The 64,864-nt window shown below is 45.9% G+C and overlaps 2 protein-coding genes across 6 annotated transcripts; both read right to left on the minus strand.

Moving 5' to 3' along the window:
• Window positions 1-15,569: 15,569 nt before the first annotated feature.
• Window positions 15,570-28,117, minus strand: LOC120986571 (vicilin-like seed storage protein At2g18540). 2 transcript variants are annotated; one of them, XM_040415221.1, is made up of 6 exons: window positions 27,903-28,117; window positions 17,754-17,860; window positions 17,312-17,545; window positions 16,621-16,748; window positions 16,320-16,389; window positions 15,570-15,887 (listed from the first exon to the last, which is right to left on the minus strand). In XM_040415221.1, exons 1-6 carry the CDS (start codon window positions 27,988-27,990, stop codon window positions 15,741-15,743), a joined length of 774 nt encoding a protein of 257 aa, XP_040271155.1. In that variant the 5' UTR covers window positions 27,991-28,117; the 3' UTR covers window positions 15,570-15,740. The 2 variants fall into 2 exon arrangements, with proteins under 2 accessions (XP_040271155.1, XP_040271156.1); XM_040415222.1 differs by lacking the exons at window positions 15,570-15,887; window positions 16,320-16,389 and adding an exon at window positions 16,400-16,529.
• A 17,288-nt stretch (window positions 28,118-45,405) lies between these two features.
• On the minus strand, window positions 45,406-62,593 carry WRAP53 (WD repeat containing antisense to TP53). 4 transcript variants are annotated; one of them, XM_040415224.1, is made up of 12 exons: window positions 62,496-62,593; window positions 59,641-60,017; window positions 58,737-59,526; window positions 58,226-58,324; window positions 56,851-56,959; window positions 53,000-53,088; window positions 52,812-52,902; window positions 52,598-52,730; window positions 52,180-52,388; window positions 46,224-46,327; window positions 46,007-46,141; window positions 45,406-45,792 (listed from the first exon to the last, which is right to left on the minus strand). In XM_040415224.1, the coding sequence occupies exons 2-12, from the start codon at window positions 59,984-59,986 to the stop codon at window positions 45,618-45,620; spliced, it is 2,280 nt and encodes a 759-aa protein (XP_040271158.1). In that variant the 5' UTR covers window positions 59,987-60,017; window positions 62,496-62,593; the 3' UTR covers window positions 45,406-45,617. The 4 variants fall into 4 exon arrangements, with proteins under 4 accessions (XP_040271158.1, XP_040271157.1, XP_040271160.1 ...); XM_040415226.1 differs by having other exon boundaries at window positions 45,412-45,792; window positions 59,767-60,017; XM_040415225.1 differs by having other exon boundaries at window positions 45,433-45,792; window positions 58,737-59,763; window positions 59,890-60,017.
• Between the last annotated feature and the right edge of the window lie 2,271 nt (window positions 62,594-64,864).

Genomic DNA, 64,864 nt, shown 5'->3' on the forward strand with positions numbered 1-64,864 from the left:
ACTGCCCCTATGTACAAGAATATAACTACTATAATACTGCCTCCTATGTACAAGAATATAACTACTATAATACTGCCTCCTATCTACAAGAATATAACTACTATAATACTGCTCCTATGTACAAGAATATAACTACTATAATACTGCCTCCTATGTACAAGAATATAACTACTATAATACTGCTCCTATGTACAAGAATATAACTACTATAATACTGCCTCCTTTGTACAAGAATATAACTACTATAATACTGCTCCTATCTACAAGAATATAACTACTATAATACTGCTTCTATGTACAAGAATATAACTACTATAATACTGCTCCTATGTACAAGAATATAACTACTATAATACTGCTCCTATGTACAATAATATAACTACTATAATACTGCTCCTATGTACAAGAATATAACTACTATAATACTGCCTCCTATGTACAAGAATATAACTACTATAATACTGCTCCTATGTACAAGAATATAACTACTATAATACTGCTCCTATGTACAAGAATATAACTACTATAATACTGCTCCTATGTACAAGAATATAATTACTATAATACTGCCTCCTATGTACAATAATATAACTACTATAATACTGCCTCCTATGTACAAGAATATAACTACTATAATACTGCTCCTATGTACAAGAATATAACTACTATAATACTGGCTTCTATGTACAAAAATATAACTACTATAATACTCCCTCCTATGTACAAGAATATAACTACTATAATACTGCTCCTATGTACAAGAATATAATTACTATAATACTGCCTCCTATGTACAAGAATATAACTACTATAATACTGGCTTCTATGTACAAGAATATAACTACTATAATACTCCCTCCTATGTACAAGAATATAACTACTATAATACTGCCTCCTATGTACAAGTATATAACTACTATAATACTGCCTCCTATGTACAAGAATATAACTACTATAATACTGCCTCCTATGTACAGGAATATAACTACTATAATACTGCCTCCTATGTACAAGAATATAACTACTATAATACTGCTCCTATGTACAAGAATATAACTATTATAATACTGCCTCCTATGTACAAGAATATAACTACTATAATACTGCTCCTATGTACAAGAATATAACTACTATAATACTGCCTCCTATGTACAAGAATATAACTACTATAATACTGCCTCCTATGTACAAGAATATAACTACTATAATACTGCCTCCTATGTACAAAAATATAACTACTAAAATACTGCTCCTATGTACAAGAATATAACTACTATAATACTGCCTCCTATGTACAAGAATATAACTACTATAATACTGCTCCTATGTATAAGAATATAACTACTATAATACTGCTCCTATGTACAAGAATATAACTACTATAATACTGCTCCTATGTACAAGAATATAACTACTATAATACTGCTCCTATGTACAAGAATATAACTACTATAATACTGCCCCCTATGTACAAGAATATAACTACTATAATACCGCTCCTATGTACAAGAATATAACTACTATAATACCGCTCCTATGTACAAGAATATAACTACTATAATACTGCCTCCTATGTACAAGAATATAACTACTATAATACTGCCTCCTATGTACAAGAATATAACTACTATAATACTGCCTCCTATGTACAAGAATATAACTACTATAATACTGCCTCCTATGTACAAGAATATAACTACTATAATACTGCTCGTATGTACAAGAATATAACTACTATAATACTGCTCCTATGTACAAGAATATAACTACTATAATACTGCTCCTATGTACAAGAATATAACTACTATAATACTGCCTCCTATGTACAAGAATATAACTACTATAATACTGCTCTTATGTACAAGAATATAACTACTATAATACTGCTCCTATGTACAAGAGTATAAATACTATAATACTGCTCCTATGTACAAGAATATAACTACTATAATACTACTCCTATGTACAAGAATATAACTACTATAATACTGCTCCTATGTATAAGAATATACTACTATAATACTTCTCCTATGTACAAGAATATAACTACTATAATACTGCCTCCTATGTAAAAGAATATAACTACTATAATACTGCCTCCTATGTACAAGAATATAACTACTATAATACTGCTCCTATGTACAAGAATATAACTACTATAATACTGCTCCTATGTACAAGAATATAACTACTATAATACTGCTCCTATGTACAAGAATATAACTACTATAATACTGCTCCTATGTACAAGAAAATAACTACTATAATACTGCCTCCTATGTACAAGAATATAACTACTATAATACTGCCTCCTATGTACAAGAATATAACTACTATAATACTGCCTCCTATGTACAAGAATATAACTACTATAATACTGCTCCTATGTACAAGAATATAACTACTATAATACTGCTCCTATGTACAAGAATATAACTACTATAATACTGCTCCTATGTACAAGAATATAACTACTATAATACTGCTCCTATGTACAGGAATATAACTACTATAATACTGCTCCTATGTACAGGAATATAACTACTATAATACTGCTCCTATGTACAAGAATATATCTACTATAATACTGCTCCTATGTACAAGAAGATTATTATTATTTATTATTAAAGCGCCATTCATCCCCTGGCGCTGTACAGATGATAAGCGGTCCACATACATGATACAGACAATTGCACTAAGTATAAACAAGACCAGTTACAGACTGGTACAGGAGGAGAGAGGGCCTTGCCCGGGAGGCTTACAGTCTACATTGGGAGAAGGACAGAGGAGGTGCGGGTGAAGCGGTCATGGCGGTATAGAGGCAGCAGGGTCACTGGTTGTAGGCTTGTCTGAAGAGGTGGGTTTTTATGTTTCTTTTGAAGGATTCCACTGTCGGTGAGAGTCTGATATGTTGGGGCAGCGAGTTCCAGAGTATGGGGGATGCACGGGAGAAATCCTGGAGGCGATTGTGGGAAGAGGTGATAAGAGGAGAGGAGAGAAGGAGGTCTTGTGAGGATCGGAGATTGTGTGGGGTGTATCGGGAAAGTAGCTCAGAGATGTAGGGAGCGGACAGGTTATGGACGCCTTGTATGTATATGTTAGTATTTTGAAGTGAATTTGCTGGGCGATGGGAGCCAGTGAGGGGAGAGGCAGAGGAGTAATAGGGGGAGAGGTGGATTAGTCGGGCAGCAGAGTTGAGGATAGATTGGAGGGGTGCGAGAGTGCTAGATGGGAGGCCACAGAGGAGGATGTTGCAGTAGTCCAGGTGGGAGAGGACGAGGGCATGTACAAGCATTTTCACAGACTCAAAGTTAAGGAAAGCGCGGATGCAGGAGATGTTTTTGAGTTGGAGACGGCAGGTGGTGGAAAGGGCTTGATGTGTGGTCCGAAGGAGAGGGCAGAATCCAAGGTCACTCCAAGGCAGCGGACTTGGTTGACCGGGGAGAGTGTGCAGCCATTGATCGTGATAGATAGGTCTGTTGGGGGGGTGAGCAAGATGGGGGAAAGATGATGAATTCTGTTTTATCCATGTTAAGTTTTAGAAAGCGAGAGGAGAAGAAGGAGGATGATACAGCAGATAGACATTGTGGGATTCTGGATAGTAAGGTAGTGATGTCTGGACCAGAGAGATAGATTTGTGTGTCGTCAGCGTAGGAGTGATACTGAAAGCCATGGGACTCTATGAGATGTCCCAGGCCGAGGGTGTAAATAGAGAGGAGCATAGAGAAGAATATAAGTACTCTAATACTGCAAACCTGAAAAGAAAGTTCATTCCAGCCTCCGAATAAAACAATGGAATCCTTTATTGAGAAATAGTCATAAAATCCAGGTACGCCAAACACATAGTGCACAGAAAAACGCACCTCCTGTGACGCGTTTCATGGACGGATCTGTTCAGATAATAATCCGTTCAGAACGGATCCGTTTGTATCATCTGTAACATAGCCATGACGGATCCGTCTTGAACACCATTGAAAGTCAATGGAGGACGGATCCGTTTTCTTTTGTGCCAGTGAAAACGGATCTGTCCCCATTGGCTTACATTGTGTGCCAGGACGGATCCGTTTGACTTAGTTTCATCAAACGGACACAAAAACGCTGCAAGTAGCTTTTTGGTGTCCGTCTCCAAAGCTGATGCCTTCTGAGCGGATACTTTTCCATTCAGAATGCATTAGAATGCAAACTGATCCATTTTGGACCGCTGGTGAGAGCCCTGAACGGATCTCACAAACGGAAAACCAAAACGCGAGTGTGAAAGTAGACTTAGTCCTAGTTGTGCCATACTCCTTCCATTTTCGGATGATGGATTTAACAGTGCTCCATGAGATGTTCAGAGCTTGAAATATTTTTATATAACCTGACCCTGCTTTACACTTCTCCACAACTTTGTCCCTGACCTGTCTGTTGTGTTCCTTGGTTTCCATGATGCTGTTTGATCACTGATGTTCTCTGAGGCCTTCACAGAATAATAGTTGAAATTGCACACAGTTGGACTATATTACTAATTAGGTGACTTCTGAAGGCAATTGGTCACACTGGATTTTATTAAGGACCCTTGCAGGCGAGCGTGTGCGGATTATGTCCGGATGCGTTGCGAATGCGTTCAGTAAAAAATGTGCGATTTTGCAAAGTCATTCAGTTTTGTCCACGATCGCGTTCAGTTTTTATCGCGCGGGTCCAATGCGATTCAATGCGTTTTGCACACGCGTGATGAAAACTTCACTTCACACATACCTGATACTTTGTGTTGGTAGATCACATAAAATACTATTTTGATTAAATTTAATTTTTTGTTACGTTTTATACTCCAGTCACATCTAAAGCTGTAAACAACTCTTCTGATTCCTTGTTACTTTTGCTGGACCATATATTCCAATGCTCTCCCTGTTTGGGGCATTATGTGTGCATGTTATGTTTTAGGGTATTGTGAGTGATGTTCACACCCAGTGCAGTTTGAAAAACTCCAGTCACACCCAAAGATGCTGTCTAAAGTATTAGAGATAATAGCATATGGCAGACTTATGGGCATTTGATAAGTACAGGTCCCAACAGCAGATAGTCTAGATTACCTTTTCTTCTTTTTTTTCTATTTTAAAGTTACATCTTTCTTATACAGTACACCATTTACATCCAGAGCTGCATCAATAAGCATGCTGGTTCCTGTTACCTCCCGGTCAGCAGCGATGTAAATTTCAGCTTGTTTTAGGTTTGTTGGTCTTCTGTGTTAGAGTTTTGGAGTCGAAGCATTCACATGGAGTTTTCTTGTTAGGCAGGCAGCACATTATGTCCGTGTTCACACTGTCTGTCTCCTCATCTGTCTGCTGCGAGGATCGGCCATATGGTGACCTAACGAAAACTGCATTATTCGCAAACCCACACCGTGGACTCATCATCTGAGCGGGAAGCAGGGAGAACAAAGATACAAACCAGCCTCATGCTCTGCTGCACTCATCAGGGACCTAGGCATCTGTTCATCCTGAGCTGGGTTTTGTATGAATAGCATGACAAGCCTGCAGTGAAGACTGACACACAGTATGTGTAATGTAAATCTTCCACTTCCCCTTAGATTTATTAGAAGCAGGAAGTTTAAATGTTTCTCCTTATCCTACTCTCATCAGAAAGAAGGATGTGTCAATGTTTCTCCACCTCTTGGACTCATTAGAAGCAGGACGTGTCAATGTTTCTCCACCCCTTGGACTCATTAGAAGCAGGACGTGTCAATATTTCCCCACCCCTTGGACTCATTAGAAGCAGGACGTGTCAATGTTTCCCCACCTCTTGGACTCATTAGAAGCAGGACGTATCAATGTTTCTCCACTCCTTGGACTCATTAAAAGCAGGACGTGTCAATGTTTCTCCACCCCTTGGACTCATTAGAAGCAGGACGTGTCAATGTTTCTCCACCTCTTGGACTCATTAGAAGCAGGACGTGTCAATGTTTCTCCACCTCTTGGACTCATTAGAAGCAGGACGTGTCAATGTTTCTCCACCTCTTGGACTCATTAGAAGCAGGACGTGTCAATGTTTCTCCACCTCTTGGACTCATTAAAAGCAGGACGTGTCAATGTTTCTCCACCTCTTGGACTCATTAGAAGCAGGGCGTATTAATGTTTCTCCACCCCTTGGACTCATTAGAAGCAGGACGTATCAATGTTTCTCCACCCATTGGACTCATTAGAAGCAGGACGTATCAATGTTTCCCCACCCCTTGGACTCATTAGAAGAAGGATGTGTCAATGTTTCTCCACCCCTTGGACTCATTAGAAGCAGGACGTGTCAATGTTTCTCCACCTCCTGGACTCATTAGAAGCAGGACGTGTCAATGCTTCTCCACCCCTTGGACTCATTAGAAGCAGGACGTATCAATGTTTCTCCACCTCTTGGACTCATTAGAAGCAGGACGTGTCAATGTTTCTCCACCCCTTGGACTCATTAGAAGCAGGACGTGTCTATGTTTCTCCACCCCTTGGACTCATTAGAAGCAGGACGTATCAATGTTTCTCCACCCCTTGGACTCATTAGAAGCAGGACGTGTCAATGTTTCCCCTCCCCTTGGACTCATTAGAAGCAGGACGTATCAATGTTTCTCCACTCCTTGGACTCATTAGAAGCAGGACGTATCAATGTTTCTCCATCCATTGGACTCATTAGAAGCAGGACGTATCAATGTTTCCCCACCTCTTGGACTCATTAGAAGCAGGATGTGTCAATGTTTCTCCACCCCTTGGACTCATTAGAAGCAGGACGTATCAATGTTTCTCCACCTCTTGGACTCATTAGAAGCAGGACGTGTCTATGTTTCTCCACCTCTTGGACTCATTAGAAGCAGGATGTATCAATGTTTCCCCACCTCTTGGACTCATTAGAAGCAGCATGTGTCAATGTTTCTCCACCCCTTGGACTCATTAGAAGCAGCATGTATCAATATTTCCCCACCCCTTGGACTCATTAGAAGCAGGACGTATCAATGTTTCTCCACCCCTTGGACTCATTAGAAGCAGGACTTGTCAATGTTTCTCCACCTCTTGGACTCATTAGAAGCAGGACGTATCAATGATTCTTCAGCTCTTGGACTCATTAGAAGCAGGATGTATCAATGTTTCCCCACCTCTTGGACTCATTAGAAGCAGCATGTATCAATGTTTCTCCACCCCTTGGACTCATTAGAAGCAGCATGTATCAATATTTCCCCACCCCTTGGACTCATTAGAAGCAGGACGTATCAATGTTTCTCCACCCCTTGGACTCATTAGAAGCAGGACTTGTCAATGTTTCTCCACCTCTTGGACTCATTAGAAGCAGGACGTATCAATGATTCTTCAGCTCTTGGACTCATTAGAAGCAGGACGTGTCAATGTTTCCCCTCACCTTGGACTCATTAGAAGCAGGACGTATTAATGTTTCTCCACCTCTTGGACTCATTAGAAGCAGGACGTATCAATGATTCTCCACCTCTTGGACTCATTAGAAGCAGGACGTATCAATGTTTCTCCACCTCTTGGATTCATTAGAAGCAGGACGTGTGAATGTTTCTCCACCTCTTGGACTCATTAGAAGCAGAACGTATCAATGTTTCTCCACCCCTTGGACTCATTAGAAGCAGGACGTATCAATGTTTCCCCACCCCTTGGACTCATTAGAAGCAGGACGTATCAATGATTCTCCACCTCTTGGACTCATTAGAAGCAGGACGTGTCAATGTTTCCCCTCCCCTTGGACTCATTAGAAGCAGGACGTATCAATGTTTCTCCACCTCTTGGACTCATTAGAAGCAGGACGTATCAATGTTTCTCCACCTCTTGGACTCATTAGAAGCAGGACGTATCAATGTTTCTCCACCCCTTGGACTCATTAGAAGCAGGACGTATCAATGTTTCCCCACCCCTTGGACTCATTAGAAGCAGGACGTATTAATGTTTCTCCACCCCTTGGACTCATTAGAAGCAGGACGTATCAATGATTCTCCACCTCTTGGACTCATTGTCATGGTCTTACCTGCTTGCTGCTCTCCTTCGTTTGACATGTGCTGGCGGCCATCTTGGTTTCTGGGTTTCTTGTAGCCTTCCACCCTGCGGCTCCTCCTCCCCCTGGGAGGAGCTGGATGCCTAGCTCATATATATAGGAGGTCTGTGGCTTCAGTTCCTTGCTTGGTCCTCTTGTGTTCACATGCTTCTAAGACTGCTGCTGCTTCTGGTTCCTGATCCTGGCTTCGTCTGACTACCCTGCTGGTTCCTGATCCTGGCCTCGTCTGACTACCCTGCTGGTTCCTGATCCTGGCTTCGTCTGACTACCCTGCTGGTTCCTGATCCTGGCTTCGTCTGACTACCCTTCTGGTTCCTGACCTCTGGCTTCGCAAAGACTCTGCTCGGTTTCACCATCCGTTTTGGACTTTTGCTTTACAGCTTTATTTTCAATAAAGCCTTCTTATTTTCATTTATCTCTTGTTGTACGTCTGGTTCATGGTTCCGTGACATTAGGACCAAGCCATGAATTCTGACGGTACAGGGCCATCCTCGCTACCCACGCTGGTTGCCAGACTTGATCAGCAGGATCACCTGTTGGGTCGGTTCGCTGTGGCGTTGCAAACCCTGCTTGAACGCACGGCTCATTTCGCTCCCGTTGCCGATGGGTCGGTTGTCGCTCCTGGGCTCGCTCCTACTGCCGCTCCGGTTGTTGCGCCAGAGTCTACCCCGACACCTGTTGTTGCGCCTGCGGTGTTTCGGGGTATGACCGGTTCTGCCCCCCTTCCACAGCGCTTTGGGGGAGAGCCAACTCAGTGCCGAGGTTTCCTTAACCAGGTGGGCATTTATTTCGAGTTGCTGCCACATGCCTTTCCTACTGAGAGATCAAAGGTGGGCTTCTTGATCTCGCTGCTCTCGGACAAGGCCTTGGCCTGGGCCAGCCCTTTATGGGAGAACAACAATCCGGTGGTTGCCGAGTTTTCCGGTTTTGTTGCTTCTCTTCGGAAGGTATTCGATGTGCCGGCTCGTGCTGCCTCTGCTGCGAAGCTCCTTATGTCCATCAGACAGGGTTCGCGATCCGTAGCTGAATACGCCATTGAGTTTCGTACCCTGGCAGCAGAGGTGGGCTGGAATAATGAGGCTCTGGTCGCTGCTTTCTCTCATGGTCTCTCGGATGCCTTGAAGGATGAGGTTGCAGCTAAGGACCTACCAGTTGAGCTCGAGTCTCTTATTTCTTTCCTGATTTTGATTGACACCAGACTCAGGGAGAGACCTTCCTTTAAGGAGAACCTGCGGAGGTCTTCTAACAGATTGGTGCCTACGTTTGCTGTCCCACCCGTGCCTCCCTCTCCTCCCACGCCTCCTGGGGATGACTTGTCTGGGGGTGAACCCATGCAGCTGGGGTTTGCTCGCCTGTCCGAGGGGGAGAGGGCACTCCGGAGACGCGAGGGCCGATGCATGTACTGTGGTCTCGGTGGGCGTTTTCGGTTGGCATGTCCGAACCGTCCGGGAAACGCTCGTACCCTGAGATCCTGTCGGGGGCAGATCTTGGGTGGAGTCTCCTCGTCCCCGGTTTCCCGTGTTGACAAACCACTGATCACTGTTGTCCTCTCCTGGGTCGGGGGCTCGGTGACGACCCAGGCGTTGGTGGACTCTGGTGCTGGTGGTTTGTTCATTGATAGTGTGTTCGCTGCCGCCAATTCCATTCCTCTGCAGGCTCGAGGTTCCCCACTGGCTCTTGAGGCGATAGACGGCAGACCCCTTCTGCCGCCACACGTGACTCATGAGACCCTTCCAGTGGGGATAGCCATTGGTGCCGTTCACAGAGAGTCGGTCTGCCTCCAGGTTATTTAGTCTCCACACTACTCGGTGGTCTTGGGGTACCCCTGGCTCCAGAAGCATAATCCGACTTTCGATTGGAGATCGGTCGAGATCCTCTCGTGGTCACCGCAGTGTGGGGCTAGTTGCATCCATGGGTCTGTCAAGTTGCTGTGTACTTCCTCGGACTCTCTGTTGCCTCCTGAATACGAGGAGTACCGGGATGTATTCGATAAGGTGCGCGCGGTTGCCCTACCTCCGCACCGCCCATACGATTGTGCCATAGAGTTACAATCTGGTGCCGTTCCTCCTCGTGGCAAAGTCTATCCACTGTCGGTAGCGGAGAATGAGGCCATGGAGGAGTACGTGAGGGAGGCGCTTTCACGCGGACACATTCGCAAATCTTCGTCCCCGGCAGGGGCTGGATTTTTCTTTGTGAAAAAGAAGGGCGGTGAGTTGAGGCCTTGCATCGATTACAGGGGTCTCAATCGCATCACGATCAAGAACGCTTACCCGATACCCTTGATTTCCGAGCTGTTCGATCGCCTTAAAGGGGCCACGGTCTTTACCAAACTCGACCTGAGGGCGGCATATAACCTGGTAAGGATCAAGGCGGGCGATGAGTGGAAGACCGCGTTTAACACCAGGACCGGTCATTACGAATCCTTGGTTATGCCCTTTGGGTTGTGCAATGCGCCCGCAGTCTTTCAGGAATTCATCAACGATGTTTTCCGTGACCTGTTGCAGCAGTGTGTGGTAGTCTATTTGGATGACATCTTGGTATATTCTGAATCCATGGAGGCCCACATTCTGGATGTCAGACGAGTGTTGCAACGGTTACGAGAGAACAAGCTGTTCGGTAAGCTTGAGAAATGCGAATTTCACCGATCCCAGGTAACCTTCTTAGGTTACATCATTTCCGCTGAGGGGTTCTCCATGGATCCTGAGAAGGTTTCGGCTGTCTTACAGTGGCCCCAGCCCAGTGGTCTTCGTTCCCTGCAGCGCTTTTTGGGCTTCGCCAATTATTATCGGAAGTTCATCAGGGACTTTTCCATGCTGGCCAAGCCTCTCACGGATCTGACCAGGAAGGGCAGTAATTCCCAGGTCTGGCCGCTCGAGGCCATCCGAGCTTTTGAGGCCCTAAAGTCCGCCTTTGTGTCGGCTCCGATTCTGTCGCATCCCAACCCTGGGTTGCCCTTTGTCCTCGAGGTGGACGCGTCTGAGACGGGAGTAGGCGCCCTTCTGTCTCAGCGTAGAACACCAGAGGGTCCTCTCCTTCCTTGTGGGTTTTACTCCCGGAAACTGTCTTCCGCGGAGTGCAACTATCAGATTGGTGACAGGGAGTTATTGGCCATCGTGCAGGCCCTTAAAGAATGGAGGCACTTGCTCGAGGGTTCGGTGGTTCCGGTTCTCATCCTGACGGACCACAAGAATCTGACCTACCTTTCTGAGGCCAAGAGATTGACACCACGTCAGGCCAGATGGGCTCTGTTCTTGTCACGTTTTAATTACGTGGTCTCCTACCTACCCGGTTCCAAGAACATCAGGGCGGATGCCTTATCACGGCAGTACTCCGAGCTGTCCAGGGAGGAGTCGATTCCGACTTCGGTCATACCTCCGAATCAGATCCTGGCCGCCATTCGCACCAGCCTGACCTCTCCCCTGGGTGAGCAGATTTTGGCGGCTCAATCTGGTGCTCCCTCTGGGAGACCCAACGGCAGATGTTTTGTGCCTGAGGAGTTGCGCACTCGGTTGTTGCGAACCTACCATAACTCCAAGACCGCGGGGCATCCTGGAAAGAATCAGCTGTCCTGGGCTGTTTCACGTCTGTTCTGGTGGCCTTCCCTACGTTCCGACATCGCCGCATATGTAGCGGCATGCTCCGTTTGTGCCCAGAGTAAGTCCCCTCGGCACCTTCCGTTGGGCCTTCTGCAACCCATAGCCACCGGGGAGCGCCCATGGTCACACCTGGGGATGGATTTCATTGTGGACCTCCCTGCATCCCGAGGCCATACGGTCATTTTCATGATTGTGGATCGGTTTTCCAAAATGTGCCACTGTGTTCCTCTCAAGAAGTTACCCTCTGCACAAGAGTTGGCCACGATTTTTGCCAGGGAGGTCTTCCGGTTGCACGGTTTGCCTAAGGAGATTGTGTCGGATCGGGGGAGTCAGTTTGTGTCCAGGTTCTGGCGCGCCTTTTGCTCCCAGTTGGGGATTCATCTCTCCTTCTCCTCGGCCTACCACCCTCAGTCCAATGGGGCCGCAGAACGATCCAATCAGGCCTTGGAGCAATTCCTTCGTTGCTATGTCTCCGATCACCAAGACAATTGGGTTGACCTCCTGCCTTGGGCTGAGTTTGCCAGGAACACGGCGGTGAACTCTTCCTCTGGGACGTCTCCCTTCATGGCCAATTATGGGTTCCAACCTGCCGTGTTACCGGAGGTATTCTCTCCCCAGGATATTCCGGCTGTGGAGGATCACCTTTCCGTCCTACGTGCTTCTTGGGTACAGATCCAGAAGTCCCTTGAGGTCTCTGCGCAGCGTCAGAGACTCCAGGCTGATCGCAGACGAGCGCCTGCTCCTTCCTACCAGGTCGGAGACCGTGTATGGTTGTCCACCCGCAACCTCAACCTTCGAGTGCCCACTCCCAAGCTGGCGCCTCGCTTTGTTGGTCCCTTCCGAGTGCTTCGCAGGGTAAACCCGGTAGCCTATGCCCTTGCGCTTCCTCCTGGCATGCGGATCTCCAACGTGTTTCATGTCTCCCTGTTGACGCCACTGGTGTGTAATCGTTTCACTTCCTCGGTTCCTCGGCCTCGTCCGGTCCAAGTGGGCAATCGTGAGGAATATGAGGTGAGCAATATCCTGGACTCACGCCTGGTCCGCGGTCGGTTGCAGTTTTTGGTCCATTGGCGTGGTTATGGTCCAGAGGAGCGTTCCTGGGTACCCTCCGCAGATGTCCATGCTCCTGCCTTGCTCCGAGCCTTCCACGCACGCTTCCCTCAGAAACCGTTTTGTGCTCCGCGGAGGAGGGGCCCTTGAGGGGGAGGTACTGTCATGGTCTTACCTGCTTGCTGCTCTCCTTCGTTTGACATGTGCTGGCGGCCATCTTGGTTTCTGGGTTTCTTGTAGCCTTCCACCCTGCGGCTCCTCCTCCCCCTGGGAGGAGCTGGATGCCTAGCTCATATATATAGGAGGTCTGTGGCTTCAGTTCCTTGCTTGGTCCTCTTGTGTTCACATGCTTCTAAGACTGCTGCTGCTTCTGGTTCCTGATCCTGGCTTCGTCTGACTACCCTGCTGGTTCCTGATCCTGGCCTCGTCTGACTACCCTGCTGGTTCCTGATCCTGGCTTCGTCTGACTACCCTGCTGGTTCCTGATCCTGGCTTCGTCTGACTACCCTTCTGGTTCCTGACCTCTGGCTTCGCAAAGACTCTGCTCGGTTTCACCATCCGTTTTGGACTTTTGCTTTACAGCTTTATTTTCAATAAAGCCTTCTTATTTTCATTTATCTCTTGTTGTACGTCTGGTTCATGGTTCCGTGACACTCATTAGAAGCAGGACGTGTCAATGTTTCTCCACCCCTTGGACTCATTAGAAGCAGGACATATCAATGTTTCTCCACCTCTTGGACTCATTAGAAGCAGGACGTATCAATGTTTCTCCACCTCTTGGACTCATTAGAAGCAGGACGTGTCAATGTTTCTCCACCTCTTGGACTCATTAGAAGCAGGATGTGTCAATGTTTCCCCACCTCTTGGACTCATTAGAAGCAGGACGTATCAATGTTTCTCCACCTCTTGGACTCATTAGAAGCAGGACGTATCAATGTTTCTCCACCTCTTGGACTCATTAGAAGCAGGACGTATCAATGTTTCTCCACCCCTTGGACTCATTAGAACCAGGACGTATCAATGTTTCCCAACCCCTTGGACTCATTAGAACCAGGACGTATCAATGTTTCCCAACCCCTTGGACTCATTAGAACCAGGACGTATCAATGTTTCTCCACCTCTTGGACTCATTAGAACCAGGACGTATCAATGTTTCCCCACCTCTTGGACTCATTAGAACCAGGACGTATTAATGTTTCTCCACCCCTTGGACTCATTAGAAGCAGGACGTATCAATGATTCTCCACCTCTTGGACTCATTAGAAGCAGGACGTGTCAATGTTTCTCCACCCCTTGGACTCATTAGAAGCAGGACATATCAATGTTTCTCCACCTCTTGGACTCATTAGAAGCAGGACGTATCAATGTTTCTCCACCTCTTGGACTCATTAGAAGCAGGACGTGTCAATGTTTCTCCACCTCTTGGACTCATTAGAAGCAGGATGTGTCAATGTTTCCCCACCTCCTGGACTCATTAGAAGCAGGACGTGTCAATGTTTCTCCACCCCTTGGACTCATTAGAAGCAGGACATATCAATGTTTCTCCACCTCTTGGACTCATTAGAAGCAGGACGTATCAATGTTTCTCCACCTCTTGGACTCATTAGAAGCAGGACGTGTCAATGTTTCTCCACCTCTTGGACTCATTAGAAGCAGGACGTGTCAATGTTTCTCCACCTCTTGGACTCATTAGAAGCAGGGTGTGTCAATGTTTCCCCACCTCTTGGACTCATTAGAAGCAGGACGTATCAATGTTTCTCCACCTCTTGGACTCATTAGAAGCAGGACGTATCAATGTTTCTCCACCTCTTGGACTCATTAGAAGCAGGACGTATCAATGTTTCTCCACCTCTTGGACTCATTAGAAGCAGGACGTATCAATGTTTCTCCACCCCTTGGACTCATTAGAACCAGGACGTATCAATGTTTCCCAACCCCTTGGACTCATTAGAACCAGGACGTATCAATGTTTCCCAACCCCTTGGACTCATTAGAACCAGGACGTATCAATGTTTCTCCACCTCTTGGACTCATTAGAACCAGGACGTATCAATGTTTCCCCACCTCTTGGACTCATTAGAACCAGGACGTATCAATGTTTCTACACCCCTTCGGGTAAATATAGTCAAATATTAAAGAAGTATGGCTGATTTAGTCAGAAATGGCACCACGCCGGTCCATGGGTTGTGTCTGGTATTGCAGCTCATTTCCATTGAAGTGAATGGAGCTGAGCTGTAATACCCTATACAACCACTAGACAGGTGTGGTGCTCTTTCTGGAAGAAAGCTACTATGGATAGGGAGAACTCAGAGGTCTGAGCATGGCTAATGATAAGTTGGAACATGCAGATCCTTCTTCGTCACGGATTGATGAGAACGTGTCTGACACTCGCTAACAAGATAATAAGCAGATCATGTAATTAAACTTGTCTCCACTGTAATTACACCGGGGACCTGATTACACTAAGTCACAGCGTCTTACAGGTTAAATCTACCTGTAATGTTATATATTACACTCCAGTCACATCCAATCCTGTGAGGAGTGCAATGAATGTAAATATCCAGCTCTATAGTGCCACCTACTGGATGGCTACCCTGCATTACAAGTGGAAGAAAGATAAATTGTCAGTGCAGCTTTGGATGCGAGTGGAGTGTAAGCTGTGATCAGTGCAAGGTTGTTACTGGGTGGAGTAACACTGGAGTCTAAAGAGAAGGTGGAAGGAGAAGGAAAGTGTATAGGAAGGAACAGGATTATGATGATTTGGCCAGGGAGATGGTGGAATGCTGAGGACCTCTAGTGGTGACTGAGCAAACTGCAGCGCAATGGCATTTTGCATCCAAAATCTTAAAAAAGCAAAATTGCTGAAAAGGTTTAATAAAAGCAGGAGCAAAAGGGCGACATGTGGCTATAAGGTCTTATACCAATCCAAAGCAGAGGAGCTTACAATCTACTGACTAATAATTAAGGGAATTACCCTTTATGCAGTTTCTTTAGTGGCAGACTATCAGATATTCCGGACTATCGGATGGACCAGCATCCCAGTATACATCAGATGGGAGGTGACCTGGAACTTTATAAAGCAGCGGCATCCATGTCAGTCTGGACGGCGCAGTGGGCATATCCGGGTGGTTTTCCCAGGCGGATCAGGCGCAGAAGGTAATCGGAATGAAGGGCGGAGTCTGTCAAGTCGATAAACCGCTTGTAATTCAACTGCAGCTCCTGCAAGGAAAAAAGATCAGCAAAGTGAGAGCCCCGAATTAGGCTCCAGAGCAGCAGTCATAATTCTGCAGAGCTGAAATCTCCCAGCTTTTTTTTTTTTTTTTGGGACTCTGGGAAGTATCATCTTTTTCCCAGGTTCTGTAGAGGAGTAAGACGTAGGAAAAACTAACTAGGAGCTCAGCTTAGCCTAATACCAAGCTTGCTGACGGTTTCCACTAAGAAACAGCAGAATTGTGAATGCAGCTCTGGAGTATAATACAGGATGGAACTGTAGCTGACCACTGGACCTTCTGACACTCGAAAGTAGCAGTCTTTCGGTATGACTGTCCACCCACATATAGCGATGATATTGACCCTTGTGAATTGGAGGCGGGGCCAATAGTGGCGACCCTTACCTTACCCATATAAGGTACAGAAGTATATGTAAAATACCTTAAATTGACATTCAAATTCAGTCTTCTCCTGGATGACGTGTTTCAGCTGCTCCTGAACAGCGCAAATCCTGCCGGGATGAAATGCAGGTTCAGTATAGGTATATAATAGATGATGAGGTCAGTACAGAATAATGGGAGTTATTGTTCCTGTATTGTCCAGTCTAGAACAATCAGCATGGCCATCTGACCTGAAACACGTGGCGTATACCTATAGGAACGAATAGTACATGGGCAATGTACGGTGTATCGTATGGTAATAGTGGACCAGGACAGGAGACCATCCAGAATAAGCTTCTTACTTTTCCTGAAACGTCTTCAGTTCCTCCTCGTGTTGCCTCTTCAGGACGTCCTTCTGCAGGTCCGACTGTCTTCGTTCCTCCCTGACAGCCTCTGAAACCGCATCCTTCATACACTCCTCGTAATACGACTAACGATAGTAAGAGGTTGATAGTCACTGGTCAGAGAGCCACCATTACATAAAGAATTACACTATGCTTTATAATATAAATGGTGCGCATGGGTGTGTACATGGAGGAGGAGGAGTCATAAGTAGGACTGTCATCTGGTCACGCCCCCGAGCTTCCTCTTTCAGGGATCTCAGCTGCTAATTACGGCACAAGGAGAATTGGGATGGAGATTTAGCATTATCTTAACCGGATTCCTGTTTGTAGAAAAGAGCACTTGGGGGACAACACTTAAGGGCCCTTCAGTGGCTATATTGCTTTGGTTCGTCAGGAGTCTATGGCACCACTAATAGCAGAACCATCTACCATCAGTCATACCATCTTCAATGATTAATGTCAAAGGTCATACAGAATTGCCGACTTATGTCTCCACTGCTCTCTTATGAGATAGGGGTCCTTTTGTTTCCATGGTATAGGGCCCTTTTTTGGACAGGATATTTTTGGGATAATGTTTTTCCCCTGGATAACCCCTGCAGTCCCTGAGGGCCTTTTTTAAAAAGAAAAATTTTAAACCCCACTCTCTCACCTTTGCCGCCTCCTTCACCGCCTGTATCTCCCTCTCCCGTTCCCTCTCCGCCCGTTTCTGCGTTTCCTGGCACGCTTCCTCCACAGCCGCGGTAGACTCCACCCCCCAGCTCCGCCGCAGTTCCTCCATTTCTTCTTCCAGCTCTGTCCGTATCCTTTGACGCAGCGTCCTTATTCTTTCCTCCTCAAGATGTTTGCGGTTCCTGGAGATCTCAGCCAAACTTTTCTGGAAAGACTGGGGCACAATGGAATTTTAAAAAAAATATTTTTGATATTTTTTAATGAACATTTTTCATATAAAGGCTAAATTGCGATTTTCGTGATCTCGACCCATGTCCTTATCCCGTGCCCAGTGGCTAATGGGTACTGTGCAATGAAGCTGTGGCATGGTGGGTGTTCACTGGCGGATCTTTGTGCCACTGATGCCTCCTGGTGGTTCCTACCTCATTTTGGTCGCTTAGCGCCTCCTCCTTTTCCTTCTCTACTTTATCAATGGTGGCACGCAGGTTGGCACACTTCTTACATGGCATGTTGTGCGCGGGGATGGCTTCTGTCAAAAAATAAAATTGAGCCTTAGATGGCACATTAGACAATTTTTGATTTAAAGGGGAACACAACATCCTCAGACTATGGCCACTCTACAACGCCCCACTCAAGGTGAAGCAGGAGGCAGAACTACACCCTTAAAGGAGTCTTCCAAAGTGCTAATCGGGACACTAGAAGGAAAGAGCTCCGCCCCTTTGACTTCTACCAGGACCCGCCCTGTTCCTCTTTAGTCAGGACTAATGTCACATGACTCCCCTCTGCTTTCCTGAATGGCTGAGAGCCCTGAGGGGAGGGGCCTGTGTGTCGAGCTATGATGTATTATTTGGTTACCCTATAAGATAATGTAAAGGGGCCCATCCTGCTGCCACTTAAAGGGGTTGTCCAGGATTATAAAAACACGACTGCCTTCTTCAGTAAACAGCGCCACACCTGTCCATGGGTTGCATCTAGCATTGCAGCCAAAGAACATGTGAACATCTGTGGTGCCATGGTTTTGTGGACAATCCCTTTAAATATAATGGAGCAGAACCTGTCACACAGCTCTCCTAGTTTCCTGAGTATAATCCCGTTCACAGTTCAGGGAAAGCTGGGTGCGGCTCGTGAGAAAGATCAGTGGACCTCTCCGGTAGTCATGGTCACACGGTGAGACACAGTGAAGTGCGCTGGGCTCCATAAAACATGTCTCTCCGTGTTTCGCCTTTTTATTTGCACAGTCAGGATTCCTTGTGTTCCATAAAATCCAACTTCTTGACTTTTGACCTGTTACCAGCAACGGGGTCAGCAATGTCAAGAATTCACGTCTCCCCCCTTCCCCCTCGGGGTTATTACTAAAACCAACACAGCCAGAGAAAGGACAAACGAGAAGATTCACCAAGATGGCAACTGTGCCAGTTTGTTTAGTGAATGTAGCAGCACAGAGTATTTCAGGAGAGGAGTGTGGAGATCTGGTGGGAGATCACAGCCTGTAGGTTACATAGTGGAAGGAGCAGCTTCCCCAGCAGCACAGAGTATTTCAGGAGAGGAGTGTGCTGATCTGGTGGGAGATCACAGCCTGTAGGTTACATAGTGGAAGGAGCAGCTCCCCCAGCAGCACAGAGTATTTCAGGAGAAGAGTGTGGAGATCTGGTGGGAGATCACAGCCTGTAGGTTACATAGTGGAAGGAGCAGCTTCCCCAGCAGCACAGAGTATTTCAGGAGAGGAGTGTGCTGATCTGGTGGGAGATCACAGCCTGTAGGTTACATAGTGGAAGGAGCAGCTCCCCCAGCAGCACAGAGTATTTCAGGAGAGGAGTGTGCTGATCTGGTGGGAGATCACAGCCTGTAGGTTACATAGTGGAAGGAGCAGCTTCCCCAGCAGCACAGAGTATTTCAGGAGAGGAGTGTGCTGATCCGGTGGAAGATCACAGCCTGAAGGTTACATAGTGGAAGGAGCAGCTCCACCAGCAGCACAGAGTATTTCAGCAGAAGAGTCCGCTGATCTGGTGGGAGATCACAGCCTGAAGGTTACATAGTGGAAGGAGCAGCTTCCTCAGCAGCACAGAGTATTTCAGGAGAGGAGTGTGCTGACCTGGTGGGAGATCACAGCCTGAAGGTTACATAGTGGAAGGAGCAGCTTCCTCAGCAGCACAGAGTATTTCAGGAGAGGAGTGTGCTGACCTGGTGGGAGATCACAGCCTGAAGGTTACATAGTGGAAGGAGCAGCTTCCTCAGCAGCACAGAGTATTTCAGGAGAGGAGTGTGCTGACCTGGTGGGAGATCACAGCCTGAAGGTTACATAGTGGAAGGAGCAGCTTCCTCAGCAGCACAGAGTATTTCAGGAGAGGAGTGTGCTGACCTGGTGGGAGATCACAGCCTGAAGGTTACATAGTGGAAGGAGCAGCTTCCTCAGCAGCACAGAGTATTTCAGGAGAGGAGTGTGCTGATCTGGTGGGAGATCACAGCCTGAAACTTACATAGTGGAAGGAGCAGCTTCCTCAGCAGCACAGAGTATTTCAGGAGAGGAGTGTGCTGATCTGGTGGGAGATCACAGCCTGAAGGTTACATAGTGGAAGGAGCAGCTTCCCCAGCAGCACAGAGTATTTCAGGAGAGGAGTGTGCTGATCTGGTGGGAGATCACAGCTTGAAGGTTACACAGTGGAAGGAGCAGCTCCACCAGCAGCACAGAGTATTTCAAGTGGTGAGAATTCATGTTGCAGCGCCTACTTCTCCCATTTACTAATTATTCGCTCTCAATACTTAAAAATTTCTTAATATTTCGGTTTTTCAGACGTATTTAAAAAAAATATATATTTTTTAGCATATTTTTATCAAGTAGTAAAAAAAAAAAAAAAAAAAAAAAAAAGCGCCACAATGGTCTAATGAGGCCAGCCGTCACCATGGCAACCAGCCCCTTGGCAATCATCTCCCGCGTTTCTCCGGGATTTCTAAATAAGATGAAAATATCATATTTGTTCCCTTTTCCTCACATCCGCACAGGGTCACAGCTGCCGGGGTGAGGGGCGCGCTGAGATATTAGGGGGATTATCCTCCATTATTCTACACCAGCACCAAGTAATTCCATAGAAGATCGGCGCGGATCAGGCCGCAGCGAGAGCCGGACAATTCACCTCTGTATAGCGTGTACTGACGCCGCCGTGCTAGGGGGCGCGGCAAGTTAGAGCGCAATGTAAGATCGGAAAGCTCCGCCCCTTATAGAGAATGTATGGGCGGAGCGACGGGTTTGAACGCAAAATGTACATGGAGACCGCACTTTAGTTCAGGTCGCACACTTCACTGGCAGATACTGGATATCTTCTTAAAGGGATTGTCCCCACGGTAAAATGTATTATGACCAGTGAGCTATTCAATAAAATGGATCTGTACAGCGCCACCTGCTGTTTTCTCTTTTCCTTATTTCTCTGTCCACTTTCACTGAGGCGGTCGCACATGCTCAGTTTAAATCTTAAACTGTCACCAGCTGTATCTTCTGTTAGTAAGCTGTGACAGTTACAGGGGAAAATCTGCAGCAAAAAGGCCACACCCGGCTGAGAAATGTCACGCCCCTGAGCAACAGCTCCCTGTCTGCCCAAGATGGGTTAAGTTATAGAAAAAGTGAGAGATTACAAAAATGACGTCAGTCCTCCCAAGATGAATCGTGGTGGTGGGGCAGGGGCTTGTGAGGAACGCTTGTGAGGAACCCCATGGAAGGAGAGCAAGAATCTCTAAACAGACCTTGTCCAGGAGGTAGGTGAGGAGCATTTGGCTGGTGTAAGGCTTCATTGTTTCTAGTGAATGTGCGGTAGTCTCTGGGTGCTTTGATGTCATTCTCTAAATATCTTGGTGCCAATCTGGAGATGTCACCCTCTGGACATTGTGGTGTCAGTCTGGAGATGTCACCCTCTGGACATTGTGGTGTCAGTCTGGAGATGTCACCCTCTGGACATTGTGGTGTCAGTCTGGAGATGTCATCCTCTGGACATTGTGGTGTCAGTCTGGAGATGTCACCCTCTGGTCATTGTGGTGTCAGTCTGGAGATGTCATCCTCTGGACATTGTGGTGTCAGTCTGGAGATGTCACCCTCTGGACATTGTGGTGTCAGTCTGGAGATGTCACCCTCTGGACATTGTGGTGTCAGTCTGGAGATGTCACCCTCTGGTCATTGTGGTGTCAGTCTGGAGATGTCACCCTCTGGACATTGCGGTACCAGTCTGGAGATGTCACCCTCTGGACATTGCGGTACCAGTCTGGAAATGTCACCCTCTGGACATTGCGGTACCAGTCTGGAGATGTCACCCTCTGGACATTGTGGTACCAGTCTGGAGATGTCACCCTCTGCACATTGTGGTACCAGTCTGGAGAGGTCACCCTCTGGACATTGTGGTGTCAGTCTGAAGAGGTCACCCTCTGGACATTGTGGTGTCAGTCTGGAGATGTCACCCTCTGCACATTGTGGTACCAGTCTGGAGAGGTCACCCTCTGGACATTGTGGTACCAGTCTGGAGAGGTCACCCTCTGCACATTGTGGTACCAGTCTGGAGATGTCACCCTCTGCACATTGTGGTACCAGTCTGGAGAGGTCACCCTCTGGACATTGTGGTGTCAGTCTGGAGATGTCACCCTCTGGACATTGTGGTGTCAGTCTAGAGATGTCACCCTCTGCACATTGTGGTACCAGTCTGGAGATGTCACCCTCTGGACATTGTGGTACCAGTCTGGAGATGTCACCCTCTCGACATTGTGGTGCCAATCTGGAGATGTCATCCTCTGGACATTGTGGTGACAGTCTGAAGATGTCATCCTCTGGAAATAGTGGTACCAATCTGGAGGTGTCATTCTATTAATCTTTCAGTGCCGCCAGTCTGGAGAGGTCACCCTCTGGATCTTTTGATACCAGTTTGGAGATGTCACCCTCTGGATCTTTTAGTACTAGTCTGACGATGTTATCATCTGGATCTTTTGGTGTAAAACTGGAGATGTCCACCTCTGGATTTTTTGTTGCCAGTCTAGTGATGTCACCCTCTGGACCTTTTGGTACTAGTCTGGAGATGTCCTCGTCTGGATTTTTTGTTGCCAGTCTGGTGATGTCATTCTCTGGATCTTTTGGTGCCAGTATGGAGATGTCACCCTCTAGACATTGTGGTGTCAGTCTGGAGATGTCACCCTCTGGACATTGTGGTGTCAGTCTGGAGATGTCACCCTCTGCACATTGTGGTACCAGTCTGGAGAGGTCACCCTCTGGACATTGTGGTACCAGTCTGGAGAGGTCACCCTCTGCACATTGTGGTACCAGTCTGGAGATGTCACCCTCTGGACATTGTGGTGTCAGTCTGGAGATGTCACCCTCTGGACATTGTGGTACCAGTCTGGAGAGGTCACCCTCTGGACATTGTGGTGTCAGTCTGGAGATGTCACCCTCTGGACATTGTGGTGTCAGTCTGGAGATGTCACCCTCTGCACATTGTGGTACCAGTCTGGAGAGGTCACCCTCTGGACATTGTGGTGTCAGTCTGGAAATGTCACCCTCTGGACATTGTGGTGTCAGTCTGGAGAGGTCACCCTCTGCAAATTATGGTACCAGTCTGGAGAGGTCACCCTCTGGACATTATGGTACCAGTCTGGAGAGGTCACCCTCTGCACATTGTGGTACCAGTCTGGAGAGGTCACCCTCTGGACATTGTGGTGTCAGTCTGGAGAGGTCACCCTCTGGACATTGTGGTGTCAGTCTGGGGATGTCACCCTCTGGACATTGTGGTGTCAGTCTGGGGATGTCACCCTCTGGACATTGTGGTGTCAGTCTGGAGAGGTCACCCTCTGCACATTGTGGTACCAGTCTGGAGAGGTCACCCTCTGGACATTATGGTGCCAGTCTGGAGAGGTCACCCTCTGCACATTGTGGTACCAGTCTGGAGAGGTCACCCTCTGGACATTGTGGTGTCAGTCTGGAGATGTCACCCTCTGGACATTGTGGTGTCAGTCTGGAGATGTCACCCTCTGGACATTGTGGTGTCAGTCTGGAGATGTCACCCTCTGGACATTGTGGTGTCAGTCTGGAGAGGTCACCCTCTGCACATTGTGGTACCAGTCTGGAGATGTCACCCTCTCGACATTGTGGTGCCAATCTGGAGATGTCATCCTCTGGACATTGTGGTGCCAATCTGGAGATGTCATCCTCTGGACATTGTGGTGACAGTCTGAAGATGTCATCCTCTGGAAGTAGTGGTACCAATCTGGAGGTGTCATTCTATTAATCTTTCAGTGCCGCCAGTCTGGAGAGGTCACCCTCTGGATCTTTTGATACCAGTTTGGAGATGTCACCCTCTGGATCTTTTAGTACTAGTCTGACGATGTTATCATCTGGATCTTTTGGTGTAAAACTGGAGATGTCCACCTCTGGATTTTTTGTTGCCAGTCTAGTGATGTCACCCTCTGGACCTTTTGGTACTAGTCTGGAGATGTCCTCGTCTGGATTTTTTGTTGCCAGTCTGGTGATGTCATTCTCTGGATCTTTTGGTGCCAGTATGGAGATGTCACCCTCTAGATATTTCAATGGCAGTCTGAAGATGTCACCCGCTGGCTACTTTGGTACCAGTTTGGATATGGCATCCTCTGGATCTTATGGTGCCATACTGGAGATTTCCTTCTCTGGTTCTCTTGGTTCCAGACTGAAGATGTCATCCTCTGGATCTCAGGGTGTTAGACTATCAATAAAGAAGGAAGGACCAGCACTCGCGATGATGATGAATGTTGCGTTTATTCAGTCACATATTAAGGACATATAGTGACGCGTTTCAGCACAACACGTGCTTTCTAGACTATACAATAAACTCCTATCACATCTCTTTTATACACAGAGAGAGGGAGGAGTAACAAAACAAAAGGAAAATGACATCATACTATGTAGCTCCACCCACCTCAGGGCTGACACAGGTGAAGTAATGAAAGATGCAATAAACCAAAAAAAAATTAATGTGGATACATTGATGAAACAATGGAACAGTTGATGACAATTCAGGAATCAAGTCCGCTGAAAGAGACAAATGAAATGTATATTATCAAGAACTAGGTGAAACTGGAAATATTATACTCGCGGTTGAGCCCCCTTGGATCCACAGTTTGTAACCGGTGGATCCAATAAGCCTCACGCTTTAAAAGCAAACTATTCCTATCGCCGCCTCGGCGAGGTAAAGATACGCTCTCAATCACTTGAAACCGCAACTGCGATATCGCATGACGCTTCTCATGGAAATGATGCGGTAGGGGTAACAACAAATTCTCAGTGCGGATAGTGGACTTATGCTTACTTAATCTATCTTTAATCCGCATTGAGGTTTCCCCTACATAGACCAAACCGCAGGGACATTTCAAAATATAAATGACATTTTTACTATCACATGTGAACATGCCTTTAATGGGAATTTGTTCTCCAGAATGAGGGTGGGTCAGTGTAGAACCTCTAATGACACTTGAACAGTTGTTACAATTTAAACACGGAAATGTGCCCTGACGCGGAGTAGTCAGTGTGGTTTGTCTAACTATAGGTTTGTTAGTGCCTATGTCTGCTCTAATAATTTTGTCACGGATATTGTCCGCTTTTTTGAAACACATCATTGGAGAATTTTGAAATATCTCCATATGAGGATATGATCTAGACATGATGTGCCAATGCTTATTAATTATACCCCTTATTCTCTGTGTCCAAGGATGGTACTTCACTATTAATGGGATGCGTGGTGGTTTGATAATCTTCTGTCCCTGCGGTTGATCTAACTTGTGCTTTTGAGATTGTAATAAGTGTAGGGGATAGCCTCTGTTGAGGAACTTTTTCGTCATCTCTTGCAACCTAATTTCACAGGTGTCAGGATCAGTCACGATCCTTTTAACCCTCTGGTACTGTGAAAAAGGAATCGCCTTCTTGATTGCTGGGGGATGGCTACTAGTGTAGGTAAGTAGACTATTACGATCTGTATCCTTGATATATAAATCAGTGTACACTGTACCATCATCCTTGCGCTTTACCCATGTATCAAGAAAGGATATTTGTTGAAAATCAAAGTGTATGGTAAATTGAAGCTCACTCCAAATGGAGTTAAGATGACTGTTAAATTCCATGAGGGATCGAACGTCGCCTCGCCATACGCAAAACACGTCATCTATAAATCGACGCCAAAATATGCAATGCTTTAAATATAAAGAATTGGAATAAACAAATTCACTTTCAAACGATGACATATAACTGTTTGCGTACGGCGGCGCGACGTTCGATCCCATCGCGGTCCCGCGGCGCTGTTGAAAAAAGGTGTCTTGAAATAAGAAGTAATTTTCCTCCAACACTAGTTTTAAAAGTGTCAGAAAAAAATCCTTCTGTGCTGATGTATAATGACTGGTATTCAATAGTCTGGATGCTGCCTCTAAACCCTTTTCGTGAGTAATGGAAGTATAGAGGCTGCATACATCAAAAGTGACCAGTATGCAGTCTCTATCTAGGTGAAGGGGACGTATTTCACTCAAGAAATGTCCTGTGTCTCGTAGGTAGGAAGGAGATAACATGGTCAAAGGTGTGAGCACTTTCTCCAGAAAAATGGCTGGGGGAGAGAGGATTGAATCAGAGGAGGCCACAATAGGGCGTCCCGGTGGTCTGGTCATGGACTTGTGAATTTTCGGAAGGGTGTAAAACACCGGTGTAATAGGATGCTGATTTATCAAAAATTCACTTAATTTATTATCTATGATGCCATCCTCTCTCGCCTCAGTCACTATCCTCTGTAATACACCTTTAATTGAAAAAACCGGATCAGATTGTAAAATCTTATATGTCTCATTATCACTCAGTTGACCTAAAATCTCTGTGATGTAATACTCCCTATCCAGAATCACAAGGGCACCCCCCTTGTCAGCTGGTTTGAATATAAGTGACTTATCCTCTAATATACCATTCAGTGCATGTTTCTCTTCAGCTGTTAAATTATTACGTATCTGTAAAGAACCTTGTTTACACTGTTGCAATAGAGAATTAACATCCCGTTGAACTAAATTAGCAAAGGTTTCCACTGGATGGTATATTTTCGGAGGTGCAAAATGACTTTTAACTCTCAATGAAAATTGTTGCAATGTTAAAGAACCTGACGGCTCCTCAGAGCTAGCATGACCGCCCCCCATGTCATCTACATCAACATTTTTAGTAAAGTGTACTTTAAGACGTATATTACGGAAAAACCGCTGCAAATCAATGTCCAGAGAAAAGGTGTCCAGCGTCCCTGTGGGGCTAAAGGACAGTCCCTTCTTTAGTAAAAAGAAAGCACGTGTTGTGCTGAAACGCGTCACTATATGTCCTTAATATGTGACTGAATAAACGCAACATTCATCATCATCGCGAGTGCTGGTCCTTCCTTCTTTATTGCAAGTATTGGGACGTCTTCCCACTGACTCGTGCACCGCGTCTATTCCAGCAGTGCCGACCCTTTCCCACATAAGGGTGTTAGACTAGAGATGGCCAGACTAGAGATGTCTTCTTCATTTTTTGCTGCCGGTCTGGAAATGTCATAATCTGGAGCCGATCCGGAAAGGTTATCTCTAGAAATCCTGAACGTTCCTGAATGTCCCACCTGCCGGACTCTATCTATGTGACCTTCTGGGAGGAGTACCCCTTTAAGTATGACAACAAATAAAGCCATAAGCTGATTTCCATCTGAACAGGACAGATGTGGTGGTGCGCGCGCCATCTCCCCAGTCACGGGAGGATGTGATCTTGCGCCTGTAAATGGAGCTAATCAGCACGCTTCATTATTTTTAGCTGCGTAATTCTGTGTGTCAGCGCCGCCGCGTCTCCGATGAAACGTGCGGAATACATTAAGACGTCCCCTCAGCTGCTGATGCGACAATGGAGGCGACGCGACTAAAAGCCGTGTTATATCGCCACAGGTGGGGTCATCGGCGGCTAGGGTCAGGGGAGCGGCTCTAATGTCTGCATTGAGACTGGGGAATCCCTCAGAGACAACCGGCCCATCAATCCACCGCCCTCCTGACTCTTTTTAGGATAGTTTAAGCCATTTTGTAAGAAAAAAAGACTCTTTCCCTTCATGCTCCTGTACTTCTTGTGTAAGTGTCAGTCTCCACTGCCATTCTGGAATTCTATTCATCAAGCAGAAAGCTCATGATGATGAGTCCTATTAGTCCCACCCAAATAAGGTAGTGCAGGGGAGCGTGGAATGGTTGAAGGGTGATAAAAAATACAATTGTAAAGTACAGGACTGAAGACCAGTAAAGGTGGCAACATACGGGCTACATTCATTTAAGAGGAAGCAGCGCCACCTGGTGCTTAACTTGCAGTACTGCAGATGAACACAATCATTAGAACTTGTATTATTTTTAATAATTCATTTTGAGACAGCACCGGGTCTATAAACCATCAGAGCACCGACCGCCATAATTCCGGTTTCACGGAATGTCACAACCAGCGGCGCTCATTTAAAGGAAGCTATTTATGTTCCTTTTCAAGGAATCAGTCATCACAATTACGGGTAAAAAATTATCATAATCAGCAACAGGAAGCAGAAATGAAAGCAGATTACCCCGATCCCAGAGCTGTGGCGGCGGCGGCGTACGTGGAGCGCTGATGAAGGGGGCCGACGGCGAGCGTATGTGAACCACATCAGACATAATATCTGGGAAAGCAGCAGTCAGTTCTCAGAGACGCCGGGCAGACAGGAACTGTTTACTGTGGGTTTCCTAGAAACATAAGGAGGAGGAACAAGGAGACAGCAACCTGCAGCTACACAGCGATGACACACTGCACACCACTACACTGCTCACCAGTCTGAGATACACTGGGCGATATACTCCTGTAGGAGCAGCATTATAGTAGTAATATTCCTGCACATAGGAGCAGTATTATAGTAGTTATATTATTGTACATAGGAGCAGTATTATAGTAGTTATATTCTTCTACATAGGAGCAGTATTATAGTAGTTATATTCTGGTACATAGCAGTATTATAGTAGTTATATTCTTGTACATAGCAGTATTATAGTAGTTATATTCTTGTACATAGGAGGGAGTATTATAGTAGTTATATTCTTGTACATAGGAGCAGTATTATAGTAGTTATATTCTTGTACATAGGAGCAGTATTATAGTAGATATATTCCTGTACATAGGAGGTAGTATTATAGAAGTTATATTCTTGTACATAGGAGCAGTATTATAGTAGTTATATTCTTGTACATAGGAGCAGTATTATAGTAGTTATATTCTTGTACATAGGAGCAGTATTATAGTAGTTATATTCTTGTACATAGGAGCAGTATTATAGTAGTTATATTCTTGTACATAGGAGCAGTATTATAGTACTTATATTCTTGTACATAGGAGCAGTATTATAGTAGTTATATTCTTGTACATAGGAGCAGTATTATAGTAGTTATATTCTTGTACATAGGAGCAGTATTATAGTAGTTATATTCTTGTACATAGGAGCAGTATTATAGTAGTTATATTCTTGTACATAGGAGCAGTATTATAGTAGTTATATCCTTGTACATAGGAGGCAGTATTATAGTAGTTATATTCTTGTACATAGGAGGCAGTATTATAGTAGTTATATTCTTGTACATAGGAGCAGTATTATAGTAGTTATATTCTTGTACATAGGAGCAGTATTATAGTAGTTATATTCTTGTACATAGGAGGCAGTATTATAGTAGTTATATTCTTGTACATAGGAGCAGTATTATAGTAGTTATATTCTTGTACATAGGAGCAGTATTATAGTAGTTATATTCTTATACATAGGAGCAGTATTATAGTAGTTATATTCTTGTACATAGGAGCAGTATTATAGTAGTTATATTCTTGTACATAGGAGGCAGTATTATAGTAGTTATATTCTTGTACATAGGAGCAGTATTATAGTAGTTATATTCTTGTACATAGGAGGCAGTATTATAGTAGTTATATTCTTGTACATAGGAGCAGTATTATAGTAGTTATATTCTTGTACATAGGAGGCAGTATTATAGTAGTTATATTCTTGTACATAGGAGCAGTATTATAGTAGTTATATTCTTGTACATAGGGGTAGTATTATAGTAGTTATATTCTTGTACATAGGAGCAGTATTATAGTACTTATATTCTTGTACATAGGAGGCAGTATTATAGTAGTTATATTCTTGTACATAGGAGCAGAATTATAGTAGTTATATCCTTGTACATAGGAGCAGTATTATAGTAATTATATTCTTGTACATAGGAGCAGTATTATAGTAGTTATTTTCTTGTACATAGGAGCAGTATTATAGTAGTTATATTCTTGTACATAGGAGGCAGTATTATAGTAGTTATATTCCTGTACATAGGAGCAGTATTATAGCAGTTATATTCTTGTACATAGGAGGCAGTATTATAGTAGTTATATTCTTGTACATAGGAGCAGTATTATAGTAGTTATATTCTTGTACATAGGAGCAGTATTATAGTAGTTATATTCTTGTACATAGGAGCAGTATTATAGTAGTTATATTCTTGTACATAGGAGCAGTATTATAGTAGTTATATTCTTGTACATAGGAGGCAGTATTATAGTAGTTATATTCTTGTACATAGGAGCAGTATTATAGTAGTTATATTCTTGTACATAGGAGGCAGTATTATAGTAGTTATATTCTTGTACATAGGAGCAGTATTATAGTAGTTATATTCTTGTACATAGGAGCAGTATTATAGTAGTTATATTCTTGTACATAGGAGCAGTATTATAGTAGTTATATTCTTGTACATAGGAGCAGTATTATAGTAGTTATATTCTTGTACATAGGAGCAGTATTATAGTAGTTATATTCTTGTACATAGGAGGCAGTATTATAGTAGTTATATTCTTGTACATTGGAGCAGTATTATAGTAGTTATATTCTTGTACATAGGAGCGGTATTATAGTAGTTATATTCTTGTACATAGGAGCAGTATTATAGTAGTTATATTCTTGTACCTAGAAGCAGTATTATAGTAGTTATATTCTTGTACATAGGAGGCAGTATTATAGTAGTTATATTCTTGTACATAGGAGCAGTATTATAGTAGTTATATTCTTGTACATAGGAGGCAGTATTATAGTAGTTATATTCTTGTACATAGGAGCAGTATTATAGTAGTTATATTCTTGTACATAGGAGGCAGTATTATAGTAGTTATATTCTTGTACATAGGAGCAGTATTATAGTAGTTATATTCTTGTACATAGGAGCAGTATTATAGTAGTTATATTCTTGTACATAGGAGGCAGTATTATAGTAGTTATATTCTTGTACATAGGAGCAGTATTATAGTAGTTATATTCTTGTACATAGGAGGCAGTATTATAGTAGTTATATTCTTGTACATAGGAGCAGTATTATAGTAGTTATATTCTTGTACATAGGAGGCAGTATTATAGTAGTTATATTCTTGTACATAGAAGCAGTATTATAGCAGTTATATTCCTGTACATAGGAGGCAGTATTATAGTAGTTATATTCTTGTACATTGGAGCAGTATTATAGTAGTTATATTCTTGTACATAGGAGGCAGTATTATAGTAGTTATATTCTTGTACATAGGAGCAGTATTATAGTAGTTATATTCTTGTACATAGGAGGCAGTATTATAGTAGTTATATTCTTGTACATAGGAGTAGTATTATAGTAGTTATATTCTTGTACATAGGAGCAGTATTATAGGAGTTATATTCTTGTACATAGGAGGCAGTATTATAGTAGTTATATTCTTGTACATAGGAGCAGTATTATAGTAGTTATATTCTTGTACATAGGAGACAGTATTATAGTAGTTATATTCTTGTACATAGGAGGCAGTATTATAGTAGTTATATTCTTGTACATAGGAGCAGTATTATAGAAGTTATTAAAGATCCGCAACACACCCGCCCGGCACCCCTATAGAAATGCCTATTCTTGTCAACAAGCTGCGGACCTGAAGATCGGGGCCGCGCTCCGCAAATGCGGATGCTGACAGCATCCATTCCGTCCCCAAAGAAAATGAATAGGTCCGCACCCGTTTCGCAAAATTGCGGAACGGATGCGGACCCATTTGCGGACGTGTGAATGGAGCCTAAGGCCTCATGCACACGACCGTATTTTTTCACGGTCCGCAAAACGGGGTTCCGTTGGTCGTGACCATTTTTTCGTCCGTGGGTCTTCCTTGATTTTTGGAGGATCCACGGACATGAAAAAAAAGTCGTTTTGGTCTTCGCCTGGCCGTGCGGAGCCAAACGGATCCGTCCTGAATTACAATGCAAGTCAATGGGGACGGATCCGTTTGACGTTGACACAATATGGTGCAATTTCAAACGGATCCGTCCCACATTGACTTTCAATGTAAAGTCAGGAGTTAATATACCATAGAATCGGAGTTTTCACCAATCCGATAGTATATTTTAACTTGAAGCGTCCCCATCACCATGGGAACGCCTCTATGTTAGAATATACCATCGGATTTGAGTTAGATCGTGAAACTCAGATCCGACAGTATATTCTAACACAGAGGCGTTCTTATGGTGATGGGGACGCTTCAAGTTAGAATATACTACGACCTGTGACTGCCCCCTGCTGCCTGGCAGCACCCGATCTTTTACAGGGGGCTGTGATCCGCACAATTAACCCCTCAGGTGCTGCACCTGAAGGGGTTAATTGTGCATATCATAGTCCCCTATAAGAGATAAGGGGCTGCCAGGCAGCAGACCCCCCCTCCCTCCCCAGTTTTAATTTTATTGGTGGCCAGTGCGGCCCCCCCTCCCTCTATTGTATTATTTTCATTGGTGGCACAGTGTGCGGCCTCTCCCCCCCCACCCCCAGGTCATTGTTGACAGCGGAGAGTTCCGATCGGAGTCCCAGTTTAATCGCTGGGGCTCCGATCGGTAACCATGGCAACCAGGACGCTACTGCAGACCTGGTTGCCATGGTTACTTAGCAATATTACAATATTAGAAGCATTATACTTACCTGCTGGCTGCTGCGCTGTCTGTGTCCGGCCGGGAGCTCCTCCTACTGGTAAGTGACAGGTCTGTGCGGCGCATTACTTAATGATCTGTCACTTACCAGTAGGAGGAGCTCCCGGCCGGACACAGACATCGCAGCAGGTAAGTATGATGTCGGAGGGAGGCCGCACACTGGCCACCAATAATATTAATACAATAGAGGGGGGGGGGGCCCGCACACTGGCCACCAATGATAATACAATAGAGGAAGGGGGGGGGGGGCCGCACTGGCCACCAATGAAATTAAAACTGGGGAGGGAGGGGGGTCTGCCCCCTGGCAGCCCCTGATCTCTTATAGGGGGCTATGATATGCACAATTAACCCCTTCAGGTGCAGCACCTGAGGGGTTAATTGTGCGGATCACAGCCCCCTGTAAGAGATTGGGTGCTGCCAGGCAGCAGTCATGTACACAGTTCTCAGTATATTCTAACTAGAAGCGTCCCCATCACTATGGGAACGCCTCTGTGTTAGAATATACTGTCAGATTTGAGTTTTCACGAAGTGAAAACTCAGCTCTGAAAAAGCTGTTATGCAGACGGATCTTCGGATCCGTATGAAAATAACCTACGGCCACGGATCACGGACACCAATCTTGTGTGCATCCGTGTTCTTTCACGGACCCGTTGACTTGAATGGGTCCGTGAACCGTTGTCCATCAAAAAAATAGGACAGGTCCTATTTTTTTGACGGACAGGAAACACGGATCACGGATGCGACTGGAAAACGGTGCATTTTTCGATTTTTCCACGGACCCATTGAAAGTCAATGGGTCCGCGAAAAAAAACTGAAAACGGCACAACGGCCACAGATGCACACAACGGTCGTGTGCATGAGGCCTTAGTCTGTATGCAGTGCTGCCTGGGGCGGCCGTGCTCCTTGTGGCATGGGGTCCAGGCAGTATCACGAGTGCTGGATACCTGCGTGTGTGTGTGTGTTGTCTGTACTGTGTCCTGTTTGGTGTGTGGGCACCTGTACTTATGCTCGGGTTCCAGTCATGGTGGCAGCGGCAGGTAAATGAGTTTTCCGGTGTTCTTACCTGCCCATCCAGATGCTGCATATGGTCATTTCCCTTTCACCTGTTACTAGGCAGCTGGAGACTCCGGTTCGTCTGAGTCCCCGGTTGTCTCCTATTCCTGACCCCTATGCCAAGGATCGTCAGGGTCAGCAGGGTCCAGTGCATGAGCCTTACCACCTTCAGGGTTTGCTCATGCGGTCAGGATTAGGGCGGCTGTAGGTTGTGGCCTGCTCCCTTCATTGTTGTCTGGCCTAGTAACAGTTCCCATTATACGGTGGTTTCCCCACTCCCCACCGTGACAGTATGTTCCATAAGGTGGCCCTCAAGGACTGGGCTGGAACACCTAGGCAAGGAGCAAAGCTCCAACACCAAGCAAGGCTGTAGTACAACTGCACCCAGCCAGCAAGCCACAGGTTTATATCAAGCTTGCGGCCACACTCAGGACACACCTAAATCTCCACTAGCAAGAAGATCAACCCCTTGCTCACCAAACAGCAGGGAGACACACCTTAAAGGGGAAGTGCACGTGCAAACTATACGTTGCCCCTGGCAACTAGTTTGCACGGCAACCGCGTCACGGTCAAACACCAATATGACCGTGACATACATAGGAGCAGTATTATAGTAGTTATATTCTTGTACATAGGAACAGTATTATAGTAGTTATATTCTTGTACATAGGAGCAGTATTATAGTAGTTATATTCTTGTACATAGGAGCAGTATTATAGTAGTTATATTCTTGTACATAGGAGCAGTATTATAGTAGTTATATTCTTGTACATAGGAGGCAGTATTATAGTAGTTATATTCTTGTACATAGGAGGAGTATTATAGTAGTTATATTCTTGTACATAGGAGCAGTATTATAGTAGTTATATTCTTGTACATAGGAGCAGTATTATAGTAGTTATATTCTTGTACATAGGAGCAGTATTATAGTAGTTATATTCTTGTACATAGGAGCAGTATTATAGTAGTTATATTCTTGTACATAGGAGCAGTATTATAGTAGTTATATTCTTGTACATAGGAGCAGTATTATAGTAGATATATTCTTGTACATAGGAGCAGTATTATAGTAGTTATATTCTTGTACATAGGAGCAGTATTATAGTAGTTATATTCTTGTACATAGGAGCAGTATTATAGTAGTTATATTCTTGTACATAGGAGCAGTATTATAGTAGTTATATTCTTGTACATAGGAGGCAGTATTATAGTAGTTATATTCTTGTACATAGATAGCAGTATTATAGTAGTTATATTCCTGTACATAGGAGCAGTATTATAGTAGTTATATCCCTGTACATAGGAGCAGTATTATAGTAGTTATATTCTTGTACATAGGAGCAGTATTATAGTAGTTATATTCTTGTACATAGGAGCAGTATTATAGTAGTTATATTCTTGTACATAGGAGCAGTATTATAGTAGTTATATTCTTGTACACAGGAGCAGTATTATAGTAGTTATATTCTTGTACATAGGAGCAGTATTATAGGAGTTATATTCTTGTACATAGGAGGCAGTATTATAGTAGTTATACTCTTGTACATAGGAGCAGTATTATAGTAGTTATATTCTTGTACATAGGAGCAGTATTATAGTAGTTATATTCTTGTACATAGGAGGCAGTATTATAGCAGTTATATTCTTGTACATAGGAGCAGTATTATAGTAGTTATATTCTTGTACATAGGAGCAGTATTATAGTAGTTATATTCTTGTACATAGGAGCAGTATTATAGTAGTTATATTCCTGTACATAGGAGGCAGTATTATAGTAGTTATATTCTTATACATAGGAGCAGTATTATAGTAGTTATATTCTTGTACATAGGAGGCAGTATTATAGTAGTTATATTCTTGTACATAGGAGCAGTATTATAGTAGTTATATTCCTGTACATAGGAGCAGTATTATAGTAGTTATATTCTTATACATAGGAGCAGTATTATAGTAGTTATATTCTTGTACATAGGAAGCAGTATTATAGTAGTTATATTCTTGTACATAGGAGCAGTATTATAGTAGTTATATTCTTGTACATAGGAAGCAGTATTATAGTAGTTATATTCTTGTACATAGGAGCAGTATTATAGTAGTTATATTCCTGTACATAGGAGCAGTATTATAGTAGTTATATTCTTGTACATAGGAGCAGTATTATAGTAGTTATATTCCTGTACATAGGAGCAGTATTATAGTAGTTATATTCCTGTACATAGGAGCAGTATTATAGTAGTAATATTCTTGTACATAGGAGCAGTATTATAGTAGTTATATTCTTGTACATAGGAGCAGTATTATAGTAGTTATATTCTTGTATATAGGAGCAGTATTATAGTAGTTATATTCCTGTACATAGGAGCAGTATTATAGTAGTTATAGTCTTGTACATAGGAGGCAGTATTATAGTAGTTATATTCTTGTACATAGGAGCAGTATTATAGTAGTTATATTCTTGTACATAGGAGCAGTATTATAGTAGTTATATTCTTGTACATAGGAGCAATATTATAGTAGTTATATTCTTGTACATAGGAGCAGTATTATAGTAGTTATATTCTTGTACATAGGAGCAGTATTATAGTAGTTATATTCTTGTACATAGGAGCAGTATTATAGTAGTTATATCCTTATACATAGGAGCAGTATTATAGTAGTTATATCCTTGTACATAGGAGGCAGTATTATAGTAGTTATATCCTTGTACATAGGAGGCAGTATTATAGTAGGTATATTCTTGTACATAGGAGGCAGTATTATAGTAGATATATTCTTGTACATAGGAGGCAGTATTATAGTAGTTATATTCTTGTACATAGGAGCAGTATTATAGTAGTTATATTCTTGCACATAGGAGCAGTATTATAGTAGTTATATTCTTGTACATAGGAGGCAGTATTATAGTAGTTATATTCTTGTACATAGGAGGCAGTATTATAGTAGTTATATTCTTGTACATAGGAGCAGTATTATAGTAGTTATATTCTTGTACATAGGAGCAGTATTATAGTAGTTATATTCTTGTACATAGGAGGCAGTATTATAGTAGTTATATTCTTGTACATAGGAGGCAGTATTATAGTAGTTATATTCTTGTACATAGGAGCAGTATTATAGTAGTTATATTCTTGTACATAGGAGGCAGTATTATAGTAGTTATATTCTTGTACATAGGAGCAGTATTATAGCAGTTATATTCTTGTACATAGAAGGCAGTATTATAGTAGTTATATTCTTGTACATAGGAGCAGTATTATAGTAGTTATATTCTTGTACATAGGAGCAGTATTATAGTAGTTATATTCTTGTACATAGGAGCAGTATTATAGTAGTTATATTCTTGTACATAGGAGGCAGTATTATAGTAGTTATATTCTTGTACATAGGAGGCAGTATTATAGTAGTTATATTCTTGTACATAGGAGGCAGTATTATAGTAGTTATATTCTTGTACATAGGAGCAGTATTATAGTAGTTATATTCTTGTACATAGGAGGCAGTATTATAGTAGTTATATTCTTGTATATAGGAGGCAGTATTATAGTAGTTATATTCTTGTACATAGGAGCAGTATTATAGTAGTTATATTCTTGTACATAGGAGCAGTATTATAGTAGTTATATTCTTGTACATGGGAGCAGTATTATAGTAGTTATATTCTTGTACATAGGAGCAGTATTATAGTAGTTATATTCTTGTACATAGAGGCAGTATTATAGTAGTTATATTATTAACCAAATCTCTTTTTATTGAGACAGCAAATAGTTAGAAAGTGCAACAGTACAGCATGCGCCATACGCAGATGGCATCAAATTAGTGCAATCATATATAACCGCAGCCAAATAAATGAGGGGGGGGGGGGAATAAACAAAAATAGACATACAAGACAACAGATAGGGATAACGAAAACACAAACAAGAAGAGGGGGGGAAAAAAGGGGGGGGGGGAATGGGGAGGGAAGGGGGTAGGTACAGTGATGGCAGTATCAATCAGACCTCTATAAGGTTGTTCAAGGCGTTAGGCGACGATATGCTTTCCAGGGGCTCCATATATCTAGGAAACGAGGGCGAGTGTGAGATTCCCAGTGAGCCAGCTCTTCAAAGCGACATATCTGATCCACTTTCTCCTGCCACATCAGCAGCGTAGGCGCAGAGTCGTTCTTCCATAGCAAAGGGATTAGCAGACGGGCGGCAGTTAGAAGTAATGTTGGTAGGTTGTTCTTAGAGGGAGTAAGGGACACATTGGGGCACCAAAACAGGACTAATTGTGCATTTAGACTTATATGTGAGTCACAGATGTGCCTGATTAAGCTCTCAATCTGTGTCCAAAAGGGACGGATTAGACTGCAGGACCACCATATGTGAGAAAGTGACCCCTTCTCTGTTACACACCTCCAGCACCGATCGGGTATTTCCTGATTGAGATTATGAAGGAACTCAGGCGTTTTGTACCAACGTGTGAGTAGCTTAAAGGAGTTTTCCTGTATTTTAATACAACGACTGAATCCGTGAGAATTGGAAAGGATAAATGCCTTTTCAGGTTCTGAGAGGCGGAACGAGAGCTCCTTTTCCCAGGCAGTTAGAAAGGACAGTGCCGGGGGTGTGGAAGAGAGAAGCTCCTTGTAGAGAGTCGACAAGGGCTTCTTCGGGGGGATCGGCATAACTATCTTCTTTTCTAGCCATGTGGGTTCCTCCGAGCAGAAGGGAGGGAGTTTCAGGTTCGCCGTATCTTTGCGAAAGGCCGCAAGAGCCAGGAAGGATTGCTTTTGAACCTCCGGTAAGGCCCAAATTGTGTCCCATGCCAAGTCCCCAGCCGCAGATACAACGTCCTGTAGTTTGTGATTAGACAACTGACGCCAGACCCCGGAAGGAGTAGTGGATTCAGGGTGAGCTAAGTTTTGTAGTAGGTGCAGAGGGAGGTGGGGATTGGGGAATCTTAGATCTTTAGATCTGTATAATTTGGCCCACTCAACGAGCATGCCCTTCCAAATGGGGGAGGCAAAGGAATGTGAGGGCGTGCAACTACGGATCCCCCACAGGACGAGAGTGTCCTTATATGTAACTAGGCCACGCTCTAGAGCTGTGCACAGGTTTGGGGAGCTTCGCGAAAGGAGAGAGAAGCACCTATTCAGGTGTGTTGCAGTGTAATACAGGTGGACATCGGGAAGGCCGAAGCCACCAAACCTCTTTTCCCTCGTCAACGTGGAGTAAGCTATCCTAGGTGGTTTATTCGTCCAGAGGAAAAGGGAAAATCTTCTACGTAGTTCTCTAAAGTACGAAAGCGGGAGCCATATGGGTAATGTCTGCAGCAGGTATAGGAGTTTGGGAACAATGAAGGTCTTGAGATAATTCTTCCTGCCTATCCATGATATGAAAGGAAGTTTTACCGACTGTAGATGGGATGTAATTGAGTTAAGCATAGGGGTGTAGTTAAGGCTGTAAAGGTCGTTCAGGTTAGCAGAGATGTGAATCCCCAAAAATGTGATGTCCCGTGCAGCCCAGGTGAAGGGGGTGGAGCGTTTAAGCGACGCAACGAGAGCGGGTTTACAGGTGACATTCAGGGCAAGGGATTTGCTATAGTTTATTTTGAAATTGGAGACCCAACCAAATTCTTCAAAAATAGAGTGCAACCGGGGGAAGGATTTCTCCGGGTTGGTGGTCATAATAAGGAGATCATCTGCAAACGCAGCCGTAAGGTGGGTGTGGGAAGCTTTCTGGAGACCTTCAATATCGGGATCTTGCCTGATTTTGCACAGGAGAGTTTCCATGACTATCACGAATAGCGAGGGGGAGAGAGGGCAACCCTGCCGAGTGCCATTAGTAATGGCAAAGGCGGGTGAAAGAGTGCCGTTGACTTTGACCCTGGCAGAGGGGGCCGAGTATAGGGAGAGAATAGCTGAAATAAGTTGATCAGGAAAGCCAAATTTCGACAAAGCCAGTGACATATACTGCCAGCTCACTCTGTCAAAAGCCTTCTCTGCATCAGTGCTCAGCAGAGCTAGAGGAGTTGAAGTAGTCCGCGCCCAGTTCATAAGATGAAGGAGGCGAACGGTATTCTCATTGCCCTGTCTGCCAGAGACAAAGCCAACTTGTTCCTTGTGGATAACATCCGGGAGAACTTTTTGAATCCGTTGAGCCAGGATCTTAGCCCACCATTTAATGTCCGTATTAAGTAGGGAGATAGGGCGGTAGCTACCACATTGCAACGGGTCTTTATTCTCCTTATGAATAATGGTGATATGGGCTGTGAGTGATTGGGGAGGAAGGTGGCCACCATCCAGGAGATAATTACATAAAGAGCTAAAGTGAGGGACTAGAACAGATTTAAAAGTTTTATAATAGGAGATGGTGAAACCATCAGGGCCAGGACTATGTCCGGAGGGGATGGTGGCTAGAACTTTAAGGACTTCTGGGCCAGAGATGGGAGCTACTAGTTGGGAGGACTGGTCTGGGGATATAGAGGGAAGCTGAAGGGAGGAGAGGAACTTATTCGAAGCCTCCGCAATGGAACAGGGAGATGATCCAGGAGGGGCCGGGAGGTTGTAAAGGTCTTCATAAAAAGCACAGAATGCTTTGGCTATGTCAGGGGTGGATTTAAGATGATTGCCCGCAGCATCTTTAATTGCCGGGATGAAGGAGTCAGATAATTGTTGTTTAGTTAGCGCCGCCATAAGCTTGTTCCCTCTGTCGCCGTGTGCATATGACTTAAAGCGTGCACGTAGGAGCAACTTAGCCGAGGTAATGTTTAACATATCTTTTAGTTGAGATCGCGCGACCGAAAGCTCCTCCGCGAGGCTTATCGCTTGGGATTGCTTATGGCTGAGCTCGAGGGTAGCGATACGGGATAGGAGGGTAGACATGGCCTGGGCTCTTTGTTTTTTAATATGGGAGCCGAGAGCGATAAGCTCTCCACGGATCACAGCCTTGTGGGTTTCCCAGATTACAGCAGGGGAGGGAGGGGAGGGACCTGCGGTGTTAGTACTGAAAAACTCCTGGAGGGAGGTGGCTATTTTCTCAGATGACACCTGGTCCTGGATGATGGTTTCATTGAGACGCCAGTTCCATTCCCGTGTAGGGAGGGTGGACAGTGATACCGTCAGAAAGACGGGGGCATGGTCCGACAACGTGATGCTGCCTATTCGGGTGTTTACAATTTGTTTGACATGTTCAGAGGAGAGAAAGACATAGTCTAACCTGTGGTGTGAGGACTTGGCATGGGAGTAGAATGAGTAGTCACGACCTGTAGGGTTCAGGGTACGCCAGGTGTCAATAACACCTAATTTACATAGAGCCACCCTCAGGCGTCTAAGACGGACATGAGTGATAGCCGATCTCCCCGAGGAGGAGTCCAGGAGTGGGTCTAGAGTTACATTGAAATCTCCCCCTAGTATTACCATACCCTGTTTGAATGCAGCAAGCGCCGAGAGGGTCTGAACCAGCCATGCAACCTGTCCCCTATTAGGCGCGTAAATATTGGCCAGTGTAACCGGTGTGCCTGCTATAGAGCCCTTCACAAATAAGTACCGGCCATCAGGATCCGAGGAGGAGGCTGTAACCGCAAAGGGCACCTGCTTGTGAATGGCAATACTGACACCCCGGCTAGCAGAGGTCTGCGCACTGTGGAACCACTGAGTGAACTGTTTGGAAGGAAGATTAGGAATCTTACCTGCCCGAAAATGTGTCTCTTGAAAAAAGGCGATCGAGACTTTGTCTTTCTGTAGTAAGGAAATCACTTGGGATCTTTTGCACGGCTCGTTCAGGCCCCGGACATTAAGGGATGAGACTACAAGAGAAGCCATTTTAAATCAGTGGGAAAGCACATTGCAATCAAGGTCTGAGCGAACCAAGCAAGAACATTAAAGTGGGAAAAGAGGACACAAGAGGGGAAACACATGAGGGCAAAAAAGGGTAGACAAAACGGCAAACAATAATTCAAAATCACATAATGCAATTTTAAGAGCTCCACGGAGCGCCTGTGAACCAGAGGATCCTTTCTCATCACGGACTGGTGCCGGGATCCATCAGGCGGGGGGTCTCGTAGAGCCGGAATAGGCCAAGAAAAGGCCATCAGGTAACAAGGAAGTCAATGAGGGAAACATTGGCAAACAAATCCCCTGTGCAGAAGGGGTGGGAGGGGAGAGGTGAATAAACTCAGGAAGGTAAGGTCCACAGGGAGGTGAACAAAGGCCTGAATACATCCAGAAAGGCCTTATCAAAAAACTAGGCGGCCCTGATGCATGTCCTGAACAGTAAAACAGAGGAAATCTTCAGGAGAACACCGGAACTATGGCCGGCAAGAGATGACAACTTTTACAGCAGAAAGACTTCAGCGATGAGGAGAGCGTTCCGCAGCAGTGGAGGCTTGAAAACCCAGGCTGGATCGGGATTTCTTCCCGGCTGGTACAAGGGACCAGGTTTCTGCAGTTGGAGGCGAGGGTAAAGGGTCTCCCTGGTCTGCTGGCATCCAGGACGGTAATTCAATCGGGGCTATACCCAGTGAGACCCAGGCTCCGGACAAGTCCTGGGGTGTGCGTATGGTGATCTGCCTTCCGTTTTTGAAGACTGCCAAGCCAAAGGGGAACAACCAGCGAAACTGGGTCCCGGAGGATCTAAGCGCTTCTAAAAGTGGACGCAAAATACGTCTTTTTGTCAGCGTGGAAGGTGCCAGGTCTTGAAAGAACTGCAGCTGCGAGCCTTCATATTCTAGACTGTCTGTCTCTCTACTGGCCTTCAAAAGAGCCGCAGTGTCCACAAAGCTGAGGATACCGCAGATAACATCTCTCGGAGGATCTGAAGCTTTTGGCTTGGGACGAAGAGCGCGGTGTATGCGTTCAATAACAATATTCGCTGCTCTTTCTGGATTCAAAAGATTCGCGAATATTTCTTTCGCGACTTTTTCGAGCGCTTCCGGTGCGAATATTTCAGGTATGCCTCGGATGCGAATATTACGTCTGCGGCTGCGATTTTCCTGGTCTTCGATTCGCAGGAGGGCATCGTTGATGAGATCTTTATGCGCACCCAGGGTAGAGCATGTTTCTTCGCTAAAGCGAATAATCGCATCTTGCGAATTTTCCAGTGCCGCGACTCTCTGGCCAATGGAACGGAGATCGGTCTTTATTTCCGCCAAGTCCTGCTTCAGGGGAGCCAGAGCAGAATCCATAACTTTGCGAAGGATCGCTTTTGAAAGATTTTGTCCCCGCCGTCTGTTTTTATATTCGGAAGCATCCGAAATACTTCCCGCTTCTGAGCCGTCTTCCGCATCAGAGTGGAGTGAGGGAGCCGGCGCCATCTTAGGCGTCCCTGCAGCGGTGCCCTTGGCAGCTTTCCTCAGAAATTGCTCCATGTCAGGCTGTTTGGAGCGGTTCACAGGTGGGTCGACAGGTTCCCTGGGGCGATCTCTCCCCGTTTTGCCCATTTTTAGCGTCTGAAAAGTGCTATTTAAGGGGGTTTGTGCCGATTAGGAAGAGGAGCTCAGTCACCAGCAGCCATGCAGCTCAGCGGCCAAACTCCGCCCCCATAGTAGTTATATTCTTGTACATAGGAGGCAGTATTATAGTAGTTATATTCTTGTACATAGGGGCAGTATTATAGTAGTTATATTCTTGTACATAGGAGGCAGTATTATAGTAGTTATATTCTTGTACATAGGAGCAGTATTATAGTAGTTATATTCTTGTACATAGGAGGCAGTATTATAGTAGTTATATTCTTGTACATAGGGGCAGTATTATAGTAGTTATATTCTTGTACATAGGAGGCAGTATTATAGTAGTTATATTCTTGTACATAGGAGGCAGTATTATAGTAGTTATATTCTTGTACATAGGAGCAGTATTATAGTAGTTATATTCTTGTACATAGGAGGCAGTATTATAGTAGTTATATTCTTGTACATAGGAGGCAGTATTATAGTAGTTATATTCTTGTACATAGGAGGCAGTATTATAGTAGTTATATTCTTGTACATAGGAGCAGTATAATAGTAGTTATATTCTTGTACATAGGAGCAGTATTATAGTAGTTATATTCTTGTACATAGGAGCAGTATTATAGTAGTTATATTCTTGTACATAGGAGGCAGTATTATAGTAGTTATATTCTTGTACATAGGAGCAGTATTATAGTAGTTATATTCTTGTACATAGGAGGCAGTATTATAGTAGTTATATTCTTGTACATAGGAGCAGTATTATAGTAGTTATATTCTTGTACATAGGAGGCAGTATTATAGTAGTTATATTCTTGTACATAGGAGGCAGTATTATAGTAGTTATATTCTTGTACATAGGAGCAGTATTATAGTAGTTATATTCTTGTACATAGGAGCAGTATTATAGTAGTTATATTCTTGTACATAGGAGGCAGTATTATAGTAGTTATATTCTTGTACATAGGAGGCAGTATTATAGTAGTTATATTCTTGTACATAGGAGCAGTATAATAGTAGTTATATTCTTGTACATAGGAGCAGTATTATAGTAGTTATATTCTTGTACATAGGAGGCAGTATTATAGTAGTTATATTCTTGTACATAGGAGCAGTATTATAGTAGTAATATTCTTGTACATAGGAGCAGTATTATAGTAGTTATATTCTTGTACATAGGAGGCAGTATTATAGTAGTTATATTCTTGTACATAGGAGGCAGTATTATAGTAGTTATATTCTTGTACATAGGAGCAGTATTATAGTAGTTATATTCTTGTACATAGGAGCAGTATTATAGTAGTTATATTCTTGTACATAGGAGGCAGTATTATAGTAGTTATATTCTTGTACATAGGAGGCAGTATTATAGTAGTTATATTCTTGTACATAGGAGCAGTATAATAGTAGTTATATTCTTGTACATAGGAGCAGTATTATAGTAGTTATATTCTTGTACATAGGAGGCAGTATTATAGTAGTTATATTCTTGTACATAGGAGCAGTATTATAGTAGTAATATTCTTGTACATAGGAGCAGTATTATAGTAGTTATATTCTTGTACATAGGAGCAGTATTATAGTAGTTATATTCTTGTACATAGGAGGCAGTATTATAGTAGTTATATTCTTGTACATAGGAGGCAGTATTATAGTAGTTATATTCTTGTACATAGGAGGCAGTATTATAGTAGTTATATTCCTGTACATAGGAGCAGTATTATAGTAGTTATATTCTTGTACATAGGAGCAGTATTATAGTAGTTATATTCTTGTACATAGGAGCAGTATTATAGTACTTATATTCTTGTACATAGGAGCAGTATTATAGTAGTTATATTCTTGTACATAGGAGCAGTATTATAGTAGTTATATTCTTGTACATAGGAGGCAGTACTATAGTAGTTATATTCTTGTACATAGGAGCAGTATTATAGTAGTTATATTCTTGTACATAGGAGCAGTATTATAGTAGTTATATTCTTGTACATAGGAGCAGTATTATAGTAGTTATATTCTTGTACATAGGAGCAGTATTATAGTAGTTATATTCTTATACATAGGAGGCAGTATTATAGAAGTTATATTCTTTTATCACAGCGCAGAGCGTCACAGCTAGGCAGAAATAAATACTCACCTTCTCCTTGGCCTTGACGCTCTCTGCTGCGATTGGACCGCGCTACAGCTAGGGAAAAGGAGACGCCCATTAAGAAACAAGGCAGTCTCCTCCTCCCTGTACCGATGCTATTCATTAGCATATCAGGCGGAAAAGTAAACGGGGGCCACAGCGGGGGAACAAAGCGCCGGACAGACATACTAGTAATCGATATTACATCCATGAATTATGCCCTACACACCCCCCCTACTTATTTCATAATTTCTGGACCCATGAAAGGTCCTCTTTAAGTGCTGGTCTCATGTTGCCCTCTAGTGGTCATTTGTAGAATACACTAGTTTTACAATGTTATTTCTCTGCAGTTTGTGTGTGTGTGACTACTGCAGTGGTCACTTGCTTCTGCTTAGATGGTAGTCAGGTGATGTGCGAATACAGCGCCAGCCCTTGCGTGGGACCATCTCCGCCATACCTTCACCAATTCTCCACTGCACCCCTATTCCATAATGTGCAACAGGACACAATTGTGCGGGACTCTTTATTGCGTTCAGGCTGTACACAAGGTATAAAATATTTACAGATACCTACGGGGATACATATGTACAAAATATAATACCCAGAAATACAAAAACGGAGGGAATCTCCCTGTCTCCCTCTATGTGGCAGCACAATGTCTCTCCGGCTGTGCCCCACTACTTGGCATCACTGCTGCTGCCTCCGCACCACCAGAGCTGCAGCGCGTTCTCTCCAGCTCTGCTGCGTTTCGCTCCTTCTGCTTCCTGATGGGACTCATCTTCGCTGTCTTCTGACTCGGGAAACTTCCGTTGTCCCGATGTCGTGGCCAGGATGGGTAGAGATGGGTGCAGGCTGAAGGCAGAAATAGGAAGGGGATTACTCATTACAGTTCACTGACAGCAAGCAGAGACCTTGTTAGGAACCTAAACTGGTGAGGCTTCAGCAATCAGCTTTTTTATGTGGACAGCTGTGATAAAAGTTAAAAAAAATTGCTGATCTGACCCCTGGAGACCAATAGGTCACATTTCCTGTAATCAGATTCTTCAGGAAAAATTGCATCACCCACCTGACGCCGTTGACGCAGTCCGTCTGTGCCTGGAACTGCAGCGCTGGCGACAACACGCCCTCCACCGGCGGAGAGGACATGTCCCAGACAGACACCACGCCCTCCGTGTCCCCGCTGACCAGGTACCGGCCCAAGCTGTGAGGACGAGGAGACAAGCACACATGAAACGTATCACAATACCGGGGTGAGCAGACGATGGGGCCAAGCCGACACTCACCTGTCCGTGTCAAAGTACACCCTCTGGTTGGTGGTCACACTGCGCCTCAGGGAGGTCAGCACCTGCCCGGGGTGACGGACGTCCCAGCACAAGATCTCTGGGTCCTGCAAGGAGTGTTACACAGATGACACTTAGAGGGGTCCTTACAAATGTCCTACAGAATGTAATACGCGTGAATGCAACCTACTGCCCCCTGTTATCAGCCATTCCAGGAGAATACAGTCTATTGCCCCCTGTTATCAGCCATTTCAGGGGAGAGGATGACTGTAGGACAGGAGAATACAGTCTATTGTCCCCTGTTATCAGCCATTTCAGGGGAGAGGATGACTGTAGGACAGGAGAATACAGTCTATTGCCCCCTGTTATCAGCCATTTCAGGGAGAGGATGACTGTAGGACAGGAGAATACAGTCTATTGCCCCCTGTTATCAGCCATTCCAGGAGAATACAGTCTATTGCTCCCTGTTATCAGACACTACAGGGGAGAGGATGACTGTAGGACAGGAGAATACAGTCTATTGCTCCCTGTTATCAGCCATTTCAGGGGAGAGGATGACTGTAGGACAGGAGAATACAGTCTATTGCCCCCTGTTATCAGACACTACAGGGGAGAGGATGACTGTAGGACAGGAGAATACAGTCTATTGCCCCCTGTTATCAGCCATTCCAGGTCGGCAAGAGGTTTAACATTTGACATGCCGCGGGCAATAGCGCCTGCCGCATGTGAAGTGCTGACGGGGGAGCGGACTCCCTCCATCTCCCATTAGCACCCTGCAAATGCGATCACAGGGTGCCGATGTGTGTAAAGGCTGGCGGGTGTCTGATATAGGCTCCAAACCAGCCTCGAGTATTTTCCAGCAGACCGTGCCTCTTTGGCGCAGCCTGCTGGTCAATGTCAGTATAGCACTGACATTAAAATGCAACACACTATAGTGATAGTGCATTGTATTTTAAAATCTCTGAAAATGTTGGCTGTTGTAGTCCCTTTGTGGGACTATTGAGTGGTAAAAAAAAAAAATTGGCAAAAAAAAAACAAAACATTTATTAAATAAAATATAACTTTTTTGTGAAAAAAAATTGGCAAAAAAAATAAATCTCCCTCATATTTTTGGTATCGCTGCATCCATAATGACCTGCACTACATAAATATCATGTAAATTATCCCCTACGGTGAACGCAGCAAAAAAAAAAAAAAAAAAAGACAGAATTGCTAAATTATACTTAGATGCCACTGAAAAATACTAGTTATGAGTCTTGGGAAGCGGCTATGCAAAAAGTAGTAAAACGGGAAAACACTATGTATTTGGTATCGCTGTAATCGTACTGACCCAAAGAATAAAGATATCATGTTAAGCTACTTTCACACTCACGTTTTGTGCGGATCCGTCATGGATGGATCCGTTCAGATAATACAACCGTCTGCATCCGATCTGAACGGATCCGTTTGTATTATCTTTAACATAGCCAAGACAGATCTGTCTTGAACTCCATTGAAAGTCAAGGGAGGACGGATCCGTTTTCTATTGTGCCAGATTGTGTCAGTGAAAACGGATCCGTCCCCATTGACTTGCATTGTGGGTCATGACGGATCCGTTTGGCTCACTTTTGGTGTCCGTCTCCAAAGTGGAATAGAGACTGAACTGATGCATTCTGAGCGGATCCTTTTCCATTCAGAATGCAAACTGATCCGTTTTAGACCGCTAGTGAGAGCCCTGAACGGATCTCACAAACGGAAAGCCAAAACGCCAGTGTGAAAGTAGGCTTATTTATACCGAAAAATGAACTCAAAATGTATAATGTAAAAACTCAGTGGCAGTATTGCTGTTTTTCCCATCTCCCTCCCAGAAAGAGTTAATAAAAGTTAATCAGAAAGTTATGTGTTCCCCAAAATGGCGCCATTAAAAACTACAACTTGTCCTCCAAAAAACAAGCCCTGATACAACTATATATAAAAATGGTTGCCCCCAATAGATTGTATTCACCAGCGCTAAAGTCACCCTCCCCTCTGGTAAAATGGCTGATAACCGGAGACCATAGAGCGGTATCTGGAGGGGATCCATCATGGTCCAGCATACAAATCCTCTAAGTATAAAGGTCACACAAACTACTTGGGAAAATTATATAAAAAAATACCCCATATCTAATAAAATTAACATACAACAATTACCAATTATATATATATCAAAACTATTTGTCCAGATATCAACCTTTCTAACTGTGAAAAATACAGAATAAAAAGAATTAAAGACTTCGGGTACGTTCACACTTGCGGTTTTCTTTTCCGGCACCGAGTTCTGTCCTAGGGGCTCAATACCAAAAAATAACTGATCAGTTTTATCCTAATGCATTCTGAATGGAGAGAAATCCGTACAGGACGCATCAGGACGTCTTCAGTTCAGGCGTTTTGCCTTTTCAGGGCGGAGATAATATCGCAGCATGCTACGGTTTTATCTCCGGCCCAAAAAAACTGAAGATTTGCCGGAATGATGAATCTGGCATTTTTTTTCCATAGGAATGTATTAGTGCAGGATCCGGCATTCAAAATATCGCAATTCCGGATCCGTCCTCATGCGCAGACCGAAAAAAAAAAAAAAAAAAGGTTAAAAAAAGTAAATGCCGGATCCGTTTTACCGGATGACACCGGAAAGATGGATCCGGCATTTCAATGCATTTTTCTGACTGATCAGGATCCTGATCAGTCTTACAATTGCCATCAGTTGGCAGCATACATTTTGCCGGAACTGCCCGCCGGATCTCTCTGCCGCAAGTGTGAAAGTAGCCTTAACCGACCCAAATAACCCACACAAATTACACTCCTTCACCCATTTAGCTTCCCAATATCCGTTACCTAAAACAGACTTCTACAAACATTTAAGAATCAGACATTCCTTTTCCCAAATCCAGATCAACGACCCAACTTTTCCTAAATCTGCATTTATATTCTTCTCTACTCAAAATCCTATAAAGGAAAGGTATTTGTAACGTCTATGCCGATAATAACAATAGTGAAGAGAAGTTAAAAAATAAATGTCTGCTACAATGGGAAAGAGACCCCGGAACCAGCTCTTCTCTGCGTCCAACTGGTCTAATGAAATATCCAAAGGAACGCACCAGTGTGAACTCTCACGGACAGTACCCCCGAGATGGCACCTGACAGCGGTAATACTAAACCACATGGAGCCCGGCTACTCTGCTGGAAGAAGTGTGGAGCCCAGGGAACCTATCTCCATTTATGGCGGACATCTCCAAAAATTCTAAAACTTTTTGGAAAACGGTATTTGAAAAACTAAACAAGATGCTCCATATAAACATTCAACCATCTCCAGACTTTGCCTTATGTTTCCTACCAAATCAACCTATTCCACGACATGCCAAACCAGTGGGATCCCATATAATACCGGCCGCAAGAAGCCTCATGGCCCAGAAATGCCCACCGTCTCAGAAGTACGGCCATCGGTCTCACACAGCATGGAAACTAAACATGCATCATATTCACTATCACGGTCTCTATGGAACCCGAACTATCTAAACACCATCCCAAACGGATTCTCCCTTAACTATAGAGGACGTTCTAGACTGATCTTAATATTATTTACCTGCTATATTTATTTTATTAATGCATATGTGTGTGTGTATCTATTGTATATATGTACACGACTGTCCTTACAAATATATTATGTGTATCATATATGCATAAATATGATGTAACATGGGTACATACACATATGTAGATAGTCCAAGATGTATGTGTGGATATGTATAAATAATATAGATATATACACACTGTAAAATCTACTTAAAAAAATATGCTAATGAGCAAACAGAGCACTCGGAGGCCGCGCGCCTATGGCTTCTGAGCACCGCATCTCCGACGCCCTCCTGCCTGTTAGTGCCGCCAATTCATTTGATTGACAGCGCTAGACTCACTGGTCTAGCGCTGAGACCCCGAGCGTGCGCACTCCAACGTATGACAGCGCGTGCGCACCACACTTGCACCGTCAATCTCGGCAAGTCCAATTCCTCTAGTGCGCACGCGCCGTCCCTGCACTCGGAAGTGGCGGCGCGTTCTGCTTCAGAGGGAGCGGAGGAGCTTGTCTTCAGGGAGGATGGAAAGGTGAGTATTCTTTCCTCCCACTGCCACCAACCTTAAAGGGGGACAGCGCATTGAATGTTTTTAAATTAATTTGGCAAACTGAATGTTGCCAAATTCCACTACCACTGCCAGCAATGAACATGGCACTATGAGGCACCATGGCAGCGCATGCGGTTGTCATTGTGCCATATTCATTGGTGGCAGTGGCTTTTGGCAACTGAACGCGCTGCCATGGTGCTTCATAGTGCCATGTTCATTACTGGCAGTGGTAGTGGAATGTGGCAACATTCAGTTTGCCAAATTAATTTAAAAAAAAAGAGTTTTTCAAACATTCAATGCGCTGTCCCCCTTTAAGGTTGGTGGCAGTGGGAGGAGAGAATACTCCCTGAAGACAAGCTCCTCCGCTCCCTCTGAAGCAGAACGCGCCGCCACTTCCGAGTGCAGGGACGGCGCGTGCGCACTAGAGGAATTGGACTTGCCGAGATTGACGGTGCAAGTGTAGTGCGCACGCGCCGTCATACGCTGGAGTGCGCACGCTCGGGATCTCGGCGCTAGACCAGTGAGTCTAGCGCTGTCAATCAAATGAATTGGCGGCACTAACAGGCAGGAGGGCGTCGGAGATGCGGTGCTCAGAAGCCATAGGCGCGCGGCCTCCGAGTGCTCTGTTTGCTCATTAGCATATTTTAAAAAGTGGATTTTACAGTGTGAGGGAAATACAGGCATGTCTGTGATCAGCGTTTGGGGCCCTACCTCACTATATGTCTGGCATGGTATACTGGAAACAGGTGACGCAGACTCTTTAAAGGAGTTGTGTCACTTCAGCAAATAGCATTTATCATGTAGACAAAGTTAATACAAGGCACCTCCTAATGTATTGTGATTGTCCATATTGCTTCCTTTGCTGGCTGGAGTCATTCTTCCATCACATTATACTCTGCTTGTTTCCATGGTTATGACCACCCTGTAATACAGCATTGGCGGTTGTGCTTGAACACTATAGAAAAAAAGCACTAGCCTACGCGAGCTTCCACAGTCCCGGCCACCAGAGAGGCCAGCACTTTTTCATATAATGTGCAAGCACGACCACCTCTGATGGATTGCAGGGTGGTCGTAACCATGTAAACGAGTCGTGTATAATGTGATGCAAAAATGAATCCAGCCAGCAAAGAAGGCAATATGGACAATCACAATACATTAGGAACTTTCTATACATAACAAACGCCAGTTGCTGAAGCCAGACAACCCCTTTAGGCTACATGCACACGACCGTATGCGTTTTGCGGTCCGCAAAAAAAAACGGATGCCATCCGTTTTTTTTATTACGGACCCATTGTAACAGGACACGTTCTAATTTTTTTGCAGGGCTACGGAACGGACGTACATTGAAATGAATGGGTCCGCATCCAATCCGCCAAAAAAACTGAACGGACACGGAAGCAAACAACGTTCGTGTGCATGTAGCCTTAATGTGAGAAAGTCCACTGCGGGAAATATGCTCCAGGTGGACACTGCTCCTGTGACGAGGTTTATAATGCTGTGCGTCTCTGCCCAACCTCCGCTGTAAGGATTTGTACTGACGGCATTATGTGAGTACAGGTGATTACAGCTGAGGACGGGCAGAGACACACAGCATTATAAAATCAGGTCACAGGAGCAGTGTCCACCTGGAGCACGATTCCCGCAGTGGACGTGCTCGTCTGAAATTAGCTTAAGAGCGCCATCTGTCTCTGGAAACGTGTAAGCAAAGATTTTCTCCCTTTTTTTGGGGCCTATTATTTAATAAAGACTTGGATTTTAACAAAGACTGCACAACCTGATTACTGAGGACTTCATATATATATATGTACTTATCTACATCATTTACCTTTCTACCCCCGGAGAACACGCAGCGCCCGTCCGCAGAGAACAGCAGGTGGGTGACCCCTCCTATGGGGCCGTGCAGGACGGCCAGCGTCACCCCTTCCTCGTAGGAGTAGAGGCCCAGACACCTGGAGTACGAGCCGCAGGCGTATATGTCCTGAGCCGGGCTGAACGCAATGCAGGAGATGATCCCCGGCTGACCCAGCTTCTTCTCTGGAAGACACGTGAGAAAGAAAGACCTGCAGTCATTATACATTATCTGCTTCTGGGAAAGCTGGGTGATGAGCCATAAGGCTGCGATCACAGCTCCCATAGCTGAGGCCTGGGGGGAGTAGAGGATGCATCACCGGAGGGTTCTGCATGGAGTAATGAAGTCTACCGGGAGGGATGCCCCTGGACAGAGGCCAAAAAGACGCACTTACGGAAAGTGGGGCGACATTCACAGTCTCTTCCAGGCCGAGAAGTGTCAAATACCCGAACCATCTTATCAAACCCGCAAAACAAGCGAGATCCGTCCGGTGAGAAGCACAGCGAGTGAGCGGCCGTCAGCTCATCCTGAGGAAGATAGTCATAAATACAGACTGCGAAAGGTGTACCCCTCCCCCCCTGCGGGGTCACTTAGCATGCGGCACTCACCAAATGGTTATAGGGTCGGTAAGAAGCCTTGAGGTCTCCGGTGAAGGCATCCCAAACATGAATGGGGTTGTCTCTGCTGCTGCTGGCGACACTGAGGGAGAGATTAGAGGGTCAGTGTAATAGACGATACATTGTAACAAACCCCCAGCTGAATCAGCAGTGTGAAAAGAGCCTTGCAGGACACTTACAAGCAGGAGGCTGGGTCACAGGAGTTCATGAGAGGATGCCAACAATAATCGTAAATGGTGTCTCCCTCCGACATACGGAGAACCGGCCCCTAGAAGACAAGAAGAGCGTGAATCTGTGGGGCCAAAACTGCCATATGACACTGTGCTCCTCCTCCTGCAGGGCGATACATATAGGATCTATGAATCTGCTCCTCCTCCTGCAGGGTGATACATATAGAAGGAGCTATGAGTCTGCTCCTCCTCATGCAGGGTGATACATATAGAAGGAGCTATGAGTCTGCTCCTCCTCCTGCAGGGTGATACATATAGAAGGAGCTATGAGTCTGCTCCTCCTCCTGCAGGGTGATACATATAGAAGGAGCTATTAGTCTGCCCCTCCTCCTGCAGGGTGATACATATAGAAGGAGCTATGAGTCTGCTCCTCCTCCTGCAGGGTGATACATATAGAAGGAGCTATGAGTCTGCCCCTCCTCCTGCAGGGTGATACATATAGAAGGAGCTATGAGTCTGCCCCTCCTCCTGCAGGGCGATACATATAGAAGGAGCTATGAGTCTGCTCCTCCCCCTGCAGGGTGATACATATAGAAGGAGCTATGGGTCTGCCCCTCCTCCTGCAGGGTGATACATATAGAAGGAGCTATGAGTCTGCCCCTCCTCCTGCAGGGTGATACATATAGAAGGAGCTATGAGTCTGCTCCTCCTCCTGCAGGGTAATACATATAGAAGGAGCTATGAGTCTGCCCCTCCTCCTGCAGGGTGATACATATAGAAGGAGCTATGAGTCTGCCCCTCCTCCTGCAGGTTGATACATATAGAAGGAGCTATGAGTCTGCCCCTCCTCCTGCAGGGTGATACATATAGAAGGGAGCTATGAGTCTGCCCCTCCTCCTGCAGGGTGATACATATAGAAGGAGCTATGAGTCTGCCCCTCCTCCTGCAGGGTGATACATATAGAAGGAGCTATGAGTCTGCTCCTCCTCCTGCAGGGTGATACATATAGAAGGAGCTATGAGTCTGCCCCTCCTCCTGCAGGGTGATACATATAGAAGGAGCTATGAGTCTGCTCCTCCTCCTGCAGGGTGATACATATAGAAGGAGCTATGAGTCTGCCCCTCCTCCTGCAGGGTGATACATATAGAAGGAGCTATGAGTCTGCCCCTCCTCCTGCAGGGCGATACATATAGAAGGAGCTATGAGTCTGCCCCTCCTCCTGCAGGGCGATACATATAGAAGGAGCTATGAGTCTGCTCCTCCTCCTGCAGGGCGATACATATAGAAGGAGCTATGAGTCTGCTCCTCCCACTTCAGGGTGATACATATAGAAGGAGCTATGAGTCTGCTCCTCCTCCTGCAGGGTGATACATATAGAAGGAGCTATGAGTCTGCCCCTCCTCCTGCAGGGTGATACATATAGAAGGAGCTATGAGTCTGCCCCTCCTCCTGCAGGGTGATACATATAGAAGGAGCTATGAGTCTGCCCCTCCTCCTGCAGGGTGATACATATAGAAGGAGCTATGAGTCTGCTCCTCCTCCTGCAGGGTGATACATATAGAAGGAGCTATGAGTCTGCTCCTCCTCCTGCAGGGTGATACATATAGAAGGAGCTATGAGTCTGCTCCTCCTCCTGCAGGGTGATACATATAGAAGGAGCTATGAGTCTGCCCCTCCTCCTGCAGGGTGATACATATAGAAGGAGCTATGAGTCTGCCCCTCCTCCTGCAGGGTGATACATATAGAAGGAGCTATGAGTCTGCCCCTCCTCCTGCAGGGTGATACATATAGAAGGAGCTATGAGTCTGCCCCTCCTCCTGCAGGGTGATACATATAGAAGGAGCTATGAGTCTGCTCCTCCTCCTGCAGGGTGATACATATAGAAGGAGCTATGAGTCTGCCCCTCCTCCTGCAGGGTGATACATATAGAAGGAGCTATGAGTCTGCTCCTCCTCCTGCAGGGTGATACATATAGAAGGAGCTATGAGTCTGCTCCTCCTCCTGCAGGGTGATACATATAGAAGAAGCTATGAGTCTGCCCCTCCTCCTGCAGGGTGATACATATAGAAGGAGCTATGAGTCTGGCCCTCCTCCTGCAGGGTGATACATATAGAAGGAGCTATGAGTCTGCCCCTCCTCCTGCAGGGTGATACATATAGAAGGAGCTATGAGTCTGCCCCTCCTCCTGCAGGGTGATACATATAGAAGGAGCTATGAGTCTGCCCCTCCTCCTGCAGGGTGATACATATAGAAGGAGCTATGAGTCTGCCCCTCCTCCTGCAGGGTGATACATATAGAAGGAGCTATGAGTCTGCCCCTCCTCCTGCAGGGTGATACATATAGAAGGAGCTATGAGTCTGCCCCTCCCCCTGCAGGGTGATACATATAGAAGGAGCTATGAGTCTGCTCCTCCTCCTGCAGGGTGATACATATAGAAGGAGCTATGAGTCTGCCCCTCCTCCTGCAGGGTGATACATATAGAAGGAGCTATGAGTCTGCCCCTCCTCCTGCAGGGTGATACATATAGAAGGAGCTATGAGTCTGCCCCTCCTCCTGCAGGGTGATACATATAGAAGGAGCTATGAGTCTGCCCCTCCTCCTGCAGGGTGATACATATAGAAGGAGCTATGAGTCTGCCCCTCCTCCTGCAGGGTGATACATATAGAAGGAGCTATGAGTCTGCCCCTCCTCCTGCAGGGTGATACATATAGAAGGAGCTATGAGTCTGCTCCTCCTCCTGCAGGGTGATACATATAGAAGGAGCTATGAGTCTGCCCCTCCTCCTGCAGGGTGATACATATAGAAGGAGCTATGAGTCTGCCCCTCCTCCTGCAGGGTGATACATATAGAAGGAGCTATGAGTCTGCTCCTCCTCCTGCAGGGTGATACATATAGAAAAAGCTATGAGTCTGCCCCTCCTCCTGCAGGGTGATACATATAGAAGGAGCTATGAGTCTGCTCCTCCTCCTGCAGGGTGATACATATAGAAGGAGCTATGAGTCTGCCCCTCCTCCTGCAGGGTGATACATATAGAAGGAGCTATGAGTCTGCTCCTCCTCCTGCAGGGTGATACATATAGAAGGAGCTATGAGTCTGCCCCTCCTCCTGCAGGGTGATACATATAGAAGGAGCTATGAGTCTGCCCCTCCTCCTGCAGGGTGATACATATAGAAGGAGCTATGAGTCTGCTCCTCCTCCTGCAGGGTGATATATATAGAAGGAGCTATGAGTCTGCTCCTCCTCCTGCAGGGTGATACATATAGAAGGAGCTATGAGTCTGCCCCTCCTCCTGCAGGGTGATACATATAGAAGGAGCTATGAGTCTGCCCCTCCTCCTGCGGGGTGATACATATAGAAGGAGCTATGAGTCTGCCCCTCCTCCTGCAGGGTGATACATATAGAAGGAGCTATGAGTCTGCCCCTCCTCCTGCAGGGTGATACATATAGAAGGAGCTATGAGTCTGCTCCTCCTCCTGCAGGGTGATACATATAGAAGGAGCTATGAGTCTGCCCCTCCTCCTGCAGGGTGATACATATAGAAGGAGCTATGAGTCTGCTCCTCCTCCTGCAGGGTGATACATATAGAAGGAGCTATGAGTCTGCTCCTCCTCCTGCAGGGTGATACATATAGAAGGAGCTATGAGTCTGCCCCTCCTCCTGCGGGGTGATACATATAGAAGGAGCTATGAGTCTGCCCCTCCTCCTGCAGGGTGATACATATAGATGGAGCTATGAGTCTGCTCCTCCTCCTGCAGGGTGATACATATAGAAGGAGCTATGAGTCTGCCCCTCCTCCTGCAGGGTGATACATATAGAAGGAGCTATGAGTCTGCCCCTCCTCCTGCGGGGTGACCTCTTACCATCTCCTGCAGTAGGTCCCATTCAGCAGAGTACAGCTCTGGAGGAAGGTTATAAAGCCGCAGGATGTTGTCATCACTGTTGGATAAGATGCAGGATCCGTCCGGAGCCCTGGGGATAAGAACAAGGAGATGACATCTCTGGCTCCACCTACTGGACTAACCCTAAAGTGCAATGACCCTGAGCCCCGGCTCTAGAAGTAACCCTGACAGGACAGGGACTCTGTGTCTTAAAGAGCCACCACTACATTCATCTCTCCTAAGAGATGGGGGTCTCATTAACCCCTTGGAAGACAGAACCAATAGCCCTCAAAACGAGAGCTTCAGCTGTAGACTGTGCAGGTAACGGTGGAGCAGACTGTGTGTTAAAGGGGCACTCCACCTCCTGACATGCCACAATGAGCGGTCAGGACAGCCGGCTTCCGTCAGTGGAGTTTCCCTATAACTACCGTGCAGACAGCGGCGTCTCACAGATCTGCAGAGTTTCCCCCGGCAACAGGATTTGCGTAAAAAGGGGAATTTCCGACAAGAAATTCCCGACTGTTATAAGAGGGAAGAAAACAACTCCTGGGATCGTGACCACCGAGCCAACTACACAGCCACAGGGGTGACCACTGAGCCAACTACACAGCCACAGGGGTGACCACTGAGCCAACTACACAGCCACAGGGGTGACCACCGAGCCAACTACACAGCCACAGGGGTGACCACCGAGCCAACTACACGGCCACAGGGGTGACCACCGAGCCAACTACACGGCCACAGGTGTGACCACCGAGCCAACTACACGGCCACAGGTGTGACCACCGAGCCAACTACACGGCCACAGGGGTGACCACTGAGCCAACTACACAGCCACAGGGGTGACCACCGAGCCAACTACACGGCCACAGGGGTGACCACTGAGCCAACTACACGGCCACAGGGGTGACCACTGAGCCAACTACACGGCCAGAGGGGTGACCACTGAGCCAACTACACGGCCACAGGGGTGACCACTGAGCCAACTACACAGCCACAGGGGTGGCCCCCGAGCCAACTACACGGCCACAGGGGTGACCACCGAGCCAACTACACGGCCACAGGGGTGACCACCGAGCCAACTACGCAGACACAGGGGTGGCCACCAAGACAGCCCCCAATTCAGCATTGACGTGACGATCTGAGGAGCAACCCCGTTCCTCGTCACTTCCGGCGGGCTAACATGGCCGCCTCCTCTTTCAGTCTGGGATCTTCTCTGAAATTAATACTGACACTTTTTTGGTAGAGTTCCCCTTTAAATTCTAAGAGTATGTCTAATCCGACATTTCCCGTCCCCTCTTTCTCCTTGGGGGCGTCGCCCTGTAGATTCGCCCCCAGAGCTGACATCCGCACTCACCACTTGCACCCTTTCAGGAAGTTCTCTGGGACACTGGTGTACTCCGCCCAGGCGCCCGTCAGAGCCCACGGCTGCTGGGAGAAGTCGTACTGCGCTGGACTGGAAAAGAGGAAAGCGGTCACTATGGGGGAGGGGCACAATTCAGATGATAGGGCGGGGCCTGACATATACAGGACTACTGCCGCTTAGAGGGCACCTCCCCCTAAAATCAAAAACATGCCCAGTAAATATCAGAACCTCAAGTCATCCTCTTCTGCTCCTGGGAAAGCTGGGTGACTACCAACACAGCCGGCATACGTCTGGGGGTTATCATCCAGCTTTCCCGGAGTTCTGAAAGGCAAGCACACTTGGTTATAAGAGGCTGGGTGACAACCTGTGGAGAGAATGTGTAATGGTGTCCATATTCGTTGTCACCCAGCTTTCTCAAGTACAAGTATATGCGGATCCAGGAAAGCTGGGTGACAAACACCATGGTAGGTGGAGAGGGGTTGCTGTGAGATATCTCTGGCACCTGTAGGCATCTTCTGGGGTCTCGGCATCTGGCACAGGATCCGCCTCCTCATGTGACGCCCCCTCAACATCCTCCTGGCACTCAGCGCACACTGGGTCTGTCTGGTCAGGGCAGGTCTTTTTGGCTGGTGGTCCATGACCCTCGTCCTCCAGGTTAGCCTGGTCGTCCAGCGTTTCATCCACAGCCTGGTGGACATCACTCTCACTGCCCCAATCCTGACCCATCACAAGGTCTTCTCCTGTATGACCCTCCAGATTGTCCTCTGAGGTCCCGGGGTGGTCCTCACTCACTGCTGAAGGGACCACCTCCTGGTCCTCCTTGTAAAGATGGCTTCCTTCCACAGCCATGTCTTCTGTCTGACCTTTCAGAGTGTCCTCCAAGGTCCCGGGGTGGTCCTCACTCACTGCTGAAGGGACCACCTCCTGGTCCTCCTTGTAAAGATGGCTTCCTTCCACAGCCATGTCTTCTGTCTGACCTTTCAGAGTGTCCTCTGAGGTCCCGGGGTGGTCCTCACTCACTGCTGAAGGGACCACCTCCTGGCCCTCCTTGTAAAGATGGCTTCCTTCCACAGCCATGTCTTCTGTCTGACCTTTCAGAGTGTCCTCCAAGGTCCCGGGGTGGTCCTCACTCACTGCTGAAGGGACCACCTCCTGGTCCTCCTTGTAAAGATGTCTTCCTTCCAAAGCCATGTCTTCTGTCTGACCTTTCAGAGTGTCCTCCGAGGTCCCGGGGTGGTCCTCACTCACTGCTGAAGGGACCACCTCCTGGTCCTCCTTGTAAAGATGGCTTCCTTCCACAGCCATGTCTTCTGTCTGACCTTTCAGAGTGTCCTCCAAGGTCCCGGGGTGGTCCTCACTCACTGCTGAAGGGACCACCTCCTGGCCCTCCTTGTAAAGATGGCTTCCCTCCATAGCCATGTCTTCTCCTGTCTGACCTTTCAGAGTGTCCTCTGATGTCCTGGAGCGGTCCTCGTTCACTACTGATGGGGCGGCCACCACCAGCTGCTGGTCCTCCTTGTAAAGATGGCCTCCCTCCATAGCCATGTCTTCTCCTGTCTGACCTTTCAGAGTGTCCTCCGGTGTCCTGGAGCGGTCCTCATTCACTACTGATGGAACGGCCACCACCAGCTGCTGGTCCTCCTTGTAAAGATGGCTTCCCTCCACGGCAGCTTCTCCTGTCAGACCTTCCCCTGTTTCTCCTATTGCCTCCATTTCATTACTAGCCGCACCGATCTCCGCGCGTCCCTCCATACTGCCCGTCCCTTGTCCGTGGTCACATCACCTGAAAATCAAGGCCAAGATATGATCAGAGTTCTATAAACCTTAAAGGGGTTGTCTACATAAATTTCAGTATTAAAATTTTTAAAATATTAGAAAAGTATGTAGAAAGCAGACAACCCGCTGATCCCTGCAATAAAGTTCTGTAACTTTCTAATAGACTTTGCGTTTCAAATCACTCGCACACCCCTCCGAACTATGCTCAGCTCTGCCGCCCGACTAATCCACCTCTCCCCCCGTTACTCTCCCGTCTCTTCTCTCTCCCCCCGTTATTCTCCCGTCTCTTCTCTCTCCCCCCCGTTACTCTCCCGTCTCTTCTCTCTCCCCCCCGTTACTCTCCCGTCTTTTCTCTCCCCCCCCGTTACTCTCCCGTCTCTTCTCTCTCCCCCCCGTTACTCTCCCGTCTCTTCTCTCTCCCCCCGTTACTCTCCCGTCTCTTCTCTCTCCCCCCGTTACTCTCCCGTCTCTTCTCTCTCCCCCCCCGTTACTCTCCCGTCTCTTCTCTCTCCCCCCCGTTACTCTCCCGTCTCTTCTCTCTCCCCCCGTTACTCTCCCGTCTCTTCTCTCTCCCCCCGTTACTCTCCCGTCTCTTCTCTCTCCCCCCCGTTACTCTCCCGTCTCTTCTCTCTCCCCCCCGTTACTCTCCCGTCTCTTCTCTCTCCCCTCGTTACTCTCCCGTCTCTGCTCTCTCCCCCCCCCCCGTTACTCTCCCGTCTCTTCTCTCTCCCCCCCGTTACTCTCCCGTCTCTTTTCTCTCCCCCCCGTTACTCTCCCGTCTCTTTTCTCTCCCCCCCCGTTACTCTCCCGTCTCTTCTCTCTCCCCCCCGTTACTCTCCCGTCTCTTTTCTCTCCCCCCTGTTACTCTCCCGTCTCTTCTCTCTCCCCCCCGTTACTCTCCCGTCTCTTCTCTCTCCCCCCCGTTACTCTCCCGTCTCTTTTCTCTCCCCCCCCCGTTACTCTCCCGTCTCTTCTCTCTCCCCCCCCGTTACTCTCCCGTCTCTTCTCCCCCCCCGTTACTCTCCCGTCTCTTCTCCCCCCCGTTACTCTCCCGTCTCTTCTCCCCCCCGTTACTCTCCCGTCTCTTCTCTCTCCCCCCCCCGTTACTCTCCCGTCTCTTCTCTCCCCCCCCCCCCCGTTACTCTCCCGTCTCTTCTCTCTCCCCCCCCCCCGTTACTCTCCCGTCTCTTCTCTCTCCCCCCCCCCCCGTTACTCTCCCGTCTCTTCTCTCTCCCCCCCCCCGTTACTCTCCCGTCTCTTCTCTCTCCCCCCCCCCCGTTACTCTCCCGTCTCTTCTCTCTCCCCCCCCCGTTACTCTCCCGTCTCTTCTCTCCCCCCCCCCCCGTTACTCTCCCGTCTCTTCCCTCTCCCCCCCGTTACTCTCCCGTCTCTTCTCTCTCCCATCTATACTGCTCCTGAAAACTGTGGCCATAGCAACCGCAGTGCAGCTTTCATTTCATATACTGCCCTTAGCAACCAATCACAGGACAGCTTTAACTTCATATTTTGATCTTGAAAAACGATTGCCCATAGCAACCAAAGGACAGCTTTCATTTCATATAGTGCCCTTAGCAACCAATCACGGGACAGCTTTGATTTCATATACCTCCCTTGAAAACAGCCATAGCTACCAATCACAGCCCAGCCTTCCTTTGCTATTGTGTGCCCGCAGACTGTTGCCCATAGCAACCAATCACAGCACAGCTTTTATTTCTTACAGTACTCTTGGAAAATGAAAGCTGTGCTGTGATTGGCTGCTACGGGCAACCAAGTCGCTTAGTTGCTTTCATACATCTGCCAACTATCCTGACCTAGTACTTGTCACAGCTGAGGGGTTGTTACAGTTGTCTTTAGTCTCCTCGTAGGGATGAGCGAATCGACTTCGGATGAAACATCCGAAGTCGATTCGCATAAAACTTCCTTTCAATACTGTACAGAGCGAGCGCTCCGTACAGTATTAGAATGTATTGGCTCCGATGAGCCGAAGGTATTACTTCGCGAAGTCTCGCGAGACTTCAGAAGTTGATTTATACTGTAAAAACCATTTCCCGAACTCGGGTTCGGTATCTTGGAGTTCGGGAAATGTTTCTTTACAGTATAAATCAACTTCTGAAGTTATTATGCGAAGCAATGCCTTCGGCTCATCGGAGCCAATACATTCTAACGCTGTACACTATTGAAGCGAAGTTTTATGCGAATCGACTTCGGATGTTTCATCCGAAGTCGATTCGCTCATCCCTAGAACTCTCCTGCCCTGGACACTGTGTGAGCAGGACAATATCAGGACCGGTCTTCAGCAAACAAGAATGCTTCCTTGCTGTCAGTGAATGTAAGCATCCAGCAGAAAACGAATCCCCGCCACACAGGTGAAGGTTTGTTACAATATATCAGCATGAAACTCCAGGCGCCCCTCTCCTACCTGCATTGTAACAAGCCTTCAGCGCACAGGTCTTCAGTTACTGGATGTACGTTTCCATTCACTTACCATTTTCAAAATCTCTGCCTGCTGTCAGTGAATTTGGCAACAACCGTCCAATAGAAACGAGTGTTGTTCCTGCAGCAGTGAATACACGTGAAGGGGCGGGGAACGTGCGAGCGATGGGCGGGAAAACTACTAGCCAATCAGGGTGAGGTGAAACCGGATGTGACAGAGAACACCGGAAAACATTCAGCGGCCATCTTTGTTTTTGGAAAAATGACCATTCTGGGTGACTGTGATGGGGGAGTCCTTTAGAGGAGGAGATCATCTTTGACAATTAGAAAGTAGATGTATCCAAGCCTGTCATGTGTGATACTGCCCCGTGTATGTAAACCTATCGCGTGATACTGTCTTCTGAGTTGAGTATCCAATCTTATCAAAGTGTAACACAGTAGTTATGCATCCTTAGTGCTCTGACACAGTATTTATGACCCCATAGTGCTCCAACATAGTAGTTATGCCCCTTTAGTGCTCAGACAGAGTAGTTATGCCCCCTTTAGTGTCCCCCCACAGTAGTTATGCCCCATAAAGCTCAGACACAGTAGTTATTGCCCCCTTAGTGCCCCCACACAGTAATTATGCCCCCTTAGTGCCCTCACATAGAAGTTATGTGCCCTTTAGTGCCCCACACAGCAGTTATGCCTCCATAGTGCTCCAACACAGTAGTTATGCCCCCTTAGTGCCCTCACACAGTAATTATGCCCCCTTAGTGCCCTCACATAGTAGTTATGTGCCCTTTAGTGCCCCACACAGCAGTTATGCCTCCATAGTGCTCCAACACAGTAGTTATGCCCCCTTAGTGCCCTCACACAGTAATTATGCCACCCTAGTGCCCTCACACAGTAGTTATGCCCCCGTTAGTGCCCTCACACAGGAGTTATGCATCCTTAGGCCCCCACATAGTAGTTATGCCCCCATAGTGCCCTCACACAGTAGTTTTGCCCCCTTACTGCCCCCACACAGTAGCTATGCCCCCATAGTGCCCTGACACAGTAGTTTTGCCCCCATAGTGCCCTCACACAGTAATTTTGTCCCCCTAGTGCCCTCACACAGTAGCTATGCCCCCATAGTGCCCTGACACAGTAGTTATGTCCACTTAGTGCCTCCACACAGTAATTATGCCCCCTTAGTGCCCTCACACAGTAGTTATGTGCCCTTTAGTGCCCCACACAGCAGTTATGCCTCCATAGTGCTCTGACACAGTAGTTATGCCCCCTTAGTGCCCTCACACAGTAGTTATGCCCCCATAGTGCTCCAACACAGTAGTTATGCCCCCATAGTGCCCTGACACAGTAGTTATGTCCCCTTAGGGCCCCACATAGTAGTTATGCCCCCATAGTGCTCCGCCACAGTAGTTATTGCCCCCTTAGTGCCCTCACACAGTAGTTTTGCCCCCTTACTGCCCCCACACAGTAGCTATGCCCCCATAGTGCCCTGACACAGTAGTTATGTCCCCTTAGTGCCTCCACACGGTAGTTACGCCCCATTCCCCCGGTGATTGGAGCTCATCCTTCTCTCCCCAGCAGTAGGCACAAAGCAGTGACATCATCGCGTCTCCTGGACTTAGCAGGACAGTGCAGGCCAGGTGAATGGTGGAGCTGACGGCTCAGGACCAGATTATAAAAAACAAGATGGCTGCACACCATTATACATACAAACAATAGAGCTAAGAAATGAGGATCATTCTAAATAAAAGTGGTACAATACCGACTATAAATGAGTTAAGGGAAGCTCTTAGCGCATATATTTGCTCAAACATGTGTCGGGCCCATCTACCAGGCGTCAAGGTGGCTTCCGCAGATTCTGAAGGTTCTAGTCTAAATTTTCTTGTAGCCCCTCTTCTAGACTGAACATCTACCGGGGACTTCTGAGCAGAGTACGTTTGTAGCTGAGTATTGTAGGCTTAGGTAAGTCCAAAGAGAGGCGGTAAATTAGTTAGATGGGCCCGACACGTATGTGCGCTAAGAGCTTCCATTACTCATGTATAGTCGGTATTGTACCACTTTTATCTAGAATGACCCCCATTTCTTAGCTCTATTGTTTGTATATATAACGGTGTGCAGCCATTTTATTTTTATAATCATGTTTGCTTCATGGATATGCACTCGTGATTTCTGAAGGTTCTTCTTGTAGGCTCAGGACCAGAGACAGCTGAAATAGACACACGCCTCACCCATCCCAGGACCACGTGACTGTCCCACTGGGTCCACGACGGGCAGGAGGTATGCTATATATCACGTGAGAGGACGCAGGAGAAGATAGAGACCCTTCCATTGCGCCCTATGACAGCACCTGTGAGAGACCATGACCCATCCAGCGTCCAAGATCAGAAAGGACCCTCCTCTTCCCCATCATCAGTTCCTGTTGCTTGTCCA

Source organism: Bufo bufo, chromosome 1 (assembly GCF_905171765.1).
Source record: "Bufo bufo chromosome 1, aBufBuf1.1, whole genome shotgun sequence".
In the NCBI taxonomy this organism is placed as follows: domain Eukaryota; kingdom Metazoa; phylum Chordata; class Amphibia; order Anura; family Bufonidae; genus Bufo; species Bufo bufo.

What these genes read in the sequence shown, in the direction of transcription:
- LOC120986571 (XM_040415221.1), bottom strand. Translation starts at nt 27,990, where the DNA reads ATGTCTGATGTGGTTCACATACGCTCGCCGTCGGCCCCCTTCATCAGC. An exon ending in CTGAAGACGTTTCAGGAAAA is followed by an intron (nt 16,390 to 16,620) that starts GTAAGAAGCTTA and finishes TCATCCCGGCAG; the next exon opens with GATTTGCGCTGTTCAGGAGC. An exon ending in AATTTGAATGTCAATTTAAG is followed by an intron (nt 15,888 to 16,319) that starts GTATTTTACATA and finishes TTTTCCTTGCAG; the next exon opens with GAGCTGCAGTTGAATTACAA.
- WRAP53 (XM_040415223.1), bottom strand. Translation starts at nt 59,986, where the DNA reads ATGGAGGGACGCGCGGAGATCGGTGCGGCTAGTAATGAAATGGAGGCA. An exon ending in TTCCTGAAAGGGTGCAAGTG is followed by an intron (nt 56,960 to 58,225) that starts GTGAGTGCGGAT and finishes TCTTATCCCCAG; the next exon opens with GGCTCCGGACGGATCCTGCA. An exon ending in TGTTCTCCGGGGGTAGAAAG is followed by an intron (nt 46,328 to 52,179) that starts GTAAATGATGTA and finishes CACTCCTTGCAG; the next exon opens with GACCCAGAGATCTTGTGCTG.